General features: G+C 41.7%; 3 protein-coding genes and 1 pseudogene across 7 annotated transcripts in view; 2 read left to right on the top strand and 2 right to left on the bottom strand.

Moving 5' to 3' along the window:
* Nucleotides 1–11,062, bottom strand: part of LOC114476326 (nucleoporin NUP56-like) — an 11,253-nt gene extending 191 nt beyond the window's left edge. Inside the window, exons 1-6 of one of the 2 annotated variants that reach the window (XM_028467700.1) lie at nucleotides 10,658–11,057; nucleotides 10,207–10,316; nucleotides 9,955–10,090; nucleotides 9,370–9,471; nucleotides 8,704–9,289; nucleotides 1–281 (exon numbers count right to left, since the gene is read on the bottom strand). The exon at nucleotides 1–281 is cut by the window's left edge and continues 191 nt beyond it. In XM_028467700.1, the coding sequence (XP_028323501.1) occupies nucleotides 184–281; nucleotides 8,704–9,289; nucleotides 9,370–9,471; nucleotides 9,955–10,090; nucleotides 10,207–10,316; nucleotides 10,658–10,981 (1,356 nt within the window). In that variant the 5' untranslated portion in view covers nucleotides 10,982–11,057 and the 3' untranslated portion in view covers nucleotides 1–183. Of the gene's footprint in view, nucleotides 282–8,703; nucleotides 9,290–9,369; nucleotides 9,472–9,954; nucleotides 10,091–10,206; nucleotides 10,317–10,657 lie in introns of both variants that reach the window. The other variant, XM_028467701.1, reaches the window with a different exon arrangement.
* A 3,975-nt stretch (nucleotides 11,063–15,037) lies between these two features.
* On the top strand, nucleotides 15,038–63,271 carry nvl (nuclear VCP like). Of its 4 annotated transcripts, none has more exons than XM_028469256.1 (25): nucleotides 15,038–15,166; nucleotides 18,455–18,538; nucleotides 18,608–18,678; nucleotides 20,345–20,397; nucleotides 20,720–20,798; nucleotides 20,937–20,997; nucleotides 26,848–27,021; nucleotides 30,805–30,813; nucleotides 30,913–31,000; nucleotides 31,458–31,534; nucleotides 31,603–31,737; nucleotides 39,188–39,289; nucleotides 39,365–39,482; nucleotides 40,140–40,284; nucleotides 40,431–40,668; nucleotides 47,994–48,212; nucleotides 50,237–50,341; nucleotides 50,411–50,473; nucleotides 50,603–50,722; nucleotides 54,248–54,347; nucleotides 54,812–54,918; nucleotides 56,473–56,549; nucleotides 56,671–56,762; nucleotides 62,407–62,504; nucleotides 63,174–63,271. In XM_028469256.1, the coding sequence occupies exons 2-25, from the start codon at nucleotides 18,482–18,484 to the stop codon at nucleotides 63,216–63,218; spliced, it is 2,433 nt and encodes an 810-aa protein (XP_028325057.1). In that variant the 5' UTR covers nucleotides 15,038–15,166; nucleotides 18,455–18,481; the 3' UTR covers nucleotides 63,219–63,271. The 4 variants fall into 4 exon arrangements, with proteins under 4 accessions (XP_028325057.1, XP_028325055.1, XP_028325058.1 ...); XM_028469254.1 differs by having other exon boundaries at nucleotides 47,991–48,212; XM_028469255.1 differs by having other exon boundaries at nucleotides 15,092–15,176; nucleotides 47,991–48,212.
* Nucleotides 57,440–59,588, top strand: LOC114476830 (adenylyl cyclase-associated protein 1 pseudogene; annotated as a pseudogene).
* Nucleotides 63,272–63,733: 462 nt separating the features above from the next.
* degs1 (delta(4)-desaturase, sphingolipid 1) lies at nucleotides 63,734–70,871 on the bottom strand. Its single transcript, XM_028469276.1, has 3 exons — nucleotides 70,606–70,871; nucleotides 65,419–66,161; nucleotides 63,734–64,044 (listed from the first exon to the last, which is right to left on the bottom strand). The coding sequence occupies exons 1-3, from the start codon at nucleotides 70,685–70,687 to the stop codon at nucleotides 63,898–63,900; spliced, it is 972 nt and encodes a 323-aa protein (XP_028325077.1). The 5' UTR covers nucleotides 70,688–70,871; the 3' UTR covers nucleotides 63,734–63,897.
* Nucleotides 70,872–72,089: the final 1,218 nt, after the last annotated feature.

Here is a 72,089-nt window from a genome sequence, read left to right as displayed (position 1 = left end):
GAGTAGATTCAGTAAATCTGAGCTGGAAGTATTTTCTTCTTTAGCTCCGCCCCCTGCATTGCTGCACACCATGAGGAGCCTTTGATTAGTAGAACATCAGAACCTACACATCAATCAGCTGCTCCTATAACGATGGAAGATGTGAGCCAATCATGACCCTCACACATGCTCCTCCTCCTCTGATCAGTGGGCTCCACCCCCTCCCATCCTGTCTGCCAGCCTCTTTAGCTCCTCCTCCTCACCCATGCTCTCCTCTGATTGGACCAATGTTTCTCTCTCACCTGTAAAACAAAGCCTGTGATTTTAAACAGCAGAACTCATGTTATTGTGGATCACCATCATTTTATCCATTAACGCTCTCTGACACACAGAACTCCTCCCTCTCGTTCTCCTTCCACCAATGCTTTCACTTCTCCACCCCTTCACCCACCTCCACTCCACCCCCACATGAAGGCCATTTACTCTGCATCTTCTGCTATGTCTCTCATAGTTTCCATAAGTTCTCCACACCAAACACCTTCCACACTGTCTCCTCCCATCCACCACCCTCTCACCACCCGTACACGTCTGTTCATGAATCACTCTCTCACCTTCTGTTTCCACAATCATTCCACATTTCACACATTCATATCTCACTCTCTCCTCAGTCACTCCATACGTATTCTTCTGATGGTTGGTCAGACCTTCACACACTCCTCATATCTATTCACTAAGTCAATCATTCTCCTCTCATTCCTTTCATTCTAAGTTCACTGTCACCCACACATACTCATGTACTTTATGACACTCATATTTATACAAATGCTCCATTCTCTCCTCCACCATAACCTTCATTTCTTCATGTTACCAAACAACTGCTCCATATCAGTCCAGTCAAGCCCCGCCTCATTCATCATTCTCTACCAATAGTATATTAGTATATTAGTATATTAGTATATTAGTGTATTAGTATATTAGTATATTAGTGTATTAGTATATTAGTATATTAGTGTATTAGTGCATTAATGTATTAGTATATTAGTATATTAGGGTATTAGTATATTAGTATATTAGTATATTAGGGTATTAGTATATTAATATATTAGTATATTAGTGTATTAGTATATTAATATATTAGTATATTAGTATATTAGTATATTAGTGTATTAGTGCATTAATGTATTAGTATATTAGTATATTAGGGTATTAGTATATTAATATATTAGTATATTAGTGTATTAGTATATTAGTGTATTAGTGCATTAATGTATTAGTATATTAGGGTATTAGTATATTAATATATTAGTATATTAGTGTATTAGTATATTAGTGTATTAGTGCATTAATGTATTAGTATATTAGTGTATTAGTATATTAATATATTAGTATATTAGTGTATTAGTATATTAGTATATTAGTGTATTAGTGCATTAATGTATTAGTATATTAGTATATTAGGGTATTAGTATATTAATATATTAGTATATTAGTGTATTAGTGTATTAATATATTAGTATATTAGTGTATTAGTATATTAATATATTAGTATATTATTGTATTAGTATATTAATATATTAGTGTATTAGTATATTAGTGTATTAGTGTATTAGTATATTAGTATATTAGTATATTAGTGTATTAGTATATTAATATATTAGTATATTAGTATATTAGTGTATTAGTGTATTAGTATATTAGTATATTAGTATATTAGTATATTAGTGCATTAATGTATTAGTATATTAGTATATTAGTATATTAGTGTATTAGTATATTAGTGTATTAGTATATTAGTATATTAGTGCATTAATGTATTAGTGTATTAGTATATTAGTGTATCAGTATATTAGTGTATCAGTATATTAGTATATTAGTATATTACTATATTAGTGTATTAGTATATTAGTGTATTAGTATATTAGTGTATTAGTATATTAGTATATTAGTGTATTAGTGTATTAGTGTATTAGTATATTAGTGTATTGGTATATTAGTATATTAGTGTATTAGTATATTAGTGTATTAGTGTATTGGTATATTAGTATATTAGTGTATTGGTGTATTAGTATATTAGTATATTAGTGTATTGGTGTGTTAGTGTGTTAGTGTGTTAGTGTGTTAGTGTATTGGTGTATTGGTGTATTGGTGTATTGGTGTATTGGTGTATTGGTGTATTGGTGTATTGGTGTATTGGTGTATTGGTGTATTGGTGTATTAGTATATTAGTGTATTGGTGTATTGGTGTATTGGTGTATTGGTGTATTGGTGTATTAGTGTATTGGTATATTAGTGTATTAGTGTATTAGTATATTAGTGTATTAGTGTATTAGTGTATTAGTGTATTGGTATATTAGTGTATTAGTGTATTGGTGTATTGGTATATTGGTGTATTAGTGTATTAGTGTATTAGTGTATTGGCGTATTGGCGTATTGGCGTGTTGGCGCGTTGGCGCGTTGGCGCGTTGGTGCGTTGGTGCATTGGTGTGTTGGTGTATTGGTGTATTGGTGTATTGGTATATTAGTATATTAGTGTATTAGTATATTAGTGTATTAGTGTATTAGTATATTAGTATATTAGTGTATTAGTGTATTAGTGTATTAGTGTATTAGTATATTAGTATATTAGTGTATTAGTGTATTAGTGTATTAGTATATTAGTGTATTAGTGTATTAGTGTATTAGTATATTAGTGTATTAGTGTATTAGTATATTAGTATATTAGTGTATTAGTATATTAGTGTATTAGTATATTAGTATATTAGTGTATTAGTATATTAGTATATTAGTATATTAGTATATTAGTGTATTAGTGTATTAGTATATTAGTGTATTAGTATATTAGTGTATTAGTATATTAGTGTATTAGTGTATTAGTGTATTAGTATATTAGTATATTAGTATATTAGTGTATTAGTATATTAGTGTATTAGTATATTAGTGTATTAGTGTATTAGTATATTAGTATATTAGTATATTAGTGTATTAGTGTATTAGTATATTAGTATATTAGTGTATTAGTATATTAGTGTATTAGTATATTAGTGTATTAGTATATTAGTATATTAGTATATTAGTGTATTAGTATATTAGTGTATTAGTATATTAGTATATTAGTATATTAGTGTATTAGTATATTAGTGTATTAGTGTATTAGTATATTAGTATATTAGTATATTAGTGTATTAGTGTATTAATATATTAGTATATTAGTATATTAGTGCATTAGTATATTAGTGTATTAGTATATTAGTATATTAGTATATTAGTATATTAGTATATTAGTGTATTAGTGTATTAATATATTAGTATATTAGTATATTAGTATATTAATATACCACCCTAACATCATTGCTTTCATCAGTCTATCATTAACCATTCACATCACATGACCCACTCGCTCCAACACTCGTTTCTCAATCTTCCACCTTATAAACTTCACTCCCAGTCGCTCCCTTACATCCCACATGTTCACCCCTCTCACCTGTATTTGTCTCAACGTCTCACCATTCCTGTTATTCCATACATACCTGTAGCACTTCTCCATCCATCTCTGTAACCTATTCATGTCTCTACATACCACACTCACACCTGACAATCATACATCAAACTGCTCTCCACACACACCTCCACCACTCTCACCTGACACCTTTTGGACCTTCTCGACCCTTTCAACCATCCTCTCACTCTCCACCACAAACCACCTGCTCACCTAGTCCTATTTCTCACATCCACCTCTGAACTCACCCAACTTCCTAATATTCTGATCTCTCCACCCTCATCTGTACCAAACTCAAGCTCCTCCTCCTTATCCTCATTATTTCTCTCTTCCCATTTATTCATCACACTCTTCACTGCTCTCATCCCTTCATCCATCCCTTCATCCATCTCTCCTTTCAACCCCACAATCATAGTGTCATCCACAAACAGAACCAGAGACACTTTCACACTCACCACTTCTGAACTACCTTTCTACCACACACTCACTCCTGCAAACGATCCCTCAGGTACCCATCTCCACGTTACCTCGCCTCCTCTCTTCCTCCTCCTGCCTCATCACCACCTGGTGATAAACATTAAACAGTATGGGTGAAGTGGAGCACCCCTCTCTCACCCTCTCACAGGCAACCAACTGTCACTCAAACCTTCCTTCCCTTTCACCCTTTACTCAGTCGTCTCCTGTAAATCCATGATGGTTTCCAGACTCCTCCCTTTTTGTTCTATACTGTTATGGCAAAAATTACTAGTTATGTTTATTAATAGATTTACTCATACACCTTATTCCTTAAGCCTTCGGTTGTAACTTTCCTTTGTGTGCTCTTCATGTCTTCAACTTTGCTTCTAGCTCTAGGTCAGGTCATCTTCCCGAAACACATGAATCACCAAGTCAGACACAGAGACACCTCTGTGCACACACTCACATGCCTACACACCATTATCATCTCTCTTTCTTTCCTCTGACCACCTTCTCTCACTCCTCCTTTGACTCCTCCTTTGACTCCTCCCCTCCTCTCTCTCCACCTCTACTACCTCTCCAGTGAGTCCCTCTTACTCCTGTCATCATCACCATCTTCTTGACTAGGGTTAGGCATCGTTTGGATTTTAACGATTCTGATTCTGATTCTTTAAGTTGTGCAGGTCAACAGGTCACAGAGTTCACGAGATCATTTTTTTAGTTTGAAAAAGTCTTTAACAGGTTATTTTATTAATTCACTTAGTTGATATAGTTTAATTTAGTTACTGTAATATAACTAGAATATTTAATTAACAAAGGTTTCCAACTGTAACTGTAAAAGTGAAACTTTCTGAAATAAAACTACAAACTAGTTGTCATCAGTGTAAAAAACATAGATCTACAGGTAGATGTGAAACTAAATAAAACAAACCCTGGAACAGTCATGTGACAAATTAATCAATAGTTATTGTTGATAATTATTATTATTATTCTGGATACAGTGGAAACAGAAACTATAAAAATAATTATATTGTGAACCTGTTTATATTGTAGGGAAGATATTATATACATACATGTAATTAAAGTCTAAAGACACAAAAAAACACCACTTTATAAATAAAATAGATTAATATAAAACCTCTTTACAGTTATTTGACTCATTCTATGCTCGTGCAACTCTGCGGTGATGACGCTCTGGTGACGACATAATCCAAGATGGCGGCGGCCTGGACTACAGCTGATATTATGTAATAAAGCCTTAAAAGACATGAATATAATGAAAAGAGTGGATGGACAGAGACATAAACATGTAGACTTATTAAACACACACTGACTTATTAAACACACACACAGACTTATTAAACACACACAGACTTATTAAACACACACGGACTTATTAAACACACACACAGATTTATTAAACACACACACAGACTTATTAAACACACACAGACTTATTAAACACACACAGACTTATTAAACACACACAGACTTATTAAACACACACTCGGACTTATTAAACACACACTGACTTATTAAACACACACTGACTTATTAAACACACACAGACTTATTAAACACACACAGACTTATTAAACACACACTCGGACTTATTAAACACACACAGACTTATTAAACACACACAGACTTATTAAACACACACTCGGACTTATTAAACACACACTGACTTATTAAACACACACTCAGACTTATTAAACACACACTGACTTATTAAACACACACACAAACTTATTAAACACACACACAAACTTATTAAACACACACGGACTTATTAAACACACACTTCGACTTATTAAACACACACACGGACTTATTAAACACACACTCTGACTTATTAAACACACACACACTTCGACTTATTAAACACACACACGGACTTATTAAACAGACACTTCGACTTATTAAACACACACAGACTTATTAAACACACAGACTTATTAAACACACACAGACTTATTAAACACACACACAGACTTATTAAACACACACTGACTTATTAAACACACACAGACTTATTATACACACACATGGACTTATTAAACACACACAGACTTATTAAACACACACAGACTTATTAAACACACACACAGACTTATTAAACACACACAGACTTATTAAACACACACACAGACTTATTAAACACACACTGACTTATTAAACACACACAGACTTATTATACACACACATGGACTTATTAAACACACACAGACTTATTAAACACACACGGACTTATTAAACACACACGGACTTATTAAACACACACACACTTCGACTTATTACACACACACACTCCGACTTATTAAACACACACACGGACTTATTAAACACACACTTCGACTTATTAAACACACACACGGACTTATTAAACACACACTCGGACTTATTAAACACACACACACTTCGACTTATTACACACACACACTTCGACTTATTAAACACACACACAGACTTATTAAACACACACAGACTTATTAAACACACACACACAGACTTATTAAACGCACACACACAGACTTATTAAACGCACACAGACTTATTAAACACACACAGACTTATTAAACACACACACAGACTTATTAAACACACACACACAGACTTATTAAACACACACAGACTTATTAAACACACACACAGACTTATTAAACACACACACACAGACTTATTAAACGCACACACACAGACTTATTAAACACACACAGACTTATTAAACACACACACAGACTTATTAAACGCACACACACAGACTTATTAAACACACACTTCGACTTATTACACACACACACTTCGACTTATTAAACACACACACAGACTTATTAAACACACACACACAGACTTATTAAACGCACACACACAGACTTATTAAACACACACAGACTTATTAAACACACACACAGACTTATTAAACACACACACACAGACTTATTAAACGCACACACACAGACTTATTAAACACACACTTCGACTTATTACACACACACACTTCGACTTATTACACACACACACTTCGACTTATTAAACACACACAGACTTATTAAACACACACACAGACTTATTAAACACACACACACAGACTTATTAAACACACACAGACTTATTAAACACACACACAGACTTATTAAACGCACACACACAGACTTATTAAACACACACACACAGACTTATTAAACGCACACACACAGACTTATTAAACACACACACACAGACTTATTAAACGCACACACACAGACTTATTAAACACACACTTCGACTTATTACACACACACACTTCGACTTATTAAACACACACACAGACTTATTAAACACACACACACAGACTTATTAAACACACACACACAGACTTATTAAACACACACACACAGACTTATTAAACGCACACACACAGACTTATTAAACGCACACACACAGACTTATTAAACACACACAGACTTATTAAACACACACACAGACTTATTAAACACACACACACAGACTTATTAAACACACACAGACTTATTAAACACACACACAGACTTATTAAACACACACACACAGACTTATTAAACGCACACACACAGACTTATTAAACACACACAGACTTATTAAACACACACACACAGACTTATTAAACACACACACACAGACTTATTAAACACACACAGACTTAATAAACACACACAGACTTATTAAACACACACAGACTTATTAAACACACACAGACTTATTAAACACACACAGACTTATTAAACACACACAGACCTCAGTAAACAGAACAGGCTTCACCAAACGACAGGCACTAGGACCCAGAGGCAGAGTAAATGTGTCTCCGTACTGTATGTACAGACTAATATCACCAGTTTATCATTTTACCAGTTGTTAGAGCTACTGTCTTTACCAGGGAGATAATATTTATTACTGGTTATTGTTTTCTGGATTTTCACCTGTGATTAGTTCATATCTAATTTAACTCATTTAATATCTCCTTCTGCTCCACGGTCTAAACTGAAACTGCAGTCACACACGCACACGCACGCACACACACACACACAGCTTCTATATATTATTTATTGATGGATAATTGATTTTTAGGAAATAAATGACAAAAGGAACCAGTGATTAGATTCTGAGGATGATAAGAATCGATATCCTGATTCTAGATCAGTTTGAAAAGTCAATAAATCCCTATTTTCAGCTCTTTGACCAGGTTCTAAAACACCTCCTGTTGGTGACTTTGTGCATTACATCCTCATCATTATTATTAGTGAGGATGCAATGGCATCCTCACTATTGTATTCCGTGTCCTTTCTTAATATGTTATTCTTCTTCTGTCCTGCGTTAACTCCTCCTACACCGTTTGTCCGATTTTAACAATCAATAAGTCAAACCGTTCAGAAAATTTGCGAGATGTATGCTATCGCTTTTATAATTTGTAACTTGTCAACTTTTTGAGTTATTGCCCTGGCAACTTTTTGCTCCCATCCACTTACATTGGAAAAGTTTAAACCCTTCCTCACCAGCCTTTCTTTAACTGATCCAAACCATGTTCAGTTACTTCCTCCAACCCATTTACACTTCTTTCAACCTTTTCAACCCATTTCAACCTATTTTAACTTTTTTCAACCCATTTCAATTTTTCTTCTTTTTTAAATTGCAGTGCGACGGGGGCCAGCACATGCATCCTCACTTGCATTTTCATCAGGAAATGCAAAAATTCTAGTTATTATTATTATTATTATTGAGTGGCAGATGCAAACATATAAAGTGATGAAGGTTACCTGCTGTGGCTCCAGCTGTGGCTCCTGCTGTGGCTCCAGCTGTGGCTCCAGCTGTGGCTCCAGCTGTGGTTCCAGCTGTGGCTCCAGCTGTGGCTCCAGCTGTGGCTCCTGCTGTGGCTCCTGCTGTGGCTCCAGCTGTGGCTCCAGCTGTGGCTCCAGCTGTGGCTCCTGCTGTGGCTCCTGCTGTGGCTCCTGCTGTGGCTCCAGCTGTGGCTGCAGCTGTGGCTCCAGCTGTGGCTCCAGCTGTGGCTGCAGCTGTGGCTCCAGCTGTGGTTCCAGCTGTGGCTGCAGCTGTGGTTCCAGCTGTGGCTCCTGCTGTGGCTCCAGCTGTGAGGGTGATGTGCAGAGACATGGTCTGAGGACCACCACAGGAACTATCTGTCCTCCTAGAGGTTTTCTGAGGAACATCTGCCCTCCGGCAGCTATGAGCCCTGGGGGGAGGCACTCTCAGCAGACGACGCCCCCTGAAGACCAGGTCGGGATAGGTTCTCTGCATCTCCATGATGGAGTGGTCCACACTGATTGGCTGAAGCTGAGCTCTGGGAGGAGAACCTTCTGGAACCTCTGAATCCACATGTAGAAGAGCCTGCAGAGGAAAGGAGTAGATGTGTTCTAGATCTAAAGCAGACAGAAGATGAGTTGACCCTCAGTCAGCTGCTTCTCTACCTCCTCAGGAGAGGAAGCTCGGCTCTGCTCCTCCTCTTCCTCTTCATCCAACGGCTCTCTCTGATTGGTCGGCTGATCTCTTTGAAGAATCCTCGACAATGTCTGAACTCAAAGTCCAACTATCTCAGTCTAGACTAGCACATGGCTCTGATCAATCATTATTGATCCAGATGTTACTACTGTGGAACACTGACAGTGTGTGTGTGTGTGTATTTATTAGTGGAGGACCTCTATATATATATGTGTGTGTGTGTGTGTGTGTGTGTGTGTGTGTGTATACCAAGCATGAGTAACTCTGACTACATTCACCATCACCTATTACTCTATAGACTTTTAAAGTAAGACTGGAACAAAGATTTAAAAACGTCACTAAATCATTATAAATGTCACACCATGTGACCTCTACGCTGTGAAACATTCATAATGAGAACCTGCACACACACACACACACACACACACACACACCTTTAGTAGATGTTTTAATAAGCAGGTGATTGATCAATCATGTGATGATCATGTGTTAGTCTACGATTGTACAGGGTAACTAAAGGGGAGGAGCCTACAGTCTGTGTGGGAGGAGCCTACCATGTGAGCAGGTGAGTCCAGGTGTTCTCTCTCCAGCTGTTTCAGCAGCTGGTAACACTGGAGCCTGGACAACATCAGCTCAAAGCCCAGCAGCACCACAGAGTCCATGTCCACGTCCTCCCTGAGCCTGAACTCACTGACACACACACACACACACACACACACACACACACACACACACACACACACACACACACACACAGTCAGAATAACAGCCCCTCGCAGGGTGAGGGAATAGAACCCACAGCTCACCTGGGCGTGGCCTGGGGGTCAGGCAGGTAGCCAATAGATGCCAGCACTGAGTGGAGGGTGGAGCTACTCAGAACAGGAAGTAGATGGTACACATAGGCTGCTGTGAACGTCTGACACACACACACACACAAAATAAAGTAAACACTTTTACACATTCTCACAGAGGTGGTAGAGGTGGTGGGTCTACTGATCCAGATGTGGTTAGTCCCGTGTGTGTGTGTGTGTGAGTGTATCTGACTGTGTGTGTGTGTGTGTGTGTATCTGACTATGTGTGTGTGAGAGCTGATATTGTAAAGCTTTGAGACGTCAGTGGTTAAAAGTTAGAAATCACATCTATTTACTATAACACACACACACACACACACACACACACACACACACACACACACACACACACACACACACACACACACACACACACACACACACACACACACACACACACACCTACCTTAATGGTTCTAATCTCTTTCCTCCAGGGTTGATGAATAATAAAAACACACAGAGTTTCCAACAGTTCCGTTGCTTTGATGAAGTTTTTCAGGTACTTCCGGTAACACTGATCCCGGTTCTGAGCTCCCGGTCCTCCACTGAGTGTCTGGTAGAAGGGGAACAGGGTGAACACCCCCCTGGTGCTGGCAGTCAGCAGGTAGGTGTGTGCCCGCTGCAGGAGAAGGGGATCCCGGCACGGACCGAGCTCTGCGGCCCGGGAGCTCCGGTACCGGTTCATGAGGTGCTGACGGTCCACCTTTACCTGCTGCTGGTCTGCTGCCATTAACACACACACACACACACACACACACACACACACACACACACACACACACACACACACACACACACACACACACACACACACACACACACACACACACACACACACACACACACACACACACATAGAGGAGGAAGTGCAGCTGATGAGGAAGTGAAAGTCACAGCTTCAAACAGTCAGTGAGGTTCAGCCTGTTCTATTGGTTCTATTGGTTCTATTGGTTCCACTGGTTCTATTGGTTCATTTAGTTCATTTGCTTTTGGTTCATATTGTGTAGTGATGATGGAGTGACAACCATCTTAAAAATCCATGACGGACTCCATAAGACATTTGAACATAGTTTATCTTCTATTAGCACATGGATGGTTATACATATTTTATTGAACTGGAGTCAATAACCCAGTGAAGTTTATCTTAATCTCCAGTTATTTTAATTTATCTAATAACATATTGGCTAATTTAAAATTACAGAAATGACCAAAAGTCCTTCACATGCCATGTATGTATTGTATAATAATAATGCATCAATTTTATATAGAGCTTTATCATAGACAGTCGCTTTAAGACATTATTCTTTCACTCCACACTTAGTGGTGGTAAGCTACTGTTGTAGCCACAGCTGCCCTGAGGTAGACTAAAGGAGGCGAGGCTGCCATAGTGAACCATAGGCCCCTCCCACCACCACCAGCACTCATTCACTCACACACTACATTCATACAGTTTACATGATTTATCAATACTTTGCAAATTCATGTAATCAGTTGAAAGTGATATGTTAATTAATTTAAGAATGTAAATTTTATCTTTACAGCTGTTGTTCATTGTTGCTAAATATGAAAAGCTGTTTACATGTATTCAGTTATTATAATTATGTTAATCACTTTCAGTACTAACCCCAGGTTTCTGCTGACCTGTCACTAGTGGGAAATTAAAAAATGCATTGATTATGGGTGTGGCTCCTAGAGGTGTTAAGACACGCCCAGTCACAGCATTCCCGCCCACACAGTGCTGTACACAGTTCCACATGGAGCTGTCAATCAACGCTGCTTATCAAGACTCATTTAATGCAGACATTGTTTTCTTTCAAGACTCAAATTTTAACAAAATATATAATTTGTGTTTTAATTCCAAACAAAGAGGAGTCTCTGTTCTTTTCAACAAAAGGTTCCTCTTTAACATAATCAACTCCACCATAGACCCAGAGGGTAGATGTATTATTATCAAAGTGGTAATCTATAATAAATGTTTCACAATTCTAACCCTCTACGCCCCCAATAATGACAGCCCTAATTTCTTCCTGTTACAGGGGGCGGGCCGCTCTGGCCGGACCGCTGGGGGATGTGGGCTGTGCCGGGGGGGTGAGGGGTGCCGCCGTGCTCCGTGGGGCCGGCATGGTTTGGGGGTGCTGCGGGTGGGTCTCCGGCTGTGCTGCTCTGCACCATCTTCACTCTCCGGTGGCTCTTCATGTGGACGGGGTGGGCCGGGCTCACACCAGACAGTCCTCCTACATGGACACTTCACTCCCAACTGGTCTGGCTCACTCACTTGGTGCACCACACACCCATACCCAACCCTTGGGGGCTGGATGGTGGGGCTGGGGGTGGAGGGGGCTGCCGTCTGCGCTACTAAGTAGTGGGACGGGGGTGGCACTCCCACCTCAAGTTGCCCTACTAATGCCTCCAATTAACACACCACCCGCCAGAGGGTAGGACCACCACCTCCACCCTAATGCACCACATACACATATATTAACATAGGTTGGATAGGGTGCACCGCTCCCCTCCATCCCGTCTTTTAATTGCACTTCATACGTTCACTAAACACACATTCACACAGGGGGTAGGGAAGTGTATCTCTCTGGGCCCTTCCCTCAGGGGATTGGGTGTAGGGTGGGTGGGGGATGTTGGCGGGTGGCCTTGGGGTTGGGGGTTGGGGTTGGTGGCGGGGTGCGCTGGGGCCTCTGCTCCTTGGGGCTTTCTCAGGTGTGTATGTGGGGGGCAGTGGTTGCCTCTTGACTTGGATTCTTGGGGCGTCTGCTCGGCCGTGGGGAGGTGTGGCCAGGGGCTCCTTGGCCCCCACTTGGCCTGGCTGCATCTACAGGTCCAGGGCAGCTCTTGGGTTTACAGTAGTGGTTCTTACATATACACTGGTCTATGATACACTGACATGTCTTAGACTGTAGATAAAACTGGGCTTAACTTTAGACATGTTGATCCTAAATACATGTTTTAGGTTTTACCACTCACTCCTTCCCTCTGTCCACAGACACCACCATTATACCTAAGCTTCACACTGGTCACCTGACTGGATTAATTACACAACATAATAAACACAAAATACACAACTACAACTACACATCTCATTCTCACTTTACAATAATCAACTCTTCTCCACCCTTTACATTTCCTACCTTGAGTCGCTCCCCCCCCCCCCCCCAGGTGTAACACTGCTCTCCCTTTTATATTCTCCCTATAATACAATAAAACAACTTAATTTATTTTATTGCAATAACAAAACATGCATTATTGTCTCATAATTATTATATTCTTGTAGTGTTGACCTTTGACATCATGTACAGACAAGGTTAAAGAAAAAAAAAGAAAAAAAAGTCTCAATTAAGTCCAAGTCAAGTGTTTTCATAAGTCATGAGTTCATAATGTACCACATCATTTTACAGAGCAAGTTTATTCAACTGGTATAAACAATGAATTAAATCATTCACAGATTTCACACATCAAATGTATTTTTACAACAACTCAAAAAGAAATTGATGTACATACAGTAAATGCTGTTTCTGTAAAAGACGCTGAAGGCATTTTTCAGCTGTTTTGGTCATGGCCTTTTACTGATAAATAATAAAACGACATCTGTAAACTGTTTGTATAAACCTTTTCACACTCTGGAACTGTGCATGCGTGACCTGGGGGTCATAGGTCAGAGGGACGTTCACTCTGTTGATATTTCCAACCTAACAGTGTTTATAATGTTATTCCAGAGATCATTAGTGTTTTAATAGTGTTCATATTATTAATATTACACATATTCAGACTGGGGGAGGGACCAGCGTTTTCCGTTGATGCCGATCTGAGCACTTTTAAAAACCGATGCTAAGCTAGGCAGTGCCCTCACTTCTACTCCTGGTGAATGAAAACACCAACTACCTGGGTCTGCAGCGGGAGGATTAGGAATGATCACGTATCTGAGCACGTTAATAAAACTGATGTTATAAACAGTATCAGGGACACACCTCCTCTGTTTCCACTCCTTCTACAAGATTTTAACTTTCTATTGTTATGCATTTACTTTATTGTTGTTGTGGTTTCTTTTTCTGACTTGTGTAAATATTTTAACAACTGTAAATGTATTATTATTATTATTATTGATGGGACAAGTGAGATGTCTGAGTGTGAGAAGGACAGTATGAGTTCTAACTGTGAAAAGCTAAATTTATGAGGTTCACCATTCACTAACCAGGTCCATGATTAACTTATTATCAATTATTTTACTTACATTTACAAATGTGAAGGAAGTTCACATGATGGACAGGTTGATAAGTGACCTGGAGTAACTCCATCAGCTGAAACACTTTGAAAAGGCAGGAAAAACTTGAATTTTCAGCTCGTGTGCAGCATTAGCTTTAGCAGCATTAGCTTTAGCAGCATTAGCTTTAGCAGCATTAGCTTTAGCAGCATTAGCTTTAGCAGCTAACTCTGTCTTTCTGCCTCGGAGACTGATACCATGTTTACTCAAAAAAAACCTTTCAATGAATCAACGCTCCAATGGTAAAAGAACGTCTTATTGAACCACAATTATACTTATGCTTTGAACACATATTATTTGGCTTTATTGACAATTCTATGTCATTAATCTTTTTATACTTTTAGCTAAATCTCATATTCACAAATTTCGGATACACAAAACAGAAACTACTGCTTTCTATTTTTTATTTATTTTTTTCAATATTTTTGTATAACGTGATACTTTGAAGCTTCTCCTTTGTATATTTGTCTCTCCTGGCGGGTGTTATTGGACTTTTTGTACTGATCTATTTTGGATTTTTAGGTTTTTTTTATTTATTTTGAAACTTCCGCCCCGGATGTAGTAGCGTTAGTTTCCGGGTCGTAGCGGCTCCTGCTGTTAAGCTGTTTTCATGGTTTTCATCCTGTGGCTCGATCTGGCGGACACGTGAGTGCCTGTATGATATAGCTAATGTAGCTAATGTAGCTAGCTTACACATGTGTTTATGTAACTTCTGCCGTTAATTATCATTGTTCTACTCTAACTTTCTCAGTTGGTCGCAACCTTTTCTCTTTCTTTTTTTTTAGTAGGGGCGGTTTACAGCATAGACATACATACTGATGAATAGTTGACTTAACTGGCGTGCCGTAGTTTTATTATGCAGTAAAGATTTACAATGACTCGAGATATATTTGCTAAATGTTTTAGTGACAATATTACGTTTTTCTGCTACAAGCAGTGGCTGAAATAACAGCTCATTTATTTAATATATGGGCTGAGATTTGTGCTAGAAACTGAATTTGAATAGTTGGTGTTGAAATTGAATTTACTGTTTAGAAACTGAATTAGTAAGTTGAAATTTATCGGAATACATTCCAAAAATTCAATACATTTCAGTTTCTCAAATTCAGATTCACTTCACGGAGACGCACTTCCGGTCTGCGAGGCTGAGCAATCGATCACTGATTCATGGAACTACAAAGACCTAAATACATAAGTCTCTGATAACATGGCAGTGTTAATGTTTGATGCTGACAGATCAAAGAGCTTCATCATCACAGTGAACACATTTAAAAGTCAAATATTAAATCTGAGCAGCTACATATATGTAAAAAGGCAGGATAGTATAATAAAGCAGTGTTGTACCTTGAGTACCGTACTCGTAGATCCTGAGTTAGCTTTGCTCGACACAAACCCCTCCTTTCCTCTGATAACTTGTTTTCCCTGATTTGTCTATAAAACTCTAAACATGTCTCACTGTTTGACTCATTAAGATTAAATCAGGGCTTTCGCCTTTAATTGGCCATGTAATGTTGTTAATTACATGAGGAGCAGTGAGCAGACATTTTTGCGTCACCTGAGGAGCAGTTCGGGGTTAAGGGACTTAACTTATTAGTACAGCCATTACAATAGTTCATTTTCAAAATTTGGGTTTTGCTAGTTTGTGTGCTGTTGATGACGCGCCGTGAAAACCCTCCATATATTTGTTAATTTTAACAGATCTAACACCTTTAAAAATACATATATGAAAAGAATAAACATTTGAGGGTATTTCCTGGGTTATGGATAGGGCTAAAATAAAAGGGTTTGCAGAGTAGCTAAAAATAAATATGAGGGTTGGGCGTCTTCTGATAGCGGTCGACTGATAGATACCGATTTTTAAAAAGAAATTCAGCTGATGGTCGATATTTGAGGCAGATATACTTTTTTTTAAAGCACATTGATTATGAAAGACAGTTGAAACACTGATATGATATAAATATATGTATTAGAAATTAAAATAGATACACCAATAGAACTCTTAACATTTATTGAACTTTAAATATACCTGTACACAAACAAGTCAAATAAAAAGTAGAGCCCTATAAAATCAGTTTATTTTTTTCAAAATTCCGTTTTTCCCACTTGAATTTTTCAAATTCCGTTATTTTTAGAAATATTTATCATTTTTTAACGAAACTAGTAGTTTTTAACTCCTGTGAGGAAACAAAATAATAATTAAACAAAAAAGTATGTCAAAAATAAAGTAAGATACAATTAAAAGGTAGATATTAGTTGTAGTGACATGGATTATTCTGACTGTTTTAATTAATTATATGTCATATAAATATGTATGAGAACAACATTAATGTCACATGATTTCCTCACAGAGATCAATGATTTACTGAATCTGATCAGGTTTAATGATTAAGTTTTGATCAACTTAGTTTAAATGAACCTAATTTAAATGATCCTATCTTCTGTAGATCTGATGAGATGTTAGAATGTAACATTCTAATAACGTTGTTCCAACGGACTTTTATTTTGTAAACCAGAAGTTCCCACTGAAACTGTTGTACTTGAGGTAGCTAGCTGACTGTGAATGTGTAACTATAGACACAGAACTAAAGAACAACACAGACTGAGTTATTCTTAGTTAACCAGACATAACAGATCAAACCCTGAGCAGCTGAAGATGATTAAAGATGATCACGTTCTCACGGAGCTCCGCTGTGCTACACTGAACATGGGCGGAGCTTTACAGGCACAGCAAAGTTAAACGTGCACTAGAGGTTCTGTGTTCATGAGTCAGTGATGATTTGTGTTGTTTTAGACGATGTTTGTGGTGATTTAAGATGAGTTTAATGCAGACAGGACAGGAGGAGAGAGGGCGGGGCTACTAATAAGTGGTCCCTGGAAACATTTCCCCATAAAAAACCTTCTGTGCACCACGATGATGGCGTTTCATGCTGATTCTGTAAACTGCAAACAAGTTGTCAGCAGTGTAAAAAACATAGATCTACAGGTAGATGTGAAACTTAATAAAACTAACTCAAACCCTGGAACAGTCATGGGACAAATTAATCAGCAGTTCTAGTTGAGAAACATTATTATTAATCTGGATACAGTAGAAACAGAAACTATCAAAAATAGTTATATTGTGAATCTGTTTAAATTGTAGAGAAGATATTATATACATAAATAAGACTTCTTTACATGGAGTATAAGACAAAAGAACAGTGGAAACTTTGGACATTTTTCAATCCTTTAATCAGTTGATTAAAGTAAAAGTACCCCAAGTATTTTATTTATTTATGTACAAATGTAATTTTTTTGACTGTATATAATTTATATGTTTTATATAAACGGGTAAATGTGTGAATTGTATATATTGTAATAGTTGTAGGGAGTTTTTCTTTTTTTTTTTAAAGGAACAACGTCACTGTCTGTAGAGCCGAGGCAGCAGCCCCTCCCCCGCTACAGAGAGACAGCAGCAGCAGAGGACTGTCCTACACTTCCTCATTTAGCGGGGCTAAATTAAAGCTGTTAACTTCTTGAATACGCCTACATTCTGGGTGAACTCATCCTTTAGTAACTCCATAAGTTGATCATTTAAACCATTGAAGTGGTGCTGTTTATGATAAGGCCGGAGAAGAAGTGATCAGCGCTCTCGCTCTCTCTTTCCCCTGTCAGCCTATGGTCAGCGGCTACACACACACACACACCCACACACACACACACACACACACACACACTGCAGTCGCTACAGTTGCATTCTGAACGCATCTTATACAAACTCCACATAAACAAACAGATGTTAGGAACCGGATCTCGATCCCAACCCTAGCGAAAATAAAACTAACGGAACTCTAAGTTACGTGGTGCACCTACCACGTAACTTAAACTAGCCAATGAGGGGCAATGCGTATCAATAGACTGGGTATAATAATAATGTGTGTGTGTGTCTGTGTCCAGACTGACCCCACCCTACTACTGACTGACATGAAGAACAGAGGTGGAGGAGTGTTGGACGGTCGACTACGACAGAGGGTGGAGCAGGTACAGATGTTAGAGTAGATGTTGGAGCAGATGTTAGACTGGTATTAATCAGGTCTAATGTTCTTCCAGTATCTGGCCTCCAGCAGCAGTGAGTACGTGGACCTCTCAGCTGTAGCTCTGGACCTTCAGAGGCTCTACAGGTAGGACCTGATGCACCTGCGTCATCACACAGCTGTACACAAAGAGCCTGTACTACGAAGCTAGATAATTATATCCTGGATTTATCTCTGTTAGCTTCACCTAACCAAACATCTGTCAAACAGAGGCTGTCCTATGAATCTAGATTATAACACGCCATTTATGCTCTAGTGACAGGGGGAGGAGTTAGCAGCGTCAGACCAATCAATTCAACTTTATTTATATAGCGCAAATTACAACAAAGTCATCTCAGTGCACTTAACAAAATATAAAATCTATAGTAAGAAAAAGAACTCAATAAGATCCACTTAAACAAACATTTAGTGACCGTGGGAAAAAAAAACTCCCTCTATTTTATAGAAATAATTCTCCTTTAGAACCAGGTAAAGAGGTGGAGAACATCTGGTTCCAGTGGTTGTTAGTGAACAGAACAGGATGGACCATCAGAATGTTCTAGACTAGTTGAGCTGTGAACCAATGATCAGTCCATCCTAGTGTTCTAATCTCAATCACAGAGAAACTGTAGAACAACTTATGTCACAATTGAGGAATAATTTCATAAAAATATGAAGAATTAAAATCCATAAATCAGACCAAAAACAAAACTGTTGCTGCAGTAAAAACATAAAGTAATTAATGCAGGAATTAATGAATGTTAAGGATTAAATTAGTGAGATTATAAACAGACACTGATCACTTTCTCTTTGATCTTGTCTGTGTTTCTGATGCTGCGTTCATACAGATCTACATCATAAGTGGATTATATTTGTTATTTACAGGACTGAGGCTCTCAGCGTCACCACACAATACATTAATTAATTAATTAATTAATTAATGGGTCTGAAAGTGTCCAACCCACAGGTATTATCATCTGACTAATGTATATATCTATGTTTCCTATAGGATGTGATGGTAAATAAAGGATAAATATTCTCTATCCTGTCAGCGTCACATCAGATCTGACGTGTTCACAATGATCCTCCTTTGATTGGTCAGCTCCTTTTAGAAGAGATGTGATTGGTCAGGAGGCGGAGCTTTAGTACTCGCTAACATCCTAGCCGGAACAAAACCTGGTCCTGGTGATTTAGTCTAAGTTACCACGGTGATTTAGCCTGAGTTACCACGGTGATTTAGCCTGAGTTACCACGGTGATTTAGCCTGAGTTACCGCGGTGATTTAGCCTGAGTTACCGCGGTGATTTAGCCTGAGTTACCGCGGTGATTTAGCCTGAGTTACCGCGGTGATTTAGCCTGAGTTACCGCGGTGATTTAGCCTGAGTTACCGCGGTGATTTAGCCTGAGTTACCGCGGTGATTTAGCCTGAGTTACCGCGGTGATCTAGCCTGAGTTACCGCGGTGATTTAGCCTGAGTTACCGCGGTGATTTAGCCTGAGTTACCACGGTGATTTAGCCTGAGTTACCACGGTGATTTAGCTCTGTAAGATGTTATCCAGCTTCTTAGTCCGGCACACACTGATTAAATCCCGTAATTTAGCGCAATAAGAGGAAATCTAGCTTCTTAGCACAGGCCCTAGAGGTTCAGAGTAGACCAATCACAGTGGCTTTATCTGACCATGTGCATTAGTACATACCATGTGACCTCTGTGTTGATTATTTGGAGGTGATTGCTTGTTCTCTATGTTCTAATGAGTCCTCCTGGTGTTTATAGGGTGGATTATGGCCGAAGAAACAAGACTGCTTTCAGGATTCAAATAGAAAAAGGTAGCATGTAGCATGTAGCATCCTTTCTAATCCTATAGATAATAGATATTTTCTCTACAGCAGGGGTGTCCAATTCCGGTCCTCGAGGGCCACTATCCAGCATGTTTTAGATGTTTCCCTCTTCCAACACACCTGATTCAAACGATTAGGATTGTTATCAGGCTTCTGCAGAGCTGGATGAGGAGTTGATCATTTGAATCAGGTGTGTTGGAAGAGGGAAACATCTAAAACATGCTGGATAGTGGCCCTCGAGGACCGGAATTGGACACCCCTGCTCTACAGTGTTAATAATGATTTATAATAATAGATATTGTCTCCACAGTGTATGAATCAGTGAGGAGAGAGTCAGGTCTGTCTGAGCTGGAGAACAAACATCTGACCAACAGAGTGAAGCATCCTGGGTGAGAGCAGCAAAAAACCCTTTATTTTTAAAGAAAAACATAAAGATGATCTGGTATTATTGTTATGTTTGGTTAAGCTTTAGTAAATGTGTATTTAATGTGATTACTTGATGAATGATTATTATTTTCTGTTCACAGTGACGACAGCAGCAGCTCTGAGGTTTCCTCTGACTCTGAGGACCACGTACTGGCCTCCACAGTAAGATAGACCTATAGAACCTATAGAACCTCCTTCACTCCTGTCAGCCTACAGGATGTTCAGGTTTTAGTAGAAAGATCAAACCCTCATCGAGCTCTGTAGACATTGTTCCTACTTCTCTGTTTTTAAATGCTTTTGATGTTGTTGGTCCTTTGATGGTAAAATTGATAAACCTCTCACTTTTATCTGGCTCTGTCCCCAGCTTCTTTAAATATGTGATAGTGAATCCCAAAACCTAATCTTGATCCGGGGGAGCCTATAAACTACTGACCCATATCTAAGCTTCCCTTCATGTCTAAAATCATGGAGAAAATGGTTGCTAAGCAGCTAACCTCATACATGGAACAGGATGATATTTATGATAAATATTAATCTGGTTTTAGATCAATCCACTGAAACTGATCTTCTGAAAGTTTCTAGTGACGTGATGATGTCACTGACTCTGGTCGTTACACAGTTTTAGTTTGACTTGATCTGATGCTGCCTTTGATACTGTAGATCATAGTATACTGGTTGATCCACTTACATCTGAGATGGTTTTCTGGTGCTGTTCTCCAATGGTTTACCTCTTATATTAATATAAGAACCTTTAATGTTACTATTAATGATCATGTGGAGCAGCCCAGGGCTCTATTCTGGTTCCTGTTTAGTTTTTATTGTATCTGATGCCTCTTGGTCGGTTGATCCGTGGTTTTAAAAATGTCTTATAATTTTTATGCTGATGATATCCAGTTGTACTGTTCCTTTAATGACTCAGAGTTTCACTTTTTATCTGAATTCCTGGAATGTGTGTCTGATAATTTGACGTCTGGTTGTCATCAAATTATCTGCAGATTAATTCTAACAAAACAGAAACTCTGATTATTTCTCCTGATAAAATAAATCAATGTCTTTGGAGGGTCACTGTCATCAACTGACTAAAAACTGTTTTTATCATCTGAGAAATATCTGTAAAGTGAGGAATTTTCTGTCCAAATCAGATCTGTAAATGATCATACACGCGTTCATCTTGTCATACATTAATTACTGTAATGTAGTTTTCACCTGTTTTAATAAGTCGACACTAAAGAGACTTCAGATTGTTCAGAACGCTGCTGACAGACTTTTGACCAGTGATCCCAGAACATCCCACATTACCCACATTATTTCTGGTCTTCATTGGCTTCCAGTTCATTTTCATATTTAGTTTAAAATTCTAGTCCTGACTTTCTGTGTGATGCATGGTCAGACCCCTCAATACATCACTGAGATGTTCTGCTCCCACACTTCAGGACTCACCCTTCGTTCTCCTCATGATCCTAAAAACTCATTTTAGAACCCAGGGTGACCTGGTGTTCCAGGCGGTAGCACCAAGACTCTGGAATAACCTACACCAGTCGCTCTGTGATTATGTCTGAGTCTTTTAAAAAACATCTGAAGACCACACTTTTCATTTTATTATCTATACTAACTATGGAACCTATGGAACCCATAGAACAACAGAACCTATATAACATATAGAACTTACTAAGGATTCACCCAAATGAAAATTTGAAGCCAAATAAAGTATAAACGCGTTACTGAATACTGAATTCAGTTTTTCACTATTTTCTTTAATAGTGCATAAATAGCCTAGAATATATATAAATATGTTTTTTAAAGAAAGTAAATGTTTATTGAATATTCTGACATTTTTTAAATATTCCAGTAGCCTTTGCTTTTCATAAATAAGCACAACAAAGTTTATCATTTATATTAACCCTTCAAATAAAACAAAACATGCATTCCAATAAAATCTAAAGTGCATTAAAGGTGAGGTATGATAATAAATGACGTTACAGTGGTTTATCTACAGTGATAAACATCATTTAGCCTCATTCAGAGGAACAAAGTGTAAAAATTTACAGTTTCCTCTCTTGTTATTTCATATTTTATAAAAAGTCGGCTTTAAACGGGACAGTTGGATTTTACCCACGTTGGCAGGTGATGTCACCTAACACGCCTCCTAGAATGTTAGCTCCTCCCTCTCTAACTATCTAACAGCTAAAACAAACACTGCTGTTTATTATATAATATATATTATACTTTATTACCATATATGTAAATACAAACTGCACTACTTTTTCTGTTGCTGGACCCATTGTTTACACACATCAGCTGTTAGCACTCCATGCTAATGCTACACCAGCCTATGCAGTGAGACCTGAGGGGTATTCCATAAAGGAGGGTTAACAAACTCTGAGTTTATCCATAAACTTGCTTTATGGAATAAACCTCTGGTGTAATGTAAGGAGGAAACGATGGTGATGTTTACGTATTCATGGCTTACAGCGCTAACAACAGACTCTGTTGTGGAAATGGACGGTTTCCAACTTTTACGTGGTGACGTAGAGTGGTAAGGAGAGAGTCTGGATGTGTTTGTGTGTGGAAAGGAGGAGCTGCTGCTGCTGCAGCAATGCACACACACTTTTCCGACTCAAAATCACTGCACGTTGTTTGATTACGTCATTGCGTCACACGCTACTATTCAGCCATGTTTTTAACTCACTAAACCAAAGGCCGAATGTGGCTTTTTTTTTTGCAATATTCGACCACTGAATATTCAGTGCATCCCTTCTTTAAAGTCGTCATTTCCTTCTGGAGGGTAGATACAGTGCCTTGCACAGTAGTTACTTCATCGGACCATGATGACAGATCACCTTTCACTTCTTGTATGTTGGTCCAGATCACAGTAATGTCATTAGCAACTATCTCTTTGAGGCCTGCTTTGATTTCACTGAAGTCATCACTAACACAGACCTGAGTTCACCTCGTATCACCTCTCTGTCTGCTCTGATGGAAGCAAAGATTTCAGCTTTCATGGCTGCAGCAGTCATACCTGAGCTTTCACTTGTGACGAGTGGTTTGGAAGAATGGTGCGTGTTAGTGTGGCTAGCGCTGAGCTAGTGGTTTTGGCCGTGGTGGCTTAGCTTGTTTGTTAGGGCTGTCGGCAAATTTGTATTTCTCAAGCTTGTTGGCCATTAGCTGAATTTTGTGGCAGAAGTGTAGCTGTTAAGTAGGATTTTATTACCGATTTTCCAGGAGCCATGAAGCATACGTGTTACTCCATGCCTTGATCACTAGCGCCCCTCGAGATTTGTTTTTTGAAAGCACCAAATTGTTAATGCAGATTTTTTTAAAAAAATATTTACAAATCTGTAGTTTTGTCAGATCTGTATTCCTGTCTTTTCCTCCTCAGCCCTCCAACTCAGACATGAATACTATACTTTTAAAAGATCTGTTGAAACAAGGGTTTATTTCTAAAATATGTAACAAACTGTCAGATATGAATACATACCTTCACTCCATCACCTAAAAGAAGCTTAGCAACATTAGAATGAATATCACTACATCTCAGTGGACTAAGGATCATGACAACGTCCACTCATCTTCAGTCTGTGCTCATCATGGACTGCTCTAATTCAAAGTTCTGCACAGGCCACACCTCTCCAAAGTACGATGTTCCAAAATGTTCCATGTGGTGAACACAGGTTGTGATGGTGTGACCAGGAACAGGCTTCACTAGCTCACACTTATAGAACTGTACTAATATAACAACGTACTGGACTAAAATGTTTATTTGTAGAATACAGTTACATCCTGATGCTGCTAATAACTGCTAATATTATTAACAAGCAGAAAAGTGTTTATTCAACCTATAATCATTTGTTACATGATGTTATGAAGGATGTTCAATTGTAAAAAATCAAATTTGAATTAAAAGGGAAGGTGAATGATTTTCATTTGACATGGGATCCATTTCTGGGTTGCTGGAAACCTGGAAAAGCTCCAGGACCTGATGGAGTCTGTCCCAGAGTACTGAAGGTTTGTGCTTCACAGCTCTGTGGAATATTCCAGCACATCTTCACCATAAGCCTGAGTCTGCAGAGGGTCCCTGTGGTTGGATGTATCAGGGAGGAGGACGAGGTGGACTACAGGGCTGCTGTGGACAGCTTTGTCACATTGAGTGAGCTGAACCATCTACAGCTCAATGTGACAAAGACCATGGAGCTGATTGTGGACCTGAGGAGAACCAGTAGGCCAGTCAGTCCTGTCTCCATCCAGGAGGTCAGTGTGGACATTGTGGAGGAGAACAAATACCTGGGAGTGGTGATTGATAATAAACTGGACTGGAGGAGGAACACAGACTCCCTCTACAGGAAGGACCAAAGCTGAGGTCCTTCAACATCTGCAGAAAAATGCTGAAGATGTTTTATGAGTCAGTGGTGGTGAGTGTGATCATCTACGCTGTTGTTTGCTGGAGGAACAGACTGAGGGTCACAGACACCAACAGACACCAACAGACTCATCCACAAGGTCAGTGACGTTGTGGATTAAACTGGACTCTCTGAGAGGAGGAGCCTGTCCAAGGTGAAGGACATCTTGGTCAATGAGTCCCACACACTCCATGATGTGCTGGTCAGTCACAGAAGAACCTTCAGCACCTGTAGAACCTTTAGAACCTTCAGCACCAGGCTGATCCAACCATGGTGCTCCACAGAATCCCACATTAAATTATTTCTGTCTGTGGAGATCAAACTGTATAATTTATCACTGTAACCTCACAGCTTGATTGTTGGAAATATATAAATCATATTTGTATATTTGTATTATTTTGTAAATATCTGAATCATATTGGTATATATTTGTATATTATTATTATTGTTACTATTATTATTATCTATCCTACTTTTTCTACTACTGTAATGTGTGTTTCTGACCCCTATTTTTAACAGTCTTTACATAATTATACACTTATTTATTGTTTATTCTTCTTTTTCTTTGTTAATGTTTTTATTCTTTATTTGTGATGTGTTCTGTGTGACTCTTATACACAGCACACCCACAGCAACCACACTGTTTACTAGTCAGACTTCTGTTAGTGCTACAGACAGACTGGGTATGTAAGCTCCGCCCACAGTGCACAGACACACAGCGATGCTGCTTCCTGTGTTAGCGGCGGCGTGTCGGAGGAGGTTCAGTGCAGATGTTTGACTGTTCATCAGTTCTGAATGAGAGTGCTCCTGGACATATAATCATGTTTAGGCATTAAATAAGTTATATTTAATATTTGATCATTATCTGCTTTATAAGTAATAATAATAATAATAATAATGCATCAGTTTTATATAGCGCTTTATCATAGGCACTCAAAGTCGCTTTACAGAATTAAGGCATTATTCTTTCACTCCACACTTAGTGGTGGTAAGCTACTATTGTAGCCACAGCTGCCCTGGGGCAGACTGACGGAAGCAAGGCTGCCATAGTGCGCCATCGGCCCCTCCGACCACCACCAACACTCACTCACACACTACATTCATACTAGGCAATGTAGGTGAAGTGCCTTGCCCAAGGGCGCAATGACAGATACCACTGGGTGACTGACACCCCACTGTGGCCCCTGGAATTCTCAGTGGTCTCCATCCAACTACTAACCAGGCCCAGACCTGCTTAGCTTCATAGATCTAACGGGATCAGCCAATGACAGGCTGGTATGGCCACGCTTTATGCATTGCTTTTTTTATTTTCTTTTTTCAGAATGACGATACTGAAACTAATACTGTTTCATTTTTATGACCCTGCGGTATATGGTATTACTGTATTCTAGGTTAGAATAATGAGCTGATTTATTGTATGTTGTAGTGGATCATAGAGGAGATGTTAGTGATCAAAGCATCAGTGCTTTAGTCTCAGTTTGGTTCACAGAGGGAAATGATAACATTCTGTAAAGTCCTGGTTTAGCTGCACAAATAATGATTTATATTTAAAATACAGTGTAAAGTTAATCTATTTCCTGTGTGTGTGTGTGTACTTCCTGTCTTTGTGTCACAGCTGACCAATCACATGAACAGCTCTCTGACATCTCTGTACCGGAAGGGAAGCACCGCCCCCAGCAGTCCAAGCAGCACAGCTAACCCCGCCCCTACCGGTGGCTGGTTCATTGACAGAGGTGACGGCCCCCACAAGCCCAACGTCCTCATCGACCTCTGTGAGGACGAGCCACCGGTGAGTTCCAGGTTCTCCGTCAGAGGAACCACACGATGTGTAGCACCACACAACGTTCCCAACACTTGTTTCAGTGTGTCCACATGTTTACGCCAGGGATTCTCAACCTTGGGGTCTAACAGACATGGGAGGGGATCGCCAGATGCCTTCAAGAATTATAATAATTTGATCTCATTTTTGCTTATTTTTACCATTTTTCTAAAACCACCAAAATCACCGTATTTTAACCTATTTTCATCACTTTTTCTTGTCATATTTTTGCTCCTTTTAATATATTTTTGCTACATTACATCACATTTCAATGACTTTTTTCTACTTTGCAGACATGTTCAGCATTTATAAACCCTTTCTACCACTTTTACACCTAATGTCTTTACTTGTCTGCACATGCTGCCAAAGGTCAACACCACAGGAAGTGCAATCATTATGAGACAGCAATGCATATTTTGTTATTGCAATAAAATACATTGATTTATTTTATTGCTTAATTGTGACCATCACCAGCCCTCCCTAAGGAAGGGTAAGAAATCTTTTATTATAGGGAGGATATAAAAAGGGAGAGCAGTGTTACACCTAAGTGGAGGGGAAAGGGAGCAGGGAGGAGAGACTCAAGGCAGGAAATAGAAAAGGTGGGGAAGAATAGACTGTTCTTCGTATACCAGCATATGTGCAAAAAAAAAAAAAATGCTACTGCGGGCCCAGGAACTGCCCTGGGCCCGCAGATGCAGCCAGGCCAGCAGAAAGAGCGGAGGCCAGGGAGCCCCAGGCAACCCCCCAGATGCCCCCAAGATCCCAGGCCGAGAGGCAGCCACCGCCCCCCACACACACATCCGAGGAAGCCCAAGCAGCCGAGCACCCAGCGCATCCCCCCACCAACCCCAAGGCCCCCTGCCAGCATCCCTTCCACCCACCCGCACCCAACCCCCCGAGGGAAGGGCCCAGAGAGCCCCCCGCCCGAGACCCCAGCAGAGGAGCCAAGGCCCCCACCCAGCCAGAGCCGCGCGGAACGGGCAGCCGGCAGGCGCCCGCCAGTGGGCCCAGAGCCAGCAGGGTCCGGACCCCAGGCCAGAAGGACCCGGAATGGAAGCAGCACCGAGAGCAGCGCCCCCAGGGACAACGCCCATAGTCGCCTCTCCATTCCCCAATGGGGAGGCACTTCCCTATCCCCTATCCCCTGAGTGAATGTATGTGTTTAGTGAATGTATATATATATATGTGTATGTGGTGCAATAGCGCCGGAGGGTGGAAGTGGTGGTCCCACCCTCCGGGGGGTGGTGTGTTGAGGTGTAATTAAAATTGGAGGGATTAGTAGGGCAGCCAGAGGTGGGAGTGCCGCCCCCGCGCCACTACTTAGTAGCGCAGGCGGCGGTCCCCTCCACCCCCAGCCCCACCATCCAGCCCCCCAAGGGTTGAGTATGTGAGTGTGGTGCAACAAGTGGGTGAGCCAGACCAGCTGGGAGTGAGTGATGTGTCCATGTAGGAGGCCTGTCTGGTAGGAGCCCGGCCCGTCCGCACGGCGGGCCACCGGAGATGGCAGACGGGCACATGGCACCGCGGGCCCCAGAGACGCGCCAAGCAGCACAACCGGAGACCCCCCGCGGCACCCCCCCCCGAACCGTGGCGGCCATACGGAGCATGGCGGGATCCCCCCCCCCAGACGGAGCCAGGCAACAGCCACATCCCCCAGCAGTCCAGGAGGCGACCCCCGCCGCCAGCCGGCCCAGAGCGGCCCGCCCCGCCAAAGCAGGCGGCGACCGCGCAGGAGAGAGGCCAGCTCCCACACCAGGGCCAGCACAGGCCCGCACGACACCACGACATAGCACCCTCCACAGGTGGGCGGCCCCGGCCTCCCCGACGAGAGAGGACGCCACCAACCACCCAAGCAGGGCCACCCTGCCAGCCATGGACCGATAGGTAGGCGAACCCATGCTCCCCCAGCCAGGCACCGCAACCCCACATCAATGTCGCCGGCACCCCCGCGCAGACACGGCACCCACGGGGCCCGGCACCCCCAGCCAGCAGACCAACCACCCCAACGTGGATCCGCCAGAACAGGAGCCACCGGCCGCGCCCCCACACACACCCACCTAGCACGGCCCAGGGGAGGCCCCACAACTCACCCTTCCCTCCCCCCGAAGCTACACAAGCCGGCCCCTGCGGTCCCCCAAGTGAGCCCCCGAGAAGGAGGGGGAGGGGGCGGCCCGGCCCACCGCGCCAGCGGCACGCTCAGCGAAGGCGTGCCCCAGGGAACCAGGCCAAGGCGCATCGTTTGGATTTTAACGATTCTGATTCTGATTCTTTAAGTTGTGCAGGTCAACAGGTCACAGATTTCGCAAGATCATTTTTTTAGTTTGAAAAAGCCTTTAACTGGGGCGGTGTTTAGCTCAGTGGGTTGAGCGCCCGCCCCATGTACAGAGGCTATAGTTCCTCACCTGCAGCGGGTCCAGGTTCGATTCCCGGCCTGGGACCCTTTCCTGCGTGTCATTCCCTGCTCTCTCTGACCCCCTTCCTGTCAAGCAACTGTCATATAAAGGCCACTAGAGCCAAAAAAATCCTTTAAAAAAAGAAAAAGCCTTTAACAGGTTATTTTTATTAATTCACTTAGTTGATATAGTTTAATATGGTTACTGTAATATAACTAGAATATTTAATTAACAAAGGTTTCCAACTGTAACTGTAAAAGTGAAACTTTCTGAAATAAAACCACAAACAAGTTGTCATCAGTGTAAAAAACATAGATCTACAGGTAGATGTGAAACTAAATAAAACAAACCCTGGAACAGTCATGTGACAAATTAATCAATAGTTCTTGTTGAGAATTATTATTATTATGGATACAATGGAAACAGAAACTATAAAAATAATTATATTGTGAACCTGTTTATATTGTAGGGAACATATTATATACATAAATGTAATTAGAGTCTGAAGACACAAAAAAACACCACTTTAAAAATAAAATAGACTAATATAAAACCTCTTTACAGTTATTTGACTCATTCTGTGATATTGAAACTCTGTGGTGATGACTCACTGGTGACGACATAATCCAAGATGGCGGCGGCCTGAACTACAGCTGATATTATGTAATAAAGCCTTAAAAGACATGAATATAATGAAAAGAGTGAATGGACAGAGACATAAACATGTAGACTTTAACACAGACACACACAGACTTATTAAACACACACAGACTTATTAAACACACACATTCGGACTTATTAAACACACACTCGGACTTATTAAACACACACTCGGACTTATTAAACACACACTCGGACTTATTAAACACACACTCGGACTTATTAAATACACACGGACTTATTAAACACACACACGGACTTATTAAACACACTCTGACTTATTAAACACACACTCGGACTTATTAAACACACACACAGACTTATTAAACACACACGGACTTATTAAACACACACACAGACTTATTAAATACACACACAGACTTATTAAAGACTTTATTCCCCCTTATAGATGGTCCTGTCTCCACATGACTGTTCTTCAATGTTCATGTCTGTGTTCAACCACCTTCAGCTACAGTGGGGGTCCCTGCTCTATGGAACCTTTATTTTGGAGGGTTCCCGCTCTCTGGGACCTTTATTTTGAAAGGTTGAGAGCCCCTGGTGTAGAACACTTTCTTCCTGTGGGTGTCTTCACTTTCTACATGTGTTTATCTTTACGTTCCCATATTAATCTATGAGAAGGACTAACTCTGTGTGTGTGTGTGTGTGTGTGTGTGTGTGTGTGTGTGTTTGATGTGAGCAGGCCAATGATGTGAGTTCATAGTTAAAGCTCAGTGTCTGATCATAGTGTGTTTACATCTGAACAAATGTCATTGGTGCAGAAGGTGTGTGATGTGTGTGATGTCATCAGATGGACACACCTCCTGACAACAAAAGGTCTAAGAAAAGAAGTAAAAACTCCAGTGACACCACAGAGAGTCGACCTGTCAACAAGAAAGGTACAGACACATCTACTGACATCTACTGATGTTAGGCCTGGGTTAGGGTTATATTTATGATATACATTTACAATATGTACTACAAGGATATATTTCTATTTAATATATTATTTAGTATTAAATCCAGTGGTTTTTTTTCTCTACTTCTCAGAACATTAAAGCTCAGATGTTCTAACCCAGACCTTCATCTACAGAACTCACTCACATGTGCTGTCCCTTAGAGCAGAAACAGACTAAAGTGGAACATATTGATCAGCTGTTTGTTAATAAATGTGTGTGTGACATTTTACATTACAGAATGTACCGATTTAAGAATATTAAGGTTTATATTGTATATCAACATTTTGGAACAAATATGAGTTTTGGTCCATAACATCCAGGCCTAACTGACGTATCTACTGACAGCTGATCTATGAAGGTTGGTGTGTATCTATCATGACATGTGATGTGGTTCCAGTGAAGTCTATGTCAGCAGAGCTTCAGTATCCTTCTCTGAAACTTGAAGATGTTGGAGGAAACGAGGAGACGCTCACGGTCAGTAGCTGCTACTCTGTGTCGTGATGGTGTGTTACAGCTCACTGATGCTCCTCCCTCTCCTCCAGGAGCTGTGTAAGCTGCTGGTCCACATGCGTCATCCAGAGGTGTACCAACAGCTGGGGATGGTTCCCCCTAGAGGGTTCCTCCTGCATGGACCCCCTGGATGTGGAAAGACCCTGTTGGCCCAGGCCGTGGCTGGGGTGAGTGGAGTGGTTTACAGCTGTTTGTGTCTGTCTCTCAAACATTTGGACAAACACAAAACAACTAAATCAGTGGTCTCCAACCTTTTCAAGCCCAAGATCATTGACCTCCATCTTGGTGACGGCAAGATCTACTCAATGAAGTGTAAAAATAAAAAAACAGATTTTATTTCCACTTTCACATTTTTTATTCAGGATAACTTTATTTGATTTATGAAATGTGTTGAGGATTGATACCTCTGATTGCTGATTTTAGCCTAACTGACCACTGCAGGGCTCCGGTCAGAGAGCACACGAGACATCAGATGAATATTGACTGTTTACTGAGGAACTGTATGTGCACAGCGATGCATCTGGTACAGAGTAGCAGTTTCTAGAAATGTACAACAAGAAATAAAAGACTAAATTAACATTGTGTACTACATTATGTACTACTATAAATCAAAATGCTGTAAATAAACACGATAAGTAGAGATTACATTTGTCAATATTAACCTCATAATATATATATATAATGAAACCACACAGCATATAAATGTAAACTGGAAACAATCTGAGGCTAACACATTTACCAACCAACTCTGTTAGCTTAAACAATGCTAAATCACAATCCTGCTGAAGAGTGAAAACTCACATTTTAAAGAATGCAAAATACACACCAGGAACTAAACAACACTATCAGAAGAGGTAAGTAACATGTATATATTCATTTCCCATCACTATGAACATAACTTACATCATCAGTGACTGCTGCACCACTGCAAACATGTCCACAGTCAAACGTAGTGAGAAAAGGGGAAACACAACACAGACACCTTTCAAAATAAGAGCGCACATTTCAAAATAAAAGCATCAGTACACATTAGTCTAAAACTTGAAGAATTCTTAACAGCCGCCCCCACATTTGCTTGTAAATGTGTAAGACCAGGGATTCTTCAAGTGCCTTTGATGTCAACCTGAAGGTCAGGAAGTTTAATAAGTCGAGCAACTGGTCTTACGTAAACTTTATCCTTAACCTTGACCTCTGCTGTTCTGATACATCATCTGGGCTAGCGATAGCCTTGATGACTCTCCCGATGGACCAGTGAGCTCTTGGAAGTGATGGGTCAACGATTAGTACGACAGAGTCCAAAGTGATGTTCGTTGATGACCTTTGCCACTTTTGCCGAGTCTGGAGGTTTGGTAAGTAGTTCCTCGTGAAGTGAAGCCAGAACTGATCCACCAGTGCTTGGCAGTGTCACCATCGTCGCCGCCCCATACCAACTGGAGCATAGACCACCTGAGGCAGAGCTGCATCCCGCCGCCCCATTAGGAGGATCTTCGGAGTAATGGGGTCCAAATCGGCCACATCAGCTGACACGTATCCCAGTGGCTTCGAGTTTAAGATCCCCTCCACTTCCACTAGAACTGTATACAGGACATCCTCTGTGACAGACTGACTGCCCACTGCAACTTGAAGGCCAGATTTAACCGACCGCACCTCTCTCTCCCACGCTCCACCAAAGTGCGGAGCATTTGGTGGGTTGAACTTGAAATCAATCTGATATACTTCCAGCTGTTCCCTCAGTTGTGGTTCCATTGTGGCGAAGGCCTCCCGAAGTTCTCGCTCTGCACCACGAAAGTTAGTACCACAGTCTGATAGCACTTCCTTTGGATGACCCCGCCGGGCGATGAATCGACACAGAGCGAGGAGGAAGGCATCGACATCCATGGAGTTCAGAAGCTCAAGGTGTACTGCACGTGTTGTGAGACACTTGAAAATCACGCCCCAGCGCTTCTTTGTCCGTCTACCTATCTTCACCAGGTAAGGCCCAAAGCAATCGACACCAGTTGAATAGAATGGCGGACAAAGCAGTCTGCGGCGTTGTAGGGGAAGATCTGCCATCTGTGGCACCTTTGGTTGCGCTCTCCAACGCTGACAAGTTGAACAATTGAGTTGATGGTGTCGGATGGCCTGATGTCCTCGTATGATCCAATACTGTCTCCTCAACTCCGCATAGACTCGTTCTGTACCGGGGTGTAAGAGATGTTCATCCATGTCCTTGATGAGGAGTTTCACTGCAGGATGCCTTGAATCCAGCACAACTGGATGAATCTCACCGATACTTAGATTCTGCAGTCTTCGCAACCTTTCCCCCACACGAATGAGACCAGTTTCATCATCCCACTCTGGAGCAAGGTTGAGGAGACGACTGTGAGTTGGGACAGGTTTCTGTGCTTTAAGCGCTGCAACTTCCTCAGAGAAGCTATGAGCTTGACACCCTCTCAGCAACAGTACCTCTGCATCTCTACGACTGAGGGGCTGATCATGTTCTTGATCTGTGGCCGCCCCGTGAGCTCGTGGAGTTGCCTCCACCAGCTCCTCCCATGAGCTATGCTGACTAGAATCAGAAATACTGTCATTGGGCTCCACGGCCGTGAAGCAACAAAGGGTGATACCTTTAAGTTCAGACAAGCCTCCTGTCGTAGTTTGCTTAGGCTTCTTTACATACCCCGCTTTGATGGGTTTGCTGATCTCAGCTGAGTAGATTGCTGCTTTCTCTGGATCCCTATTGAGCCGTCTCTCTGTGGCCCTCAGATGAGCCATGACCGAGTGTGCAGAGCCATTGAGTTTAGGTCATCCTGGTTTCCTCAAGAGTGGAGTTGCGTACCGGCAGACTCCTCCCTCTTTGAGTCGCTGTGTTTTGGTTTCCAGGAGGCTTATGGCGACCTGATCCTCACGAGAGCGAACGACCAATTTCTCATTTGAGAAGGGCAAAACATCATGTTGCCACAATCTTTCGACGTTTCGGTAGAGAAGGTCGTCTGGGCTAATGACTGAAGTGAAGAGACACTGCTGCACCGGCGATTGCTCTGGCATGCACTTCTCTGCACCTTGCAGGGCCCATCCCAGGACAGTGTGGATGGCTATGGGTCCACCATTAGACCCTCTGCGGATTGGTTTCGTTGCCGTGATGAGGTGTACATGATCAGAACCGAGTAACACTAGTGGCCGTACGTTTTGGAAAGGCTGCAGCGGTATACCTCGCAGGTGGGAGTGTCGTCTTTGAAGCATCTGTACAGGGTAGGTTTGTTCTACTAAATCTAGACCTGTGGCGGTAAATGCTCCCTGAACTTTGTACTGCTTCCATGGGTTGGCTCTGGAGGAGATCTGGAAATTGACCTTTGAACCCTGAAGATGTGACGTCTGTGCGTACTGTGCGTAGGGTGAGGGTCTCCGACTCTCCATTCAGCTGAAGCAGCTGGACAGCTGCTGGTAAGATCATAGTGCGCTGTGCGCCATCATCTAACACAGCGAAGGTTTCCACTGAATTAGAATTGTTGTGCAGCAAGACTGGAACCACCTTCAGGAGGACTTTGCTGGTCGTTATACTGGGTGTCAAGTAGACTCGGCTCTCTGTGGCTCTTGGCTGTAGGTCGGTAGAGCGACACTGAGCGACATTGTGAAGCACTTGAAGATGGATGTCACTGCAGTCGCTACAGGGTTTCTTGAGGTTGCAAGACTCAGGTTTGTGAGTACGAGCGCATCTCCAGCAACGTTTCCCTTCTGTTATCCATCTGTCCAGCTCTGTTGTTGATTTCACTTTAATGCTGGGACATCTGCTGATGTAATGTTCTTTGCTGTCACAGAAGAGACAGTGCACTTTGAAAAGTTTCTTGCCACCAAATGACGTGGGTTTATTGGGGGTGTTTGACTGAGTGGGCTCTGCTCCATGGTACACAGCTACGCTCTGACTTTTGCCCCTATATGGGATTTTCTCCTTCTCGTTGCTTGCAGGTTTCTCCAGTTGGTAGCGCTGCACTAGTCTGTTTGATAGACGCTGCTGCTGAGCTTTACCTTGAAGCCAACTATTCAAGTCTTGGAGGTTGTAGGGATTGAGGCTTGTGGTGTTGAGCTTTCCCTGTATCTGAAGGTATTCAATGAACCCATCCCTGTGATATTTGGGCAGCTTACTAAGTAGGCGGTCAACATGTGAGCAGCAGTTGAGCTCCATCCCTTGAGGTCCCTCCAGGGAGAGTAGCATACTAACTAGGAGATGGACTCTGAGAGCGAAGCTCTGGAAAGTGCGTGCATCTCCAGACTTCACATCAGGTGTAGTGAGGATAGCTGCTATTTCACTCTAACTAACTGCTAACTGATGTGGCTGGCCGTACTGGAGCTGTAGTGCTTGCATGGCTGCAGTGTAGGGAAAGGGGGCATGTCGACACGACTGACCAATCATCTGTGCCTCAGGGAGCTTGAGGTGTTTGAGTAACACATGGTATTTGTATTTTTCAGTCAGTTCAGGATAAGGTTCGAGCAGGTTGTCCAAGGCTAACTTCAGGTTGGCAAATTCCCTTTCACTATCTGTAGTGAAATCTGGAATTTTGGGTTTGGGCACAACATATATGGAGCGTGGTTGTGTGCTAAAGTTATGTGGGGCTATGGCCTGGCTGGCTGGAAACTGTGACTGAACAGCTGCAGGGATGTTACACATTCCTGAGGCAGGTGGAAGAGTCTGGGATGCAACTACCGATGCTGGCACAGGTACATAATGAGGCAGGCTATAAGTTGAGGGGGCTTGAGATGGGGGAAGTCTCTGATATAAAGCTGGAGGTGTGGGATTGTAAGACAGGGCTGTTTTAGTTAACAGCTGTGGTACCTGAGGCTGGTGCATGTAGGAAACTCCATCCTCACAGCGATACAGCTCCGTCTTCTGGGGCTGTAGAGGGATTGGCTTTATGAGGTGTCTTTGTGCCGAGGTTGGAGTTATCGCTCCCGCAGAGATGGTTGAATAGGGGGAGTGTGGGTGTTCTGGAGGGACTGGATGCAATGGCGTAAATGCAGATCTCGCTCTTTCGCTTGTTATGATAGAGGTGTAGTCTCTCGGTCCAGCTTCTCCCTCTAATGTTGAAATCATATTTGGTGTATGTCTTTCAATGTGAGACTCCATGTTTTGAACCTGCCTCTCTGCTGGAGGGGAGTAGCTCAGAGGGTGAACACAGGTAAGGGTGTGAAGTGGGGACTGACTTTGTACTTGAGTGGGCATGGAACCCTTCATGTTGCAAGCCTCATCATTCTCCTCTTCTTCCCGCAGGAATGATGTGATGTGCCCTAGTAGTTCTTGACGACGACGTTGTCGATGTTCATATTGACGGAGTTTGTGTGTGACTTCAGCTATCTCCGCTCTTTCCTCCTCCTCACTCCTGGATAAAGATTCAATGAGTTGTTTCAGTGATGTGGTGCTCAGTGGGTCACCTGAGTTAGAGCTACGTGAGGCTCCGCTTGCACCAAGATGAGAAGTTGCATCTGCTTGTCCACTGTCTGCTGCGGCCGCTGCTCCTCTCTGCTCCTCACGTTCTCCATTGTCAGGGTGGGAGGAAGGGGCAGGCCTACGAGGATTGTAGGCAAGGATGTACTGCTCTAGATGCCTAGGTGTGCGGCGCTGTCTCACTTGTCGCTCTCGTACCTCCATATGAGGGATGGTCATTGTATCGTCTTCTGATGACATATTCTGCGGTAGTCAATTATCCGGCTCGATGGACCTTTGTTGAGGATTGATACCTCTGATTGCTGATTTTAGCCTAACTGACCACTGCAGGGCTCCGGTCAGAGAGCACACGAGACATCAGATGAATATTGACTGTTTACTGAGGAACTGTATGTGCACAGCGATGCATCTGGTACAGAGTAGCAGTTTCTAGAAATGTACAACAAGAAATAAAAGACTAAATTAACATTGTGTACTACATTATGTACTATAAATCAAAATGCTGTAAATAAACACTCACGATAAGTAGAGATTACATTTGTCAATATTAACCTCATAATATATATATATAATGAAACCACACAGCACATAAATGTAAACTGGAAACAATCTGAGGCTAACACATTTACCAACCAACTCTGTTAACTCTGTTAGCTTAAACAATGCTAAATCACAATCCTGCTGAAGAGTGAAAACTCACATTTTAAAGAATGCAAAATACACACCAGGAACTAAACAACACTATCAGAAGAGGTAAGTAACATGTATATATTCATTTCCCATCACTATGAACATAACTTACATCATCAGTGACTGCTGCACCACTGCAAACATGTCCACAGTCAAACGTAGTGAGAAAAGGGGAAACACAACACAGACACCTTTCAAAATAAGAGCGCACATTTCAAAATAAAAGCATCAGTACACATTAGTCTAAAACTTGAAGAATTCTTAACAAAATGCTTTGGTTCAACATTCAAAAATAATAAAGCTAAAATGCTGTAACTAGCATATTAAACTGGACGTATCATTTGATCCTATTGGTCAATTTAATGTGTCTGTTACTCTGAATTAATACAAGGACTGGATTGACAAACATTAATCAGTCATAATGTATTTGTTTGGTTTTTTTTGCGATTATTATAAATTTCCTATGTTTCATTTGTTCCAGTGGTTTTGTTCAGGCATCTAAACAGGCAGCTATTGTTTTTTACACCGTTGTGTTCAGCGCTAAGGGGTCCTGACCGTGGAATGTACGGGTGATAATATTCTGTCACCCTGGATTTCTACTGGATATGTACCTGCACCGCAACTGCTGAGTCATGCTGCTGAGTCATGCTGCTGCCCTCTGCAGCAAATACACAATACACCTATTTCTGCTGGACGCTGGAGCCGCGCTGCAGCAAGTTAACAAAAATAAGCCCGTGTGATCCGAACAATTTTAAAGTCATATTTCACATATAATTATTCATAGTTGAATCACACACATGCATCATGTGATTACACAGTAATTAGTGAGATCTCCTGAGTCGTTGCTGCAACAGATGCTCAGCAAACGGAGGAGATTGATGGACTACAGATTGTGCTGAAGTCACGCAGCGGAGCAGATTTAGAAATCCAGGGTCACACACACACACACACACACACAGTAGTGATAATAACAATAAACACACACATTTTGTCTGTGACTGACTCAGTTAGGCGGCGTTTCGTGTGCTGCAGCCATTAAATGAAATAATAAAACTCTTTTTGTCCATCTCTGTTCTCTCTGTGACTCAATCACCGTAGAAACAACTCTGGTGTTGCTACGCTAAACGTTAAAACATGGTGGTGTGACTGGAAAAGGCAGTGACAGGCTGAGATTTGGAGCTGACCAATCACAGCCCTAGCTGACTACACATCAAGGCGTCAACTTGACGTGTAGTCAGGATTTTTGGGAGGCGCATGTAAGGTTACAGGGGAGGGGTCTTTGCCTACGGCAGGAGATTTTACTTATAACCTTAAACCAGGCTTTATATTGTACTTTAATTTGTTTTGTGATTCAAACATTTTATTTAAGCATTGGATTTAATCCTCAAGTTAAATGTTGTTTGTATTTAATGAGCAGAAAAATGTTGCACTAAGTGTTCTAAAAAGTGTGTGTGTGTGTCTGTGTGTCTGTGTGTGTGTGTGTGGGTGTGGGTGTGTGTGTTTTCCAGGAGCTGCAGCTGCCCATGCTGAAGGTATCTGCTCCAGAGCTGGTCTCAGGCGTGTCTGGGGAGTCCGAGCAGAAGCTGAGGGAGTTGTTTGATCAGGCTGTGGTGAGTCTGTAGCTCCACCTTCATCAATCAGCTCTACTGTTCATAGGGTTTATTGTGTTCCTGCCCCCCATTCAGAGCTCCGCCCCCTGCATCCTGTTCATAGATGAAATTGATGCCATCACACCAAAGAGAGAGGTGGCGTCCAAAGACATGGAGCGTAGGATTGTGGCTCAGATGTTGACCTGCATGGACGGTAGGATGAGCTCTGTTAGGCATCATTGATAGTTCATTACTATTATGGCATAATTATAATTATATAAAAATCTGTTGCTGTCATAATCGTAATTAAATGGCAATTGAGTTGTAATTGCCATTAAAATTATATTTAAAGAAATCACTTATAATTTAAGGCTAAACTGAGGAACCATGTTACAGTTCTACACATATGTACTTAACAGTTATTAAAATGTTTCATATCAAGGTTTCCCATATTTGAACATTTAAAAACATTAAATCTAGGGGTACAGTGAAATATTAAAACCTATATTGTCTTTGATCATGAAGCCTAACAAGGTAATCAATAGATAGGAAATTAATTAGATGATGGTTATTAGTGTATTTTACAGCTAATTTAGGACCCGTTAGCATTAGAGATGCTAACAGAAAGCTAACACAAGAGGAAGGTTCACTTTTATTAGGTTATTCATATCAGGCTCAGTAATGTGATTAATTGTAATTGATTTTTCTGAGGATAAAAAATAATGGTCACTATCATAATGTAATTGTAATTGAGTTATAATTGAAGGTGGGTAATTGAAAACGTAAATGTAATTGACTCCAACCCTGGTGCTTTGTGCCTCAACCATTAAGCTAACTGATGCTAACGTTAGCTTTCTTTCCTCTGTGACAGACCTGAACAGCCTAACAGTGACGGCCCAGGTCCTGGTCATCGGGGCCACCAACAGGCCGGACTCCCTGGACCCCGCCCTCCGCAGGGCTGGACGCTTTGACAGAGAGATCTGTCTGGGTATTCCTGACCAAGCAGCACGACTCAAGTCAGTCAAAGTCCATCTACCACCTGTAAAAGCTCTGTAGCCTGTTAGCTGCTAGCGTAGCTTCATCTCTAAGCTAACATTGAGAAGCTGTGGATGTTCTTGTATCATCAGCTGTGTGAGTGAAGCTCTCCTCTTCCTCACCTCAGGATCCTGATGACGTTGTGCAGGAAGCTGCGTCTCCAGGAGGACTTTGACTTCCATGGCCTGGCTCGCCTCACGCCAGGATACGTGGGCGCCGACCTCATGGCTCTGTGTCGACAAGCAGCCATGAACGCTGTGAACAGACTGCTGCTGGACACCAAGCTAGCACCTCATACAGCCCAGATACAGGTCGGAACAGCAGAACAGCAGGCGTCAAGGAACCAGTCTGGACACCAGGAGCAGGTATGGGCACACACACACACACACACACACACGGCCATGATGAGGAGTGTTCCAGTTCTCTTTAAGCAAAGGAAAGGAGACTCAATGCTTCCTTTATAACCTCCTTTAACCTAGGAAACAGTAATACATCCTTTACCAAAGGAGACCACATAATAATGACCCACAATTCATTGCAACAGCAACATTTAAAGGGACACGCTCATCAGTGTTCATGGAAACTCAACATTACGTAAAACAAACACTCTGTGGTTCTAAAAAAATGTATCAGAGACATTTTTATTCACATTGTTTTATTCAACATAATTAATTCACCTAGGAACGCTTTGTGTGGTTCTACATGTGTATGTCTACAACGTTATGTAGGTCTATATCTGGCATTAATGTAACTATTTAATAAAACCCTACTTATTTAGTATTAATATTGATTAGTGAGTAGAAGGTGAGTGTGATCAACCATTCTCACTGTGACGTTCTTTAGTTTACTTTTAGTTCCTCGTAGCCATGGTAACGTCTTTTTCTTTGATTTACATTTATACCTGTAATTTATGACGTATTATTACATGACTAACCTTCTGATTTGGTTGATCAATTAATGATACCTTGATCAGGGATGTCTATGTTGTAAACTAAAGACATCTTTGGTTGTATATGTTCAGCGTTAAATATTCACAGGTGGCCAGTGAAGGTTACTGTCAAATATAGGTTGACAACCATAGAAATATGTTTTTAATTATAAGAACAAACCTGTTTTAGGGTAGCTGCCATTTTTAATTGTCCAATAGGGCGACCCCGTTGAGAAGTGGCTATAGCGCCCATCAGATGTCAATAGCTGCAAGTACGCCATATTTCATGCTTGTAGACAAATTTGCACAATTTTTACCTGAACAGACCAGGCTACTATAAGGAACAGTACGTGTGAGTGAGTTCTGTAGTGTGTATGTTTAGAAGAAGGTCTGGGTTAGAACACACTCAGTGACCATCTAACTGAGCTTTACATGATGTTCTGAGAAGAAGAGAAAGCAGAAACAAAAACAAAAAACTAAATAAGCTATAAAACGAAGAGTTACGAATGTAACTATGGTTCTATGAATCCCGAATGACCGCCAGAGGCGGTGCTTTAAGCACTGAATATTCCCTTTCGCGCATGCGCAGTGCGAGTATGTATACCAACAATGTCACCCGTGACCCCTGGATGACCCAGAGGAAGTTTATATCTTCCGGTATCATTGGGGTGCCAAATCCGCCCGGCCAGTTGGGACAGGAGATCCCTCCTGTCGGGAAGGCGCCACGGTGCGCCGTGACAGAGGCTGTGCAGCAGCGGGAACCAGCTCCTTCCTGGCCAGAAGGGAGCTACAAGCAGGACCTGTGGCCCTCCTGAAGGACCCTGTGGAGTACCAGCTGAATCAGAGGAAACGGAGGGAAGGCATACAGGAGGCCATCCGGCCAAGGATGAGCCAATGCGTCCTGGCCGAGAGGACTGGTTGTCTCGGCCAAGGAGAACCACAGAGGGCAGTGGGTCGACCGCTCCGAAGCAAAGAGGTCCACCTCTGCCCTGCCGAATATGCTCCATATAATGTTCGTTACCTCCGGGTGGAGGTGCCACTCCCCTGACAGGTTTCCGACGAGAGAGGAAGTCCGCCAAGTGGTTCTGCTCTCCCGGTATATGCATTGCTCGTATACTGATCAAGCGAGGGGCTGCCCATGTGAGGAGCTCCCTTGCCACTTCCAGCAGCCGTGCAGACTTGGTACCGCCCTGATGGTTTATGTGATACACTGTAGACGTGTTGTCTGACCGCACAAGGACATGCTTGTCCCTCAGATGCGGCAAGAAGTGCTTGAGAGCTAGGTGAACCGCACGCAGCTCCAACACATTGATGTGTGCACCTTGATCTTCCACAGGCCAACGCCCCTGGGCCGTTCTGCTCTGCCACACCGCACCCCATCCTGAAGGGCATGCGTCTGTGGTAACGGCCTCCCTGCGAGATGGAACGGAGCCTATAGGAACGCCTCTGAGCGAGTAAGCCCTGTCCCTCCACGGAGCCAGGGCGCAAAGACACTGTTGTGAGACCTTGAGCCTCCTGCTCCTGTGCCGCTTGGCATCCAAGTGAAAACTGTTCAGCCACCTCTGCAGCGGGCGCAGCGACAGCAAACCCAGAGGAGCTACCCCCGAGACTGACGTTAGCTTGCCCAAAAGACGGAGGAAAGAAGCATAGGTCAGCCAGCGGCCCTCCCTGAATAAGGCGAGCTGGCGAAAAATACCGTCCACACGGTGGGGGGATTGTTTTGCCGTCATAGTTACACTGTTCATTAAAACCCCAATGAAAGTTGTGACCCGGGATGGCACCAGGCAACTTTTTTTCCACATTCACCTTGAGTCCAAGTCGAGCCACATGGGACAGGAGACGCTCTGTGTCTTGTGACGCCTGGACTCGGGATGGAGCACAGATCAGCCAGTCGTCCAGGTATGGGAGAACCTTCAAGCCCCGAGACTGTAGAGGTGCTAGGGCCGCAGACACACACCTTGTGAAGACCCTTGGGGAGAGAGAGAGGCCGAAGGGCAGCACCCTGAACTGCCAGCGGCGGCCGCGGTATGCGAAGCGCAGAAACTGCCTGTGTTGCTGAGCAATTGGGACGTAAAAGTACGCGTCCTTGAGGTCTATCGATGTGAACCAGTCCCCATTAGCCACCGTTCTGAGGACATCTGCTGTGGTCAGCATGTGAAAAGGTATGACCTTCAGAAATATGTTCAACCCTCTGAGGTCTAGGATTGGGCGGAATCCACCCGTTTTTTTTTTTTGTCACTAAAAAGTACGTTGAATAGAACCCCCGGTGACCCGACCCAGGGTCTACAGGCTCGATGGCGCCCTTGGCCGGGAGGGCAGACAGCTCCTGGTCTAATGCGAGAGCCTTTGCCGGGTCGCTGATGGATGTCATTCTGACCCGGCCGGATGTGGGGGGCCGACGGCGGAATTGAAGTTTGTACCCGTAGGTTAGGGTGGCGACCACCCACGGGTCTGAAGCATGAGTAGCCCACTGTTGGAGCTGCTGATGCGGAAAAAAGTCCGACCGCCGGCCCCAAAGCCTCAATCTCTGCCCCCCTGGCCCCTCGGGGCCCTAGTGGGAGGGCGGAAAGGCTCTGGAGCTCAAAATTGTCTGGGGGGCAGGCGAGTAGAGCCCCGAAAATCCCGGACTGGTCTCCGTGCGGGACGCTGGGCATCACGACGACCAGTGGAGTGAGTTGTCAACGGCATGTGGCTGCGAAAAACCGCCGGGGGGCCCCTCAGCCTGCCGGGCGGGGGTCTGTCAAGAGGAGGCATCCGGCTAAGCTGCTGCCTGGTCTGCCCCGCCTGGAAAGTCCGTTCCAGTGCTTCCTGGGCTGCTGGACCAAATATCTCCCCTGGTTCGACCGGGAGGCTGCGCAGCATTCTCCTGGCTGCCTCCATTAAGTTTGACTGGGACAGCCAACCCTGACGACGAGCTTGGACTAAGATGGACTTTATTCGCCCAAGCTCTCTGGACATGAGCCCAAAAGCCTCCAATGAGGCATCACAGAAGGTGACCGCATCGGCATGTACACCGCCCTCCTGCAGTGAGGCTGAGAGGTACCAACATGAGGTGTGATAGGGAGTTTCCCATGCAACCAGCACGTGCTCCAGCATCATAAGCCCTCGTGAGAAGGTCATCGGTTATTCGACACTGGGGTCGAGGACACCTAGCATCCCTTCGAAGTGCTTCATCTGGGGACACAATAAGAGAAGCAATGGCAGGCTCAATGGGCGGAGTGCGATCCAGGCCGGCCCCCGCTGCATCATGCATGGCTGCCAGGGTCCGCCCATCTGCAGAGAGACGGGAACAAGCCTTACTGTCCCTCCAACAGGACTGCAACTCCCTCAGATAATCCTCTGAATGAGGAAAAGCAAACGCTGTGGGGGAAGGCCTGCGCCTGAAGAAGGCGCTTGCAGATGCTGCCTCTGCCTGCTGTGGGACAACTGTGTGCAGCCGCTGTAGAGACAGGCGCATGACAGCGCGCATGGAGTTGTCTTCCACCTCGGCCCCCGAACTGTGATCCGAGGAGTGGGAGCCCTGCTCAGACACCTGGGATCCGACATCCAAATTCTCCCCATAATCACAGAAATGGCTAGCCGAAGCAGCCAAAGAGAGTGTATCCTCCTCGGGTAGCAGCGTTGGCATTGGGGGAGAGAGTGCCGCATCAGCCACCAGGGTAATAACCGGCTGGCTGTCGGCCAGCAGGGATCTCATCTGAGCCAATTCAGCAGACAGCTGCTCAACTTTAGATGATAACCCATTATGGTCAGACTTCGTTCTCTTCCTGGAGGGGGCAGCTGCCGCAGCCTCTGCCCGCCTCTTGGAGCGTGTCCGACGGGTCGGAGGTGGCTAGCCTGGGGGGAGGTCGACTACGGCTACTGAGCCTTCCACCCCCGCCAACCTGGCAACCCTGGCCGCTCGAGGCAAGTAGCTGCAGTTTTATTTATTTTTTTTATTTATTTATTTATTCAGTTTATTTCCGACATGGTTACATTCACTTTTTTTTTTTTTTTTTTTTTTTTTTTTTTGTACATGCCGAAAAAGGAGACGAGAGAAGCAGTTTGCTTATCCGGGTCCCGTCCCCTGTTTTACCATCGCAAATTTACATGGGTTTACATGTCTCTCTGGTCAAACATTCTTGATTTCTTCTGAACGTCCATCTGTAGTCAGTGTTGTCCTCTCTATCTTTGTTCGTGTTGGCCTTGTTCCCTGCCAGACGTTGTTAGCATTCCTCCAGTTCAAGAATAGTTCCTCTTTCGAAGGTGTTTGGAAGGTTTTTCCCTTTTCATCCACAATGTCACCTTGTTTTGTCTCTACATCAAGGGTAATCCAGCTGTTGTTAGTTCTATTGGCAGTGTTGTATTTTCCACTGTCTGATGATGGGATCAGATCCAACTTGTATAAACACATCACCACATCCCAGTTCACAAGCAAGGTAGTATTTTAATGTAATATATCTTAGTTCATAAGCGTGTTTCTAACTGCTGTTGTTAGTTTTATTGGCAGTGTTGTATTTTCCACTGTTAGATTTAACTTGTATAAACACATTATTATATCCCAGCTCATAAGCAAGGCAGTAATTTCATTGTATAAAAAAAAAAAACGTGTTTCTAACTGCACATATGACAATAAACACTTTGAATTTAAAATTTAATGTAATCCTTAATCACCCCACCACCTAGTAATTGAAATGAATAAATGACAGACCTTTTTTACTCTTGGTTTCACATTTAATTCGGTCTCCGTAAAATAATCACAGTCAGAGTTTTGTTTCCAGTGTTTATATAGATCTGGGTCCATATCCATGATTACCATCAGTAGTGTTGTTGTTTAGGTGGATCCTTCGTATTTTCCCAAGTTGTCCATCGTTTTGATGAGAACTGGTTTTCCGTCCTCTTCTTCCAGGATGTAAATCCTGCAGTTTTTTGACCAAGTCTTCACAATCTTTCCTTCTTTTTTTATTTGGCGTGCCTTCCATGCAATGCTTGCATTTTGTTTCGTCAGGTTTTCATTGATGTACACCTTCGTTCCCTTGAGTTTATTTCTTTGCTTGAGTAGTTCTCCTTTGAATTTCATATTCGTGAAGGTTATTTTTACAGCTCTGGTATCATTTCTCTTTGGCAGGAGATGGCAGGAGTTGATGTTGTCAGGGTTCAGGACAATGTCCTTCGACTTCAGGAAGTCAATGACCTGTTGTTCAATCGATTTTGTTTCTTCGTCACTCCTGGGTTTTATCTTTAGGCCTGTGATGATGACATCTTTCTCTCTTTCCTTTTGTTCCAGCTGTTCAACCCTCGCGTTCAACAATTTTATCTCTTCAGCATTTCTTTCATTCTTTTCTTTCAGTACCTTTGTTTCGCTTTGTAGTCTTTCCAGTGAGTTTTCCAGCGTCTTTTCCAACGACTTTATCTCGGCAGATAGGTTTTGTAGACCCTCGCGTATCATCTCCTTGACCTCTTCCAAACCCGAATTGGGTTCTGAAGGGCCTCCCTGCGGTTTTTTCACCATTTTCCTTCAGTCTTGGGCCCAGTTTTTCAGGCTGTTCAGGCTGTTCGGCTGTAGCCAGCTGTAGCCAAGGTCGTGTTATCGGAGCAAACGAAAACACGTCTGCTCTCTCCAAAGACCAGAGAATTTTTCATGCAGGGATTGCCTGACAGCGCCTCCCCCAGGTGCTCAGGGCCAAGGCATGTGGGGCATAGGTCGTGGCCATCCTCTGGCTGTAAAGAAACCCCACAAGATGTGCAGATATGTGAGCCATCCATCGTAGCTTGACTGAAAAGTCACTGATTTCAACACAGGTATTCAACAAAGGGAGGGGGCGTGCACGCCACCTTTCTGGTATCACCCTGCACTCCTCGGCTTAGCCTGAGCGTGGACGCCGTAGGTTGGGCGAGTATAGGGAACGTATACTGGGGAAGGGAGCGCGCACGCTGCCTGCACAGTAGAGGCCCAATATACTAAACAAAAAACAACCACTGTACTGTGGTCCTCACCCAGACTGGGCTCTTTAACAGAAGATGACACTAGCTTTGCTGGTGATGCTAATGTAAACAAATCCACGCTGGGCTCCGGGCGTGCGCACACAACTCACCAGCAAACAAATAAAGTCGGCTAACTTAAATTCCGGGAGTAGGCTGCTCAAATGCAGCCTTCACCGACCATCTCTTTCATTTTTATAAAGACAACCATTGATCTGCCGAATAAGCGGCTACTTACCTTGTCAGCGTGTGTCGTCGGGACCAAACACAAACCATATGCTGGGGGGAGGCGGCGCTAACGCGGCCTGTGCCAACACAGGTTGCTAATGGGTGAAGCTACCGCTACCCAAACACTCACCGTCGCAGCTCCTGGAGGGCAAATGCACGCTGCTCCGACCTACCACGGTCACGGAGCTACTAGCGATGGCAGCTGTATGCACAGTATTCTAGTAACTGCGCGCGAGAAGAAAAAAAGGAAAGTACCCTGGAGTGACACCGGAAGATATAAACTTCCTCTGGGTCATCCAGGGGTCACGGATGACATTGTTGGTATACATACTCGCACTGCGCATGCGCGAAGGGGAATATTCAGTGCTTAAAGCACCGCCTCTGGCGGTCAGCAGGGATGAAATAGAACTATACTGTATATATATATATGTATATATATATATGCGATCTTGTAATTTCCTTTATCACCAAATAAAACAGGATATAGCTTGAATGTGGATATATTGCTCAGCTCTACTGTGAGCTCATCCACAGGGTTAAGGAAAAGATGGTCTGTTCCTGTGCTGACAGCAGGGGGAGCTGTGGCGCCTGTTGCAGCTGCTTAAGAACACAGAGGCTCTGACGGAGGCGGAGCTAGCAGGACTCTCCATCCTGATGTCAGACTTCCTCAGCTCTCTGAGCAGCGTGCAGCCCTCGGCTAAGAGGGAGGGCTTTGCTACGGTTCCTGACGTCAGCTGGGACGATGTGGGGGCTCTGCAGGACGTCAGGGAGGAGCTAACCATGGCCATCCTGGTAATGACCACGCCCACTCACACTGACTCCTACTCCTTAAAGTACAATTAACATACATGTGAATCACTTTTTGTCAAACTTTGCTGTTTTGAACTGAAAATAGATAATTTATGTGAACCGTATGTATCCACGCTGGAGACTAGATCTATTCCACACATATCTACTATATATATACAAACAGATGTAATGTCTACACGTTACTCCACGGCGGACTAATATGTGAGCACATGGGCCTCAGCGCTCACGCTCTGAACGGAGCTGCTTTACCGCGGTATACGGTATTACTGTATAATTAAAAATTACATTCACACTGCCTTAATGCTCAATTCAGATCTTTTGTTCACATGTGAACTATTTAAAACGTATCAGACTCCAGTGTGAACGCTTTATGGCTCTAATCTGACCCACATGTGCGTTGTTGAGTTTGTCTCAGAGTTGTTGAGCAGCAGAGCGGAGATTAAATAATCAGATGGAGGAGAAAGAGACACAAAGATTTAGTTTTGGTCTTTTGTGATGATTTACTTTTAAACAGATCATTTATGATATGAACATTATTCAAACTTTAACCAGAACCTAAAGTGAAACCTACAGATCTGATAGACATTATATATTTATATCAGAGTCTGACCTGAAACCATCAATTAAAACATCTTGTTTCCTCATACAAATGACATATTTACATATGTTTTAGTGGTAAACCTGCTTTTATTAATAATTAATATCAACATCAGATTAGTGCACGGGGAAACAAACACGTTAAACACACGTGTGCAGTGTGAGCATGAGACAATCAGTGGATCTATTTACATAATCTACGTATCAAATATAAGATAATCTATGTGCAGAATTTAACAGTGGATGCAGCACTCACTGAACAGCTGTTGCTGGACATAGAATTATGTTTAGGCATTAAATACATTATATTTCATATTTAATCTTTATCTCCTATATAAGTGCAACGGTATTGAAACTGATACCGTTGCTATTGTTATGACCCCGCAGTATACAGTATACCATATACAGTATACAGTATTACAGTTTACAGTCTACCATATACAGTATTACAGTTTACAGTATACCATATACAGTATTACAGTTTACAGTATTACAGTATACCATATACAGTATTACAGTATACCATATACAGTATTACAGTTTACAGTATTACAGTATACCATATACAGTATACAGTATTACAGTTTACAGTATACCATATACAGTATTACAGTTTACAGTATATCATATACAGTATTACAGTATACCATATACAGTATTACAGTATACCATATACAGTATTACAGTTTACAGTATTACAGTATACCATATACAGTATTACAGTATACCATATACAGTATTACAGTATACTATATACAGTATTACAGTATACAGTATACCATATACAGTATTACAGTTTACAGTATACCATATACAGTATTACAGTATACAGTATACCATATACAGTATTACAGTTTACAGTATACCATATACAGTATTACAGTATACCGTATTACTGCCCAAGCCTAGTGTAGGGCCCTCACAATACGATTCTGTCACAATTAATTTTACAAAATCAGACTGTAGACAAATGATGACTGAAAAATATTCTTTTTTTTTCTTCAAAAATAGAAATAAAAATACTGTAGCTATTATCTTTCATTGTCAAAAGAATCCCATGATAAACTATGTAAAACAATACAGTTTAATAAAAAAGCATATTTCTGCTCTGATTGAACTGTTAATAATTCTTTGGTGCTGACAGGAGTCTGACTAGATGTAATTTAGCAGATATTAAACCTGTGTGGAGACCATAGACATGTGACATAGACACAGCACCACCAGGAATAAGTCATCACTACAGATAGTTCTACATCTCTGTGACTCAGCAGATGTTTTTATCATTAACCATTTAATATCAGATCTCACACTCCTACTACACACACATACACAATATCTATAGACCACTAACTCTATTTGCTCTCCTTCTCCTCCTTCTCCTCCTCCTCTTCCTCTTCTCTTCCTCTCAGGCTCCGGTTCGTTCTCCAGACCAGTTCAGAGCTCTGGGTCTCTCAGCTCCATCAGGAGTTCTACTGGCTGGACCTCCAGGATGTGGAAAGACTCTGTTGGCTAAGGTGGAGCCTCCATCATGATGATGATGATGATGATGATGATGATGATGATGATCACGTTTTTCCCCTCAGGCCGTGGCCAACGAGTCAGGACTGAACTTTATCTCAGTGAAAGGCCCTGAACTGCTCAACATGGTTAGTGTCTGTGTCTGTCTGTGTGTGTGTGTGTGTGTGTGTGTGTGTGTGTGTGTGTGTGTGTGTGTGTGTGTGTGTGTGTGTTTCTGTCTGTGTCTGTGTCTGTCCTAACCCTCCTGTGTGTTCCAGTACGTGGGGGAGAGTGAACGTGCTGTCAGGCAGGTTTTCCAGAGAGCCTGTAACTCTGCTCCATGTGTGATCTTCTTTGATGAGGTTGATGCTCTGTGTCCACGACGCTCTGGACATGAGGTGAGTCTGACTTATGTGAGTCTGACTTATGTGAGTCTGACTTATGTTGGACGGAGACAAAAGCTTCCACAGGATTGAAAAACTTCCCCATATTTTCTTCATATGCGTGTGAAGTTAACCAGACTCACCATCAACCATGGAGGACATCAGTAAAACCAATGATCTTTACCTTCTGAGCTGAAGCTGAAGTGTCGTTAAAACACTTGATGCTGGCGTTTGTGGATTCATCAGCTTAACCAGCGACGCATCCATCTCACTGAGTTTCACTGTTTTCTTCAGGAGCAACAAATCCTTCCTGGTCCAGTAAAAACCAGTCTGTGTCGTAGAGCTCCAGGTGGTCAAACACCTCCACCGTTATGTTCTCCTCCACACTGAAACGGGTGAAACGATCGGTGTTCGTGTTGACGGCCTGACGTCATTGTCAACAAGGATTCTGATTGGCTTTTGTTCCTGCGCGTCACACGAAACATTTTTTGGAGTTCAATAATTTCAACTCAAGCAAATGACAAATGTCACAGAAAATCCGGAGTGCGCGCCGCGCCCAACGCTCTTACCATACCGATCAGACTGCGCCGGCCAGTAGCAGGCCTGTAACTATTAACAAGTAACAATTAGCGTGTGTAGCTATTGACTTTTTACAGTAGGTCATGTGGTCACGCAAACATTTTGTGACGCGTCTGGTGTGAACGCTGCAGAGTTAGAGTCTGAGTTATAGTTAGATCAAGTTAGAGTTAGTTATTGTCAGTTTGAGTTAGAGTAGGAGTCAGAGTTATAGTTAGTCAGAGAAAGTTAGTGTTAGATCAAATTAGAGTTAAAGTCTGAGTTAGAGTTAGTGTAAATTAGAGTCAGAGTTAGTCTAAGTTACAATTGTTAAAGTTAGTCTGAGTTAGAGTTAGTTAGACTTAGGTCCTAGTGCGATCGCTTGGTGTGTGAGCGAGTTGCATAGTCAGCAGTGTTGTAGGAGGGTCTGGGGGCTTTGCCCCACTTAACATTTCTAAATAAATAACCCTCTGAAACACTATTTACTGGTGTCTGAAGCCAACATTTTGTGAAGCAAAGCTAAAGTTTCATTTAGCCATTGACTGCCAATGACGTACATATACGTCAATTGTGTTTTTCAACGAGGGTTGCTAGAAGACGCTGTGGTGGAGTTTTCTCATGGATATCTGAAGTGTACTGTGGTCTAATGACCAACTGGTGACATGTAGGTGGCAGCACTGCACCTTTGGATGAGAGATTAGCCGTGATGGTCATATGTAGGGCCCTTTTAAATCTGCGTCAACGGAATTGCGGACGGAATCACGGAATCAACCAATAAAAACGTTTAAACGTGGAAATGGACAGAATTGGCATGAAACGTCGTCATCGTGGTGCACAGAAGGTTTTTTTATGGGGAAATGTTTCCAGGGACCACTTATTAGTAGCCCCGCCCTCTCTGTCCTGTCCTGTCTGCATTAAACTCATCTTAAATCACCACAAACATCGTCTAAAACAACACAAATCATCACTGACTCATGAACACAGAACCTCTAGTGCACGTTTAACTTTGCTGTGCCTGTGAAGCTCCGCCCATGTTTAGTGTAGCACAGCGGTGCTCTGTGAGAACGTGATCAGCTTTAATCATCTTCAGCTGCTCAGTGTTTGATCTGTTATGTCTGGTTAACTAAGAATAACTCAGTCTGTGTTGTTCTTTAATTCTTTTTATTCCAGCCTTCATTAAGTGTATAGCTACACATTCACAGTCAGCTAGCTACCTCAAGTACAACCATTTCAGTGGGAACTTCTGGTGGTGTAAATAATTAAAACAGTCAGAATAATTCATGTCACTACAACTTTTATCTTCCTTTTAATTGTATCTTTATTTTTGACATACATTTTTGTTTAATTATGAGTTTTTTTATTTATTAGTTTCCTCACAGGAGTTAAAAACTAACTTCTTTATAAATGGAATTAAAAAATTTAAAGTGGAAAACATGGAATTTGGAAAAAAAGAACCCAGATTTTCTAGGGCCCTATATGTGTAGTGGAGAAGAAGAGGAAGAGTTGAGGAGGTCCAGGCAGAGCTCGTGTCCACCTAAGTGGACTAGTGAAAGTGTCACCATCGTGATAGAAGACGATCAGCGTCCTGGACCAAGTGACAAGACCTGGTGCGCCCCACGACGCCACACCTCCCCAGGGACAAGCCCATCTGCCGATACACAACTGCTGGTTTTGTTTCAAAACCAAAAACCAAACAAGCAGCGTTTTTCTGTTTTAAAATTAAATCTGGTTTTGTTTGTGTGATATTTTAATATTTACAAGAAACTACGACGAGAGCTTCATGTTTTAATCTCACCACACAGAGGGGACACACCGGGGGGCGGACTTTTATTCTGCTGCGTTTGATAAAATGATCTTGTATCATGTTGTCCACCTCACACTGATGGCAGAGGTATGATTTATGTTGCGTTTCGTTAAAGAGTGTTTGATGCTGGAAATCTGAATCTGTGATTTTCTCACAACTTTACCGATCAGTGTTACGGTCCAAATAGTATCCATATAATCTGGTGACTGGGCGGAGTTTTACTCCCGTCCGGACATAAAAAGAAGCAACACATAAGCCACATTACTGGTGATTTGAAATGTTATTAATACATAAATAAATCATAACCAAAAAATGGATGTTAAGTAAAACATGCACGTGTGGAACCAGAGGTGGTGTACTGAATCTACTGGTGCTTCTCATTTCTTGTGATCAACTTACGTGTGCATTGATGGCTGCTGTTAGTGATATTTATAATGTGCAAAATAAACATTTTACGGCATTCAAAAAAGCTGTATTTTTTTTTGCAAACATGTCGAATGGTAAAAGTTCTAACATCTATTGTTCCTCACACCAGCCTCACAGTAGATAGTCAGTCACCAGTTTATCTAGATACTCTTTGGACCGTAACACCATAAAACAAAACATAAACGTGAGCAGCTTTTTAAAACATCCACAGACTGAATGAAAACATGAGCAGAAAACTGCTGAAATAAATCCTAAACAGTTCTAATGTGTGAGCAGACCTGGTCCAGGACCTGAGGAGGGAAACCAGGTGTAGTGGACTTCAGTTCTAGTTCTAATTTAAGGAACAAGTTTAAAACACAAAAAAAGGTCAAATGTTGCTTATCTGGTTTTTGATGTTTCCGTATTTCTGTTTTGGTTTTAAATCAGTAAAACAAAATAACCAAAGAACGAAGAGTACACGTATTGTACATTGTTATATATTTGTAAAATAATGATAATTTTGTCATCAAAAGCCTGGTGTCAGTGTTGTTTTTGTAGTTTTATAGACGTAAACCAATGTTCAGATGTTTGAGTGTCACTAAAGCAAAAAAACATTAGCCTCAAAGTTACTGTTCTGTTTTACTGGGGTTTTTTTTTCACAAAAAGCCGTTTTTCTCAACTTTTTGGTCAGAAACTGGCATTTTGTGTGAAACCTACGTATATTCATCTGATGATTACAGACTGTACATAATCATTGTGTGTGTGTGTGTGTGTAGTCAGGTGCCAGTGTGCGTGTGGTCAACCAGCTGCTAACAGAGATGGATGGTTTAGAGACTCGTCGACAGGTTTTCATCATGGCTGCCACTAACAGACCAGGTACTGACACTCTGTCTGTTCCTCACATACATGCAAATCACTCACCTTTTCAACTCAAAATAGGTCATTTACATGAATCCTATAGGTCTATAGATCTGTAGATCTAGATCTGGTGAGTTTTTTTTAGTTTTTTTGTCAATATGTCACAACATTTTTTTTTAAATATTGTACTTAATAGTTTGCAAATTTTAGGTACTTTTATATCATATATATTGTAACTTTTCACAAACCACAACTTAAGTGGTGTAAATAAATATTTTTAGGCTGAAATATAATAGTGTATTTTGCCTTATTGTAGTATTTAAAGTGTTCCAGATTGTTTAATTTGTGTTAAAACAAATTCTGAGGGGGAGGAGCCACTCAGACCCCCCAACAATGGCTTTTGTTGTCACCTTTTTCATGCTGTTGGTGTTTGCATGTCTGTCCCTCAGTGAGCTACAGACACTCTCTGTCTCTCTCTACAGACATCATTGACCCTGCTGTGCTCAGACCTGGTCGTCTTGATAAAACTCTGTACGTAGGTCTTCCACCTCCAGCTGACCGCCACGCCATCCTGCTCACTGTAACCAAGGTAACACATGGATGGGGTTAGGATAACCATGCTGAATGTTTTAGTATCATGGATCCCCCTCACTGTGGAGGGTCCCCACACACACACACACTGGTGTCAGAGGGAGAGTGAGAACAGACGAGATAAATCACATGTAAACCTAATGCTGCGTTCACACCAAATGCATCTTCTGCGACACCGGACACATCTGCTCCACGAAACGTACCGCAGGGTCAAAAAATGTCCCCATTCGCTTCACATGCGCGTCTGAAGCAAAGCTCCGCCCACCAGTGACACATCCAACTCGGTGAGTTTCACTGTCTGCTGAAGTGAGGAGCTGTGCTCCTTTTTCTCCTCTCATAAACAAACCACCAGTGAAAAAAGCTGGTGTGATTAGCGGCTAATGCTATGCTAGCTCAGTGTTTTACCTGCTACAACCACCTCCTCACTGATTCTCCTCCACACCTAATCCTTCCTAGTCCTGGTTATAAGGGGCGTGTCCTACAGCTCCATGTGGTCACACACAGCTTCTACTCCATAGTTGAATGTGTGAACAGACCAGTGTCTGTGTTATTATTATTATTATTATACATCAGTTTTATATAGCACTTTTCTAGGTACTCAAAGTCGCATTAATTAAGGGAGCAGTGTTCGGGGTCGGTGCCTTGCTCAAGGGCACCTCGGCAGTGCTTGAGAAGTGCCCTGGCACCTCTCTGGCTACCAGAACAACTTCCGTTCTTTTGGTCCGTACTGGGACTTGAACCGGTGACCCTCCGGTTCCCAACCCATGTCCCTACGGACTAAGCCACTGCCACCCCTGTGTCTGGCTTTCGTCATGTGAAACAGTCACAGGAGTTCAATATTTTCAAGTCTTGCGATTGTGCGGATATGCGTGAAATCGGGAGTGTGCTCGCACGGCCAACACACTTGATGTGCAGATCGGACCGCACGGCTGCACAGGAAAGATTTAGCATCTGGGACGCATCTATCTATAGACTTAGTACGTAATCTGGACGTACGGACATTTTGTGTGAACGCAGCATGAGAGAAACTTATTTAAGGTGAATTCATTTTACAGTCTGGATGTGAAGTAATGGTTGTCAGTCTGGTCAGAGTGGCAGGGATCACAGCCCCCTCCCTGAGCTTTCTGGTGGGAACGAGCTACAGCAGCAGCCGCTGCTCAGGACAGTAACTACAGTGATATGTACATTCATGTCAGTCTCTAAAACACCAGAAAAATCTCAGTTAACACAAGATAAAGTTCATACATTTGTCACTCGTCTATATAACCCATATATCACAAAGACACTGGTAAGGGTTTCGGTTTCAAAATGGAGTAAAGAGAGGATTCTACATACTGCAGCTTTAAGTGACGTATCTCACACAATTCCAGCAACTGTGATCTGAAAAATGTTGAACTGTTGAAATGACTTTGTGTGTGTGTGTGTGTGTGTGTGTGTGTGTGTGTGTGTGTGTGTGTGTGTGTGTGTGTGTGTGTGTGTGTGTGTGTGTGTGTGTGTGTGTGTGTGTGTGTGTGTGTGTGTGTGTGTGTGTGTGTGTGTGTGTGTGTGTCAGGGTGGGACCAAACCTCAGCTACAGTCTGATGTCCAGTTGGAGCAGGTGGCCTTTGATGAACGCTGTGACGGATTCACGTAAGATTTAATGTGTTCACACAAGCACTGGTTGGACTGATGATAGCTAGAGCAGCTGGAATAACGTGTGTGTGTGTGTGTGTGTGTGTGCGTGTGTGTGTGTGTGTGTGTGTGTGTGTAGAGGGGCTGACCTGAAGGCCCTGGTGAGAGAAGCTTCTGTTGATGCTCTGAGAACTTTCCTGAAGTCCCAGAATCCTTCAGTGTCTTCCTGTGGTGAGCTAAGCTACATGCTACATAACTGTGCTTGTGCTACATGCTACATATTTATATGCTTGGCCTGAATGCAAAACACTGTGTTTGGCATAAAAGTAACACTGCACTCACCCTGAAAGTATCACCCCCACTGTCAAACATGGTGGTGGTAGCATCATGCTCTGGTGGTGCTTTTCTTCAGCAGGGACAGGGAAAATGGTTGAAGATGGGTCTGTGACAAAAACCTGTTGGAGTCTGCAAAAGACTTGAAACTGGACCCTAAACATAAAACCAGGGAATGGTTGAATACCTGAACTATCCATGTGTTAGAATGGACAAGTCAAAGTCCAGACCTACAGTAAATCCAATGGAGAATCAGTGGAAAAATCTCCATCTAATTTCCATCTAATCCAACTGCAAAGAAGAATGGGAAAGAATTCCAATCTCAAGATGTGTAGGACCCGTAGCTTGTCTAAGGAACATAACTCTTATTTTTATAACCTTCTGTTGACAAAACGAGGGACTGACGACTTGTAGAACGAAGCCCTGAAAGGCATCAATTCATCTTCCAGCTGTGTTAGACTTGGTTTCATACAATTTAAGGTGCTCCAGATTTTATCCAGATAAAGTTTAAAACAGATGTGACAGATGTGCACAGGCTTCATGTAACCTGATACACATGTTCAGGGGCCTTATTTATGAACGCTGCGTACCTGGTGAGATAATGTTTCCATGGTAGCTCTGACTCTGCTGCACGCACACAATCATGAAAAATGTCAAACTCAAAGACAGATCTGAGAAATTAATACATTAGTGTGAAATAATCAAACATTGAACATTTCACACACATCATATGAAGGATAGATTTGCAAAAACAAATCAGGAATAAATGATTCTGACGCCTACAAATACAGTTTTATATTAATAATAATTGTAATTAAAATCACATGATCATTGATAATCAGCTACAACACCTGTAGCTGTTATAAAAAGGAAAGACAGGCACTGCTGGAGAACAAGGTGCACAAGAGACTCTGGAGAGAGAGGTTCTACAGAGACCAGTGAGATCTATAGACAGTTAAAGTTTGTTTATCTATTGGTTTAACACAAACTAAGATCTGATACTTTCACTATCTGTGATAATAATAGGTTTATTTATAATAACTCCTCATAACAAACAGTGTCTGTTTATATAAATAAACACAACTACTGAATAACAAGTGTCTGAAAGTTCACTTAAGATATTTATTTAATATTAAAGAAGAAAAAATTGTATCAAAACCATATATGTAGCATTATTATCTGTGTACCCTTTGTTCTTTGGTTATTACATTTTAAAACCAAATCAAAACAAATAAACCATGTAGTTATTTTTGTTTTATGCAAATACATCACATTCCCCTTAAAATATGTTTTTATACTTAGTTATATAACAGTGTGACATCATTAACATGTCCATGTTAAAATGAGGCCCAAAACGCTCTTTTCGCCGCCCTCAACAAGGGCTTAAAGCATGTAAGCGACGACAAGAAGACCCACAAAAACCCAGACTTGAGAAGTCGGCCCACCTTGGTGCCCAGCGGACCCAAACCCTGTCCCCGCCCGCTCCCTCCCCCTGTGATGGAGCTGGACGGAAATGTGGAATGTGGAAAGTGGAGAACCAAGAGGGAGCTCAGGATCTGGTGATCAGCAACACTGAGCTCAAACAAGTGGTTTATGCCTATAAATGTAACAAGAGCAGGTCAAAGGCAAACTCAACTCCATCACTGTAGACAACTGTAAGAAGATGGGTTTGGTGTTCAAAGACGTCGTCGGCATCATGGACATCATCAACTGAAAGGACATCAAGGTTCAGGTCATGGGCAAAGTCCCGACTATTTCCATCAATAAGACGGACGGTTGCCACGTGTACCTGAGCAAAGACTCTCTGAGCTGTGAGATCATCAGCGCCAAGAGCTCTGAGATGAACGTCCTGGTGCCAAACCCGCTTCCCGTTCCTGAGCAGTTTAAGACGGTGTGGGACGGTCAGAAGCTGGTCACCACCTCGTCAGAAATCGCCGGTTAAACCTGAGCAGCATAAAGACGGTGTCGTCACCATAACCCCCCCTCCCCCACAACGCCCTCATCCTCCACCATCTCACTTCTTCCTCCTCATCATCATCATCAGCCAAGCTTAAGCTGTCCCTTTTAGCCAATGAGAAGACTGCTTGGCCAAAACCTCCAGCCAATCAGCAGGGAGCAGCTTGTGATGTGAATTTGGTTTCAACGACAGCACTTTTCATATTAATTTGCCAACAGATGGAGGCTCCGATTAATGCGTTTCTATTGTTTCCGCTGATCTGGATCATGCTACGCTAAGTTTATCAATTTAAGCTAATCAGGATTGTCGTCTTTTTCTCTTAAATGTTTCTGATTCTTCTGCTCATTCATGTTAGAATTACCCATGATGCTCCTGTGAAACATCATGCTGTAACAAACCGTGTTCATATCATCTCCGTGTGTGAAAACTTGAGCTCAAAAAGTCAAATTAGAACATAGACTATGTTTACGTCACATTAACGTTCCTGAGCGCTAACGCATCATTCCAAATAAAGAGGAAGGAAAGAAGCAAAAAGATGTTGGCACTAAAGTAGTGCACAAAAGCAGCTTCAACATTAAATGGTTATTAATCATAAACATCATTGAATATATATAGAAATCCACACTGATGCATTTTTATATCATCTTATTCTTGTACCTCTTTTCAGTTTTTGGGTCCAAAAGTCTGCTCGTTAATCCTGGAGACATTAATAAAGCATTGCAATATAATAAAATAAATAAATAAATAATAATATTAATAATAACATACCAGTGACACTTTTTCCATCTGGTTTGTTACAGCGAAATCAACTGTTTTTAAAGCCATATTTTTGTATAATTATTAACGTATTAGACTGTAATAAATAAATAAAACTACTAGATACTGTTTATTAATCACATAATTCAAAGTGTAACATTTGTTAAATGTTACAGAATGGTGTTTATATTGTTTATTTAATGTTTGAGACCTTAGAAATAAATAAAATGGTTAAATCATATTTCAGTAGTTTTTACGAGTTGATATAAATGTAAATGATTGTGTGAGATGTGAATATAATATCACATATCGATCAGGCTTAGGAATCAAATCCAAATCGTATCGTGACAGATTTTGTGATTTCAGCAAACATCGTATCGTGATGAAACTAGTGATTTACATATTAACTCTCCACCTCATTATTAATAACTCCACCTTATTAATAACTCCACCTTATTAATAACTCCACCTCACTATTAATAACTCCACCTTATTAATAACTCCACCTCATTATTAATAACTCCACCTTATTAATAACTCCACCTCATTATTAATAACTCCACCTCATTATTAATAACTCCACCTCATTATTAATAACTCCACCTTATTAATAACTCCACCTCATTATTAATAACTCCACCTCATTATTAATAACTCCACCTCATTATTAATAACTCCACCTTATTAATAACTCCACCTCATTATTAATAACTCCACCTTATTAATAACTCCACCTCATTATTAATAACTCCACCTTATTAATAACTCCACCTCATTATTAATAACTCCACCTTATTAATAACTCCACCTCATTATTAATAACTCCACCTCATTATTAATAACTCCACCTTATTAATAACTCCACCTCATTATTAATAACTCCACCTTATTAATAACTCCACCTCATTATTAATAACTCCACCTTATTAATAACTCCACCTCATTATTAATAACTCCACCTCATTATAATAATAATAATGCATCAGTTTTATATAGTGCTTTATCATAGACACTCAAAGTCGCTTTACAAAATTAAGGCATTATTCTTTCACTCCACACTTAGTGGTGGTAAGCTACTATTGTAGCCACAGCTGCCCTGGGGCAGACTGACGGAAGCGAGGCTGCCATAGTGAACCATCGGCCCCTCCCACCACCACCAACACTCACTCACACACTACATTCATACTAGGCAATGTAGGTGAAGTGCCTTGCCCAAGGGCACAATGACAGATACCACTGCACTCCCATCCAACTACTAACCAGGCCCAGACCTGCTTAGCTTCATAGATCTAACGGGATCAGGCAATGACAGGCTGGTGTGGCCACAGTTATTAATAATGAGGTGGAGTTATTAATAACTCCACCTCATTATTAATAACTCCACCTCACTATTAATAACTCCACCTCATTATTAATAACTCCACCTCACAGTTTCCCCTCAACCCACTGTAATGGGCACTGTATGGGCGGAGCCTGACCTTTGATAGGCACTGTATGGGCGGAGCCTGATCTTTGATAGGCACTGTATGGGCGGAGCCTGGCCTTTTATAGGCACTGTATGGGCGGAGCCTGATCTTTTATAGGCACTGTATGGGCGGAGCCTGACCTTTTATAGGCACTGTATGGGCGGAGCCTGATCTTTGATAGGCACTGTATGGGCGGAGCCTGATCTTTGATAGGCACTGTATGGGCGGAGCCTGACCTTTTATAGGCACTGTATGGGCGGAGCCTGACCTTTTATAGGCACTGTATGGGCGGAGCCTGATCTTTTATAGGCACTGTATGGGCGGAGCCTGATCTTTTATAGGCACTGTATGGGCGGAGCCTGATCTTTTATAGGCACTGTATGGGCGGAGCCTGATCTTTTATAGGCACTGTATGGGCAGAGTAAGGTGTTTGCTCACATGTGATAACTTTCGAGTTGATTGTGATTTATAAACAGAAACAGGCGTGGGATTTACGTACGCCCTCGTTTATAAATCGTTTTTAAAAAAATTGTACGCACAATACTTTTGCACTCTCGAGTTTTTAGTTTATTTAATTTTTTTTTAAGTTCAAATATAGGTATAAATTTCATCTCACGTCATGATTGTGTCACTTAGTGTCTTTCACATAAACTTTCAATTAAGCATATTTATGTTTATGGTTCATAGCGTGGCAAAATGTCAAACAATTCAAGGGGTACTTATGCAACCCACTGTATATATACTGTATATATATATTTATATATGTGTAGGTTCTCTACTCATAAATACTCACACACACAGACTGAATGAACACACTATTCACATCTGTGCACGTTGAGTTGTAAACATGATGAGCAGCTACATGTGTCGCTACATCTGGTTGAAGCGCTGTTTATATTGGACAGTAACTATGGTTACCAAGCAGAGGATGCACACAGGCAGCATCGGGGGCAGCTAAGTGGTTGCAGGGGTCCTCAGGTAAAGACTGGGGCATCTGAGCAGATTGCATGTATTAAATAGATGGTGTTTCTGAGTTATTCAGATTAAAAAGAGTTCATCTGGGAGTGTCTTTTGTGTCCAAGTGTGAAACAATTATTACGACAATTAAAAAGGAAAAAGAAACCCCCTGCGTTGCTGAAGACTGAACGTAGGGGGCGCCATCGCTCCATTGAACCTGCTCTCCTACGCAGTAACAGGTTTATATGGGATTAAAAATTAATAATGTGGTTAGATCTGTTTATGCTCCAATGACAGCTAAGATTAGTTTAATTATGATTTTTTCACATACAGTACTCTGACCTGGTCGTAGCTTGTAATTCTTCTTAAAGTGACGGTACGAGGATTAAACGTGCTTGTTCCACAGGTCACACGTGTACGTCAGCAACCGTGGCCGACATCAGAGTGAGCAAACACAACTTTGAAGAGGCCTTCAGGAAAGTCCGTCCGTCTGTTTCTAAAAAGGTAGATATATATGTATATATTTCTATATTCTGAGAGAGTAGGTGGAGCTTATTACTATACCATATTTACCTTTCTATGTGATGGAGTTTCTGATATATTGGAAGATGAACATGGAAGATAAATATATATAAACACACCCCCTCACTATATTATCCATCTCTATAAAGTATTGATCAGATCAAACTAAACATTTACAGTGAGAATATTGGATAATTAAGGAACAATTGATGAAAAATTTTAGGAAACCAAAGTGTGTGAAATGACATGGAAGATGGTTTAGTCCCATCTCCCACAGGTCATGAAGCATCTACGTATGTAATATCTATGTATGTAATCTCTACGTATGTAATCTCTATAGTCAATTAATGAAGAAAATCCTGGTATTTTATTGGTTCATTATATTTACTGATGTCTGATACTTAATGTTAAAGCTAATATTGTGCATCACTACTCTGTAGTTATCAGAGCTAGGGCTGTCACTTTAATTAGTTAATTGCGATAAATTGATTACAAGAAAAACAAATGCGCTAAAAAAAAAATAACGGCGTTAGTCTTTTTTTTTAAGCACTCCAAACAGCGTGGAACCTTTCTCATTTCAAGCGTTCGCGGTATACCCATAATACTGATGCACAGACTACAATAAAAACGTGTGTGTGTGTGTGTGTGTAGGAACAGAAGATGTACGAGCAGCTGAGAGAGTCCCTAAGCCGATGACATCACCCCCCTCTCAACCAATCCTGCTCAGAATAAAAGGATTGCTGCTTTGATCCTCTGTGTTCTTCACTGTTAGCATTAGAGTTAGCCACACGTCAGGGTGGGGTCAGTTACATTTATCAATTACAATGACTGGCGTTTTTCCAATAACAATTACATTTTCAATTACTAAAGTTCAATAACAATCACATTACTGAGCCTTTAATAAGTTAGCTTTCTGTTAGCATCTCTAATGCTAACGGGTCAGTTTGACCCATGTCTATAATCAGCTGTAAAATACACTAATAATGTCTGTTCACCCTAGATTTCACTTTCTTTTTTAAATGCTAAAATGATTAACGGTAGTAAGAGAACTTCATATAAAACACATTTTATTTACTAATTAATAATGATTATAACAGCAAAAACATTTTAAATCACAATTGTCATAATTTTAATGAATTACCAATTACAATTGTGGCCAACCCTGACGTGTGTAGGTGATCACACTGTAACACATGACTTGTTCAAACAAGTTGGAGTCAAAGACTGAACAGTTTAATATGAAACAGGAAGTAGTTTTAGTTTACAGTCAGGTTAAAGCAGTTAATGTTTAATAAGTTGTGGTGATGTGAGCTTAAAGCAGAAGGCACACGGCGGAACTATGGTGTCAGTCCATCTGTGGGGGGGAGGGGTCACGTCACTCCTGCTTCACGTCACCCTTCAGCTTCCTCTTGATCCTGGAGTAGGGGCTGAGGGAGTCGTCCATGATGAAGTCAAACAGAACCTTGACCCAGGACGAGTACTGAGGCAGCTCATCATAATACTCAGCTGCTATTTCCTTTACCTGGAACACACACATACACACGCCATTACCATTACAACGTGACGCAGGACTGAGTGAACAGTGTGTTAGCACTCAGCTAGCAGTGTTTTAGTGGTGGGTTAGCATTAGGTCTGGACGATATGAACCAAAACTCATCTCAATATTTTTTACTCAAAACGATATTAATCGTAATAATTTGAATTCAAATGAAGTCTGCTCATAAACACAATTCAGGGTTACTGTACATTTGTGGATGCCAAATATTCTGTTTCCACCAACATAGCTCCAGCTCTCAGAGCTACGCTGGTCCCACATAGCTTCTGGGCTACAGCTCAGCTCTGAAGTGGGCGGGTGGTAGGCGGGGTTATCGAAGATCCTCCAAAAACGAAAAGCAGTCATTTTTTTAAGCTAGCAAGTAGCTGGTCGCGTTAGCACAAATGCGACAAAAAACATTTAAAAGTGGGTGAAAGAAGACAGAGCAGTGGTCAGAGGAGGAGAACATTGTTTCCTGGTTCTGTGGGTGGAGCCCCACAGCCATGGAGGAGCTGGTCCTGTAGATCTGTTAATAATGGTAAGTTTTATTTCACCTGTTATTAAACTATTACCAATATTAACTTGCTACAATATTCCCTCATCAATATTATGAACGTTACGTCTAACGTGGTACAGGCTAGCCAATTAGCTGCTGGTTAGCTAGGAAACCATAACAATACTTTAATATTCCTGAAAGCAGCAGTAATATTTCATTGATCTGTATTCAGAACTGATCTTATTGTTACACAATGATTATGTAATAATATTAATGTGGTAACAACGTTTCTGATCATTTCACAGTTATTTAAAGGTTCATCTGTAGCTCAGCTCATCTTCATCTCAGAACAAATACAGTTAGATTTATTTATTCTATGTAAACATCAACATGATCAATATTATCTGTTGGTTCATCCTGAAATATTATTCTACACCATTTACTTTAATTTATATTTGTTTATGAATAAATGAAACTATTATTAAGAACTAGTAATATTTTCTATTCCTGGACAAAACGAGGCTCAGTATTAATCATAAAGTATTGCACACACTAATATACACATTTATCTGTTGATTAATATGTTCCACTTATGTCTGTTTCTCCTCTAAGGGACAGCACGTGTGAGTGAATTCTGTAGATGAAGGTCTGGGTTAGAATTCACCCAGTGATTGAGTTTTAATGTTCTGAGAAGTAGAGATAAAAACTCATGAACCAATTATTTTACTACTACAAATATATATATGATTATATTATAATTTTCTATATCACTAAAATAGAAAACTGGATATATGTTGATATATTGCCCAGCCCTAGTTAGCAGTCAATTATCTTTACATCATGTGACCTAGTGTGTGACCACTGACCATGGGCAGCCTGCATCCAGGGATGGAGGGGAAGTCGTGGTGCTCGTTGTGGTAGCCTACGTTGAAGGTGAGCAGGTTGAGGGGTCCGTAGTAGGAGTAGGTCTCGTGGCCCTTGAGGAACATGTAGTGCTCAGCAATGAAGTGTCCAGAGATGGGGTGGAGGCCCATCCCCAGCATGGAGCCGGCCAACATGTAGACCAGGGGCTTGGAGCCCCACATCCAGTAGAGGAGGAGGTCAAAGCAGAGCTGCAGCAACACGTTGATCACCTCCAGCTGAGAGAAGGGTTTAGGGTTGATGCACAGAGGGCGAACGGCGTAGAACAGCGGCTGCAGGATGATCCAGATGAACTTACGGAAGCGCGTGCAGAAGAAGAAGCCCTCGAAGTGCGTGGGGATGTCCACGTCCACGCCGTCCCCCCCCAGGTAGCGGTGGTGGTCCAGGTGGTAGCGTTTAAAGGAGGCGGAGTAGGGCAGGCCCACGGGCAGGTTAGCAAACATAGCGAAGTAGCGGTTCCACAGGGCCCGGTTGTTTCCAAACGCCGTGTTGTGTGAGATCTCGTGTATGGCCAGAGTCATGGAGTGGTTGATACAGCTGCCAAACGCGTACGTCCAGAACACCACCCACTTCCACTCCAGATCCTTCACCACGTAGAACGCTAACAGCTGTACCGCCACCATCACACACACGATCCACTTCAGCCTGGGGTCGGGACCCATCAGGGTCTTGATCTGAGGGTATTTGGCTGTGGAACCAAAACAAGAGTTACACAGAAAAACAACCAGGAAGTTACACATGCTAACGCTAACATAAGGTCCATTAACACACTATTTTGGTGTGTTAAGGTTAAATATTAGGTTAGTGCTACGAGACATGAACTACACACTGTGCTAATGCTAACACAGCACTAGAAAGCCTGAGCTAGCTTCATTAGTGAGCAGCATGTGCTTTATAACACCTGATGTTAGCACATGCTCAGTTAGCACGTGTCCACACAGCTTTCATTGCAGCTAAAGACACTAATGATTGATTAAAAACTCAGATCAGCAGCAGCAGGTCAATCATTGGCTCACCTTCATGTTTCTGAGCCAAAGCACATTTATTGATCATTTGATTTCATTTACTGGCCAATAAACAATGACATCATCTTTTTCTTTCTATTCTGATGTTTTAAACCAAAGCTTAAAGTTAGCGCTGAGCCTATACTGTGGGTAGAGGTGAAAGTAATAAATTACAGGTGCTCATGTTACTGTAACTGACCTGCTTTTAGTATATTTCTAAATCACTAGATTTACTGTAGAAGTAATTAGTTACATTTCTACCGATCAAAAGACATAATGTATCACATCATAGCTGACCAATCAGATTAAATGTAATACATCACATCATACCAAATTTGATCTGTAAATTAATTTTACCAGCGACTCTTTTCTTTGTTGAATCTTTCTTAAAGATAATGTTTATTTAATTTAGTATAATTCAGTCATGTTTAGAGAGAATGATTGTTTTCCAGATATTATTTTGGACCAGCAGAGGGCGCTGGTAACCCAGTGTTAAGTTGGGATGCAGCTATTCTGTGCAGTGAAGAAGAGATGCTATGCTAGCAGACAGAGCTAATAGAAATATTGATGTAATATTACAGATATTCTTTGGGTGCTAAAGGGGTAAGGAATCATTTATGAACATGTTTAAGAGTAGAAGGCGGTCAGAAAGAGAGTAGTAGGCCATTCCACCCGCCGCCTACGTTTCTGGACATCCCTGCACATGAAATGTTTACTGTATGTAAGGGAACCGTACCAAGATTTATTACCAACAATAAACTAAAGTAACTTTTACTTTGAGTAATATTTAATTCAGCTATTTCTTACTTGTACTTGAGTATTTTATGTACTTGAGTACAATTTCAATCTAAGTAACAGTAGTTATACTTGAGTAGATACTGTATATCAGTACTGTGTGTATAGTGTTAGCATAGACGGTGATAACAGAGCTAGCTACACGTGCTCAGTGATAAGCTACAGTAGCTCTACATGTTCTTCTTCTTCTCCATCTTATCTACAGCTGCTGATTAGAGTAGTGGGTCTGTAGTGGTAATGGTCCCAGACTGGGGGAGGAGCTACTGAGAACACACACAACACAACATACGTCCAACACAGGTGTCAAACAGAACCTATAGTCCGTGGCCCACTTTAGATCAAACTGGTCCATATTTGGCCCCTGAACCAAGGTGATCAACCAATTTTTACGTGTATCGGCATCGGCCGATGTGCGCTGGTGCATTCGTCGATCCTCTTTATATACAGACCGGCTGCTACAGGCTGCTCCATGTTGCTGGAGACAGAGGCTGCAGAGAGCAACGCCCCTCCCCCACTAGCAGAGCGTGAAGGATGCCTCTCAACTGCCATTTTTAAACTTTCAAAGCATCTTTTAACTGTTTCACTTATTGTTGTTGTTCCATGTGTCTACGTGTTGTTGTAGTTTTATTTAACGAGCTCTGTGTGTGTGTGTGTGTGTGTGTCCTGACTTGTTGTGTGTGATGTAACCTACAGACTAACATCCTGTCTGATGGTGAGTTAGTCTGAGACAAAGATTCCTTTTATGGTTAAACACCTGGACCAATCAGAGAGGAGCACTGATCACCTACACGAGAAAAGAATGTGAGAACACGCGCACACACACACACACACACACACACATACACACACACACACACACACACACAGTAAACCCTAATAGTGGCCACGATTACATGATGTTTTTTAATTCGGAATTATTTATTCTGATTTAAATCATTTGGAATTAAAGTGTTCTGATTCGTGTTTACATGGTAATAGTAATTCTGAATTGAGGTTTATTTGGCTTTAAATAATTCTGTTTTAGGTCTGGGAAGGTTCTGATTGGACGGGGGAGAACGTGACGTATCACGTCTATCACGAAAAACACAACAAACCTTTTATTGTCAGCTATAGCACAAAACACCACACATTAGAAGTGTTCATATTTATTTTGATTGTGGTTTAGAATCAACAGCTCAACAATAACACACGGTTTCATTTTGGACCTCAGAGCGTAAGGAGATATGAACTAATCACTGGTAAATAAAGTCCAGTATAACTCCAGAAAACAATCACCAGTAATAAATATTATCTCCCTGGTAAAGACAGTTGCTCTAACAACTGGTAAAATGATAAACTGGTGATATTAGTCTGTACATACAGTACGGAGACACATTTACTCTGCCTCTGGGTCCTAGTGCCTGTCGTTTGGAGAATCCTGTTCTGTTTACTGTGTTTACTGAGGTCTGTGTGTGTTTAATAAGTCTGTGTGTGTGCGTTTAATAAGTCTGCGTGTGTGCGTTTAATAAGTCTGCGTGTGTGCGTTTAATAAGTCTGCGTGTGTGCGTTTAATAAGTCTGTGTGTGTGCGTTTAATAAGTCTGTGTGTGTTTAATAAGTCTGTGTGTGTTTAATAAGTCTGTGTGTGTGCGTTTAATAAGTCTGTGTGTGTGCGTTTAATAAGTCTGCGTGTGTTTAATAAGTCTGTGTGTGTGCGTTTAATAAGTCTGTGTGTGTGCGTTTAATAAGTCTGCGTGTGTTTAATAAGTCTGTGTGTGTGCGTTTAATAAGTCTGTGTGTGTGCGTTTAATAAGTCTGTGTGTGTGCGTTTAATAAGTCTGTGTGTGTTTAATAAGTCTGTGTGTGTGCGTTTAATAAGTCTGTGTGTGTGCGTTTAATAAGTCTGTGTGTGTTTAATAAGTCTGTGTGTGTTTAATAAGTCTGTGTGTGTGCGTTTAATAAGTCTGTGTGTGTGCGTTTAATAAGTCTGTGTGTGTGCGTTTAATAAGTCTGCGTGTGTTTAATAAGTCTGCGTGTGTTTAATAAGTCTGCGTGTGTTTAATAAGTCTGCGTGTGTTTAATAAGTCTGCGTGTGTTTAATAAGTCTGCGTGTGTTTAATAAGTCTGCGTGTGTTTAATAAGTCTGTGTGTGTTTAATAAGTCTGTGTGTGTTTAATAAGTCTGCGTGTGTGCGTTTAATAAGTCTGCGTGTGTGCGTTTAATAAGTCTGCGTGTGTTTAATAAGTCTGCGTGTGTGCGTTTAATAAGTCTGCGTGTGTGCGTTTAATAAGTCTGCGTGTGTGCGTTTAATAAGTCTGCGTGTGTGCGTTTAATAAGTCTGCGTGTGTGCGTTTAATAAGTCTGCGTGTGTGCGTTTAATAAGTCTGCGTGTGTGCGTTTAATAAGTCTGCGTGTGTGCGTTTAATAAGTCTGCGTGTGTGCGTTTAATAAGTCTGCGTGCGTTTAATAAGTCTGCGTGTGTTTAATAAGTCTGTGTGAAAGTCTGCATGTTTATGCCTCTGTTCATCAACTCCAGGTCTTATTAAATAATCTCGGCTGGAGTCAGGGCCGCCGCCATCTTGGATTATGTCGTCACCAGCGCGTCATTGCCGCAAGTCGCACATGTGCAAAACGATACGAATGAACTTAAAGCGGCTTTAACAAAGTTAAGTGTTTACACGAAAGAGGAATTATCTAATTTAGAATTAAAAACGGAATAAACCAGCCACATAATTTGGAATTAACTTTAATTTGGAATTAAATTAGCATTAGGAATTATGTGTTTACAAGGTCAGATTAAAGAGGAATTAACTTTATTCCACTTTAAAGAGGAATTAAAGCTCCTATGTAAACGTGGCATTCAGTTACAGACACAACTAGACTATAAACTAATTATAAACTCACTGTGAGGTGTGTATGTGATTCACATACAGACTGTTAGACCTTTGATATGTTTGTTTCTACATAGTTTTATTCCCTGAGTCTTAATCTAGCTGCACAAACACGCGCACGCGCACACAGCCGGAAGTGACCGGAGGGTTCTTTGACAGGACTCACACGCACGCGCTGGGCCGTGAGACCGTTACCGGAACCGGGCGGTAAACTACAAACCAGGAGGTTCGTCACGTGATTAGTAGCAACACGCACGCACGCACAGTGGGTGGACCGGGTATAAACGGGATGATAAAGCAAGAAAGCTAAAGTTTAGCACGGTTAGCTTAGCGATGTGAACCGTTAGCTTAGTTAACCAAGGCCACCGAGGGAGGGTCGACGTTAGCCTCTGTGGCTAACTCAGAAAGACTGCTAACTTAATAAAGTACTGTGTGTAGTCCTAAAGCTAATGTCTGTAGCTCACCCAGGATCTCCTTCCTCCGGTCTGCGTGAGGCTGCTCGGTGTAAACCCACTCATAGTCGTCTCGGGGCACCCGGTTCCCCATTTCCTGCTCCGCGCTGTGGAGGAGGACGTTAGCTCCAGTTGTTAGCTACAGTTGTTAGCTCCAGTTGTTAGCTACAGTTGTTAGCTACAGTTAGCAGCTCTTTACTTTACTGAACCCGGTCGAACGCCCTGGACTGAGGCGGTTCTAAGGTGCAGTACACTGAGTGGAGCTCCAGACACGCCCTCTGACGTCACTGTGTTCTTATTCAACAATAACGTCACTTTTATCCTCATACATAATCACTTTAAAGCTGTGAAGACCAAAGAACTTTATATTGAATTTGAACTGTAAATGAAATTATTTCTCTTTATTTAATTTTTATATCTGTATGTTAATGACTGAAGCTGGAGTTTGTAAATGTACATAACGCAAGTTTCTTCCTATGGAAGCTTTCATACTTTTTATTTCCTCCGTTTTCCCGTGATAACGACTTCATTTTCTTGAGATAATTATATGTATATTATATTGATTATTTTTTTGTTATTTTTTATTTTCAATAACTTTTTCAAAAAGCACTTTGATGATCTGAAAACATTAGATAACATTTATTAATTCCACTTTTATTTACTACATTTACGACAACAGACAAAATGAGAGGAAAAACACTTAGATTTGTATTTAAATATTACATTATTTCTTTCAATATATTCTCTCAGATATGGACACTGTTTTATGTCTTCTTGTGTCATGACATGGGTATTGTTTACAGGCATTTGTTTTTGTTTATACACAACAGGCACTTTATGAAACTCAGTTCCATTAAGACTTGAAATTTCTAGATCATTGACAAAGTATGAATCTGGTGATGGTTGGACTCATTATTAACTGATTTTACCAGTTAGCTTTAGCTTTCTGATTAAGTTACTTGTCTGTTGCACATTGACTGAAAAGCTTCTATGTTGAATAGTTCTAGTTTACTGACCGGCTGGAGTTTGAATTTGAAGATCAGAAATTATTTTGATTTGCCTTTCAACAAAATTAACAATATCCTTAAAATTTGGTCTACATTGGTGAGTTTCTTGAATATCATATGCAATGTACCTAAATTGTTCCTTCATTTTATATGGAAGTTTTGAGATGACAATTTTCATGTTTGATGACATATTTAATTAATTTAGATTTGTAAGATCACACAACGTTACAGCATCCACAGAGAAATAACACGTAATCTTGTAATAGTGTTATATTTTCCTTTTTTATGATTGGCCTGTCGAGAACCGTTTTGTGTGTATGCTTTTGTGAGCTTTATTTAATTTCCAAAATGTTCATGTAATAATGATTTTGCTTTATTAAATCCTTCTTCAGGAGACATGTATAAACAGGTTTGAATTAACGCCCTCTAGTGTATCTTTCGGGTAGTACAGCCAGTCCCCTTGGAAGCACATTTATCAGAATCAGAATC

Source organism: Gouania willdenowi, chromosome 15 (assembly GCF_900634775.1).
Source record: "Gouania willdenowi chromosome 15, fGouWil2.1, whole genome shotgun sequence".
Classification (NCBI taxonomy): domain Eukaryota; kingdom Metazoa; phylum Chordata; class Actinopteri; order Blenniiformes; family Gobiesocidae; genus Gouania; species Gouania willdenowi.
Note: the sequence above shows the minus strand (reverse complement) of the source record. Positions and strands in the feature narration are given on the sequence as shown.

Bases quoted from the DNA above. Each gene is read 5' to 3' on its own strand.
- nvl (XM_028469254.1), top strand. From the start codon at position 18,482: ATGAAGAACAGAGGTGGAGGAGTGTTGGACGGTCGACTACGACAGAGG. The intron at 31,535-31,602 runs GTCAGTAGCTGC...CCTCTCCTCCAG, and splicing joins GAAACGAGGAGACGCTCACG to GAGCTGTGTAAGCTGCTGGT. The intron at 40,285-40,430 runs GTCAGTCAAAGT...TCCTCACCTCAG, and splicing joins GACCAAGCAGCACGACTCAA to GATCCTGATGACGTTGTGCA.
- degs1 (XM_028469276.1), bottom strand. From the start codon at position 70,687: ATGGGGAACCGGGTGCCCCGAGACGACTATGAGTGGGTTTACACCGAG. The intron at 66,162-70,605 runs GTGAGCTACAGA...TTGGTTCCACAG, and splicing joins CCGGAGGAAGGAGATCCTGG to CCAAATACCCTCAGATCAAG. The intron at 64,045-65,418 runs GTCAGTGGTCAC...TGTGTGTTCCAG, and splicing joins CTGGATGCAGGCTGCCCATG to GTAAAGGAAATAGCAGCTGA.